The sequence below is a fragment of the Oryzias latipes genome, chromosome 18, assembly GCF_053564925.1.
Source record: "Oryzias latipes strain Hd-rR chromosome 18, Olatipes_Hd-rR_3.1".
Classification (NCBI taxonomy): Eukaryota; Metazoa; Chordata; class Actinopteri; order Beloniformes; family Adrianichthyidae; genus Oryzias; species Oryzias latipes.
Genome location: NC_136254.1, coordinates 11,188,068 through 11,250,690, shown reverse-complemented (window position 1 = coordinate 11,250,690; position 62,623 = coordinate 11,188,068). Strand labels below are relative to the sequence as shown.

General features: G+C 42.0%; 1 protein-coding gene and 2 long non-coding RNA genes across 5 annotated transcripts; 2 read left to right on the top strand and 1 right to left on the bottom strand.

Moving 5' to 3' along the window:
- The first annotated feature begins 18,654 nt into the window (after positions 1-18,654).
- Positions 18,655-27,705, top strand: LOC111949236 (C-type mannose receptor 2-like). Of its 2 annotated transcripts, none has more exons than XM_078936328.1 (4): positions 18,655-19,860; positions 26,510-26,565; positions 26,708-27,085; positions 27,170-27,705. In XM_078936328.1, exons 2-4 carry the CDS (start codon positions 26,532-26,534, stop codon positions 27,673-27,675), a joined length of 918 nt encoding a protein of 305 aa, XP_078792454.1. In that variant the 5' UTR covers positions 18,655-19,860; positions 26,510-26,531; the 3' UTR covers positions 27,676-27,705. The 2 variants fall into 2 exon arrangements, with proteins under 2 accessions (XP_078792454.1, XP_078792453.1); XM_078936327.1 differs by having other exon boundaries at positions 26,507-26,565.
- A 7,554-nt stretch (positions 27,706-35,259) lies between these two features.
- On the top strand, positions 35,260-36,771 carry LOC144987071 (uncharacterized). Of its 2 annotated transcripts, XR_013650934.1 has the most exons (3): positions 35,400-35,754; positions 36,180-36,294; positions 36,375-36,771. It is a non-coding gene; the product is annotated as an uncharacterized LOC144987071 (long non-coding RNA). The 2 variants fall into 2 exon arrangements; XR_013650933.1 differs by having other exon boundaries at positions 35,260-36,294.
- LOC144987072 (uncharacterized) lies at positions 36,077-38,015 on the bottom strand. The gene is made up of 2 exons (XR_013650935.1): positions 37,737-38,015; positions 36,077-37,123 (listed from the first exon to the last, which is right to left on the bottom strand). It is a non-coding gene; the product is annotated as an uncharacterized LOC144987072 (long non-coding RNA).
- Between the last annotated feature and the right edge of the window lie 24,608 nt (positions 38,016-62,623).

Genomic DNA, 62,623 nt, shown 5'->3' with positions numbered 1-62,623 from the left:
GGACCATGCTGGCTGGTGAACATGTGACCCTGCCACAAACGGCATGATGAACAGTTATTAAATATTTTGCTATAAATCCCTGCAGGGGCAAAATATATGCTTCACATGCTGATGAAAATATTATGGCCTTAGCTGTTTAGTGTGGGACTGTTATGATTCACATTTGTGAACTGTTTGTTTTGAACGGGCATAAGTAAAGGCAGCATGCGCCTTTAAGAAGGCAACTCTGTCTACGAGGGGGGCGGAGCTTCTAATGACACGGGCTGCTACGAGGGAAAACAGCTGTGGTTTAAAAACTACGTTTTCGCCGGAAAAGGGGGAGCCGTGTCTGAGGACAACACTGAATGTTCCAGAACCGCTCCACTTCAAGCTCTACACCCTGGATTACTTTTTCCTTTCCTGGTGGACAGATTAATACGTGGGTTTTTTCCTCCTTCATTTTTTTTTCCCTCTCATGGAAATCTACACACCAAGGACTGACGGAAAGCCGGTGAGATCGAGCCTGTTTGTTTTGTATGGGTTCAAAACTCTAGTTTTGAACAGAGACGCTTGGAATTAATGTGTGTGAATATATTTATATGGTGTTGGGTGTGTATTTTGCTTGGTGATATGTTTACGGCCTGCTGAAAATTACTAAAACGCTTAAAACAAGCTAAAAGTGAGACTGCTGGATTTTCTATGTTTATGTTAAGTTGCACACGCCTTTTTCTTTTTCAAAGCAGGTAATATTTTTGCTTTATTGTACTCTTCCTCTGCAATAAGAGAGGAAATTGTTACAAACATAAAACCCTTTAACTCTGAAAAGATTCAGGCTTGTCACTGTAGCACAGCTGCTTTCTGCCCCTCTGTTACGAGTGCTGTCAGAAGTGGGATTCAATCTGTCCTAAGTGACAAACATGATGGGAGCCATAAGCTCAGCAGACAGACTGGAGGAGCTGGCAGAACTGGTGAAAACCTTAGTCCAGTCTCAAGCAGCCAGAGACCGGAAGCTGGAAAAGAATAGACAAGTTAAATGGCTCAAGGAGAAAATGTGAGTTAAACCTTCCTCAGCCAAATTTTGATGTTCCATTAGATGCAGGAACCTTGTGTAACAAGGGTATACTGACTTTTTTATTTGCGTGCTTATTTGTTTTGAACTTCACCAAATCCTGGGGGGTATTCCAGGAAGCATGTTTAAACTAGCCTGACTGTAAGCCTGAACTCTGGCTGAAATCCGCCTGAACTTGCTTACTCTGGGTATGTCGGTTCCAGAAGACCGGATATGAGTTGGCGTAATTACGCTCGACTTGGTAACCCTGGGTTAACGCACGGTACATAAAGACATTCTCAATAGATCGCCATGGAAACGCGTGGAGAAGAAAAAAAAAAGAAAGCGCGACACTTGAGACGGAAGTGAGACGGAGTCTGAGATTTTAATGACGGCGGATAAAGATTTTAAGTCCATCAAAAAAGTAACTTCAAACTTAAATAAATTTCTTTTATTAGTAATAAATAATTTAGTTAAATTTATTCAACCTAATTTCTTACGTCTATAAAACTCAATAATTGTTTATACAACTCAAATTTACGTATTTATCTAACTAAATGTCACATTACTCCATTAATCTTTTTTCCATCTTAATTACTTATATTTCTTGGACTCTCATATGTCTAAGTTTGAGGCGGCAGATATGCTAATTTTTATAGCAATAAAAAGAACGGAAAAAAATGCATGGAGCTCAAAACCTCAGTGAAGACTTTTCTCTCACGGTCTTTACTATAATGAGCGGTAGGGGTGCAATATAAACTCATCAACTTCTCCTTTACTCTTACTCATGGTGCAGAGACATAAGCTCAGTAGGACAAAATAACAGCCATACAAAGAAAAACACATAAAAAACAGCCATACAACTAAACACATTTTGTCAAAAACCCACACTTAAACCCAAATCTGTCCAGACAGGGAAAGGGAATGGTATCCCAGAATCCCTTGCGTTGCCGATCTAACTGCAGCATCAAAGTTAAACCTACTTAATTGAATTAATTTAAATGAAAGGAAAACAATTGTCTGAAAACTACATGTCATTTTTAAGGTGACCTAACAAAAAAATGATTTATCTTAACTGAAGCAAATAACTATGTTAGATCAAAGTAAAAAAGTTTATCTTTCCAATATCCATAAGTGGTCTTATCATCCTCTCATGGTGAAAAAAGTATTATCTGACCTTATTCATCCACTAAATCATCTTCAAATGGACACGCCATGCTGCTTCACCTCTCTGTAAACAAACTAAGCTTCAACTAAACCTGCTCCAGACCAGGTTATGTTCAGAGTATGAGTTGCCATGGCAACTTGACCTACCCTGAAACATACCTCCATTTCTGGAACCGAAAGCTGATGTTATCAACTTCCTTAGCCTCAAACTTATCGTGGGAGCTAGCATAACCTGCTTTTTGGAATACCCCCCTGATCATTTTTATATAAATTTTACAAAATGTTCATTTTGTTCATAATCAGGATGTGTATTATTTTTAAAACACAAGTGCTAATACCTGTTCTTTCACTTTAAGAGAATTTCCTAGTTGTTTTTGCACCACCCTCTTCCTCTCAGTTTTGCTGAGACAACTGGGAAGGGGTCATGCTTTTGTTCTCTGCTTGCATTTTGAATTTATTTTGTGGTTTGCAGCTGAAAATGCAAAAGAAAATGTGTTAAATCGCAACTGTAACTGTTTTTGGTGAATATGTATTAGTTTCAATAAACCTTGTGAGAAATGTTAGAAGTTTGTAGAAGACACATGTGGCAGGTTTCCCGTTTTTTGCTCAAAAGGATACTGCGACCCCAAGTTCCCCAGGGCTCTGTTCTAGGCCCTGTTCTGTTTCTCCTATACATGATCCCTCTTGGAAAGATCATTCAGGATTTCAGTGATGTTTCCTACTATCTCTTTGCTGATGATATCCAGCTATATTGCTCTTTTAAGCCCTCCGAGACACACAAGCTGGATTCTCTGAACTGCTTGATGCAGATAAAACAATGGCTCTGTAAAAACTCTCTGCAACTAAACTCAGAGAAAAACAGAAACCTTAGTTGTTGCCCCTGATGATGCTATACCAGGGATTAAGCAGCACTTGGGTTCTCTTGGCCAGGATGTCAAACCCAGCCTTAGAAATTTGGGTGTCATTTTTTTTTTTTTTTTTAACTTGTCCTGTCCAACAGCTGGGCAGTCAGATGAGAGCTGAGGGCCTCTTGGGTTGGACATATTTTACTTTAACAATAGGGGTTATTAATCTTCATACAAACCAGAGGTATGTCTGAATAAACCCCTTTTGTAATTGAGGCCAAACTTTATTAATTTCAAACATGTCTGAAAATCTTTGGTGTTGGACCGGACGGAAAAGGAAAGAGGGGAAGAAGAGAGAGGGACGTTAGAGAGAGGGGGGGTAGGGGGTGATAATAGGAGGGGAAGGGGGATAAGACCATGAAGCAGCATAAAGCAACAAGTTTACTGGTTGTTAATCATTATGGTAAGGTTTAAATGTAAAAAAAAAAAAAAGGGCGGAGCCTGTCCACACACACACTCAAATGTTATAAACACACCTGTTAGTTGCAAAAATGTCCACCTGTCGACATGTACACAAAACAGATAGTGTTCACACGCATACTTATGCCTTAAAACCAACTAGTGTGAAATATTTCAGTCATTCAGTCTGTTGAGCTAACACCTGTGCTCAGGTGAATGTTTATGTTCTTCTAAAATGGATGGTGGAACGTGAAAAGAAGGAGGGAGAGTGCCCAGCCATCCCCACCCCAAGACCCCCACCGCACCAGCAGCGGCAGCCGGAATCCCCCCAACGCCACACGGGAACCGGCAGGGAACAACCGCCGCCCGGGCGACCAAGCCCGCCACCCAGGCCAGGGCCAGCAGGGCCGCCGCAAGGCCCCCAGAGCCAGAGAGCAGGGAGGCACGGAGGGAAAGAGAGCGCCGCCCCAGCCCAACCAGGAGAGCAGCCCCCCCGCTGCGCCGGGAGAACCCAACGCAGGGCCCCACCGGAGAAGGACGCCCACAGCCCCAGACGAGCACCCCACCACCACCCAGGAGTTCCGGGCATCCCCCCGCCCCAACCCCAGGTACGAGCCAGGACCCCCCAAGGGAGACCCGCTCCGCACTCCAGGCAGCCATCCGCCCGGCCCACGGTTGGTCCAGGGAGGAGCGAGGCAGGGGCCCGCCGCCCCCGCCCAGGAGGGGGGAACCCCGGGGAAAAAAGAGGGCCCACAAGGGGTGTTGTAAATATGGCGCGACCAGGCTCGGCCACAGTTGGAAATTTGGCGGGGCCCAGCACTCAGGAGCAAGGACCAGAACCCACCCCCCAGGGACACGAACACCCCCGGCTCAGATGTAATGTGAACCCCCCCACCGTGCGGAGAGAGCACCGCCGGGCCCAGGAAGCCGGCACCCCGGGGACACGGCCGCCGTTGCAAAGGGGCCCGTACCCCCCACCAGGGAAGAGGCAGGGGACAGATGGTCCTAGGTCCCACCTTCCTTGCAAAATGTGTGTGCGTGTATGTGTGTTTGAGAGAGTGTGTGTGTGCATGTGTGTGTGTTTATGTTGGGATGTATATATTGAGGGGGGGAGGGGTGTATGTACTAAGGGGGGTGCAGTTAAAATTGGCGGGTAGAGCACTAAGGGGACATCTCCTGATTACTCACAGTGACGTCCCCTCACCCTCCCCACCAAGGGGCCCTAAATGTCTAAGGTGCGGTTAAAATTGGCGGGTAGGGTGCTAGGAGGACATCTGCTGCTTGCTGGCAGTGATGTCCAAGCACCCCCCCTACCAAGGGCCCTACATGTTTAAGGTGCAAATAAAACCGAAAGAGGGGGGGCCCACTCCATACGGCAACCATAGGAGGGGGGCCACTGCCTAGTAAACCCCCCCCCCAAGGCTCATCGCAGGCTAAGCCCCCCACCCCCTCACCCTATTATGAGGTTATATGAGGAAGGGGGCAAGTTGGGGACAGCTGATAGACTGTCCCCCGGTGGTCAAACAGCTGTCCCCCGCCCCCCCCCCAACAAGGGGGCCAGGCCCACCCAGCCCAGGGGCCCCACCCCCGGAGGCGCCGACACCCCAGGCCCAGCACCACCCCCCCCCCACACAGAGAGAGAGGAGCCAGAAAGCGTTGGCCCCCCCCGGAGCAAGCCCAGGCCCCCACCCCCAAACGCCGGCCCTAGAAGAGCTAGGGTGTCATTTTTGACAAAGATATGTCGCTGGAGCAGCACTCCAAGCAGTTGATCAGGAACTGTTTCTTCCAGTTGAGGAACATTTCTAAGCTATGGAAGATGGTGTCATATGAAGATCTAGAACTTCTTATTCATGCCTTTGTTTCTACACAGCTAGACTACTGTAACAGTCGGTTTTCCTGTCTGAAAAAGAAGGAGCTGTCTCGCCTGCAGCTGATCCAGAACTCTGCTGCGAGGATCTTGACTCGCACCAAGAGAAGAGATCACATCTCCCCGATCCTCAAAGCTCTTCATTGGCTCCTGGTTGCTTACCGCTACCAATACAAAATTCTAGTTTTGACTTTTAGGGCCCTTCATTCCCAAGCTCCTCCATATGTTTGTGATCTGATCGCCCCTTATAGACCATCTCGTGCACTGAGGTCTGCGGATCAGAACCTGTTGATGGTCCCTCGCACACGGTTCCAAACTAGAGGAGACAGATCCTTCCAGGCTGTTGCTCCCAAACTCTGGAATGAACTTCCATTGTCGCTATGTTCTTTTAAAAGAAGAATTCTTTTAAAAGTCAACAAAAAACTTTTTATTTTGCAAAGCATTTTAACTGAAACTACTTTTATTGGGCTTGAGATGATTGTTTTACATGGTTTATGCTTTTTATATTTTATGTTTTTATGTTTTTATATGTGTATGTATACATATTTTAACCTGTGAAGCACCTTGTGACTTTTGTCTGCGAAAGGTGCTATACAAATAAAATTTACTTACTTACTTACCAAGTGTTTGACCAGGGAACTGCATGTCACCAAGTTTTCTTTATTTTCTGTGTTTGATATGTACAGGTATGGATTCTGTTTCATGTGTTGTTATATAATTGATGTTACTTCTGGTTGCGCTGAATATTATTTTAAGTTTCATGTATTTTAATATTTTGATAACCTATACACATTTTGTTTATATTTTATTTTGATATTTTTCATCAAGGAAAATAGACCTTTTACATTTAGTATCATTATTTATTGAAAGTCTTTAAAATCAGTTTGTGCTGAGACAACTGAGGAGGAAACTGCGACCCCATGTGTTTGACCAGGGAACTGCATGTCACCAAGTTTTCTTTATTTTGTGTTCAAAATGTACAGATTCTGCTGCAGTCATCAATAAAAAGGGCAGCAATCAGCAGATGTTCGGGTCCAGACTCTCTTCATTTGTCCAGCAGAACAAGAACACAACGCAGATTTCTTTGGGTCCATGGATGAGCATCGCAAACTAAATTGCAATCAGGCAGATACACTTGCAAAGAGAAAACCCCACTTTGAGGGTGTGGTTTGACAAAATAACTGAAATTTAGGGTGTAAATCAAGTTACTTGTTAAGAAAATGCATTTCCATACTCATCATTTTCTTTTTCTTTCCAACACAATGAAAATAAAGACAAGAGTTTAAAATAGACAGATACAGCGGGGAAAATAAGTATTGAACACGTCAACATTTCTCTCAAAAAACATATTTCTAATCGAGCTATTGACATGAAATTTTTACCAGATGTCGGCATCAACCCAAGTAATGCACACATAGAAAGAAATCCAAACATTTATGTCCATAAATGAAGTTATGTGTAATAAAGTGAAATGGCACAGGGAATAAGTATTGAACACGCTTACTGAAATGTATTTAATACTTAGTGCAAAAACCTTTGTTGGTGATTACAGCCTCAAGACGCCTCCTGTATGGAGAAACCAGTCGAATACATTGCTCAGGTGTGATTTTGGCCCATTCATCCACACAAACTGCCTTCTAATCTTCAAGGTTCCGGGGGTCTCTTCTGTGAACACGGATCTTCAGTTCTTTCCAAAGATTTTCAATTGGATTCAAGTCTGGTGATTGACTGGGCCATTCTAGCAGCTTTATTTTCTTTTTCTTCAACCAGTTGAGTGTTACCTTGGCTGTGTGCTTGGGATCGTTGTCTTGCTGAAAGATCCACCCTCTTTTCATCTTCAGCAGCCTGGCAGATGACAGCAGATTCTGATCAAGAATATCTCCATACTTTTCTCCAGTCATTATTCCTTCAATGATATGAAGTCTACCAGTACCACATGCTGAAAACAGCCCCACACCATGATGCTCCCACCTCCAAACTTGACTGTTGGTATGGTGTTTTGGGGGTGATGTGCGGTGCCATTTTTCCTCCAAACATGTTGTGTCTTATGACATCCGAAGAGTTCAATTTTGGTCTCATCTGACCAGAGTATCTTCTCCCAGAATGTCATGGGTTTATCCAAATGTTGTGTCGCAAACTCCAAACGAGCTTCAACATGCTTCTTCTTCAAAAAGGGAGTCTTGCGTGGTGTGCATGCATGGAGGCCATGGCGGTTGAGTGCATTACTTATTGTTTTTTTTTAAACAACGGTACCAGCTGATTCCAAGTCTTTCTGAAGCTCTCCACGAGTGGTCCTGGGCTGTTGGAGAACCCTTCTGATGATTGTTCTGACTCCTCTGTCTGAAATCTTGCGAGGAGCAACTGGTCGTGGCAGGTTTATGGTAATGCCGTGTTCTTTCCACTTCCGGATGATGGCCCCAATGGTACTCACTGGAACTTTCAGAAGTTTAGAAATGCGCCTGTAACCAATGCCTTCAGTGTGTTTTGCAACAATAAGGTTGCGTAGGTCTTTGGACAGCTCTTTGCTTTTACCCATCATGCAATGCTTCTTGTCTAACACCTTGCTAGTGAGAAACCTTTTTAAAAGGCATCAATCAGGACTATACCAGCTGATCTTACTTTGCACTAATAGGGGGCAGGTTAACCTTCTGAATACTGACAAGCTGCTTTCTTGGCTTGCCAGACCTTTTTACCCCTCCTTTTCTTCATGTGTTCAATACTTATTCCCTGTGCCATTTCACTTTATTACACATAACTTCATTTATGGACATAAATGTTTGGATTTCTTTCTATGTGTGCATTACTTGGGTTGATGCCGACATCTGGTGAAAATTTTGTGTCAATAGCTCGATTAGAAATATGTTTTTTGAGAGAAATGTTGATGTGTTCAATACTTATTTTCCCCGCTGTAAAACAAGACAGTCTGCTTGAAAAAGGAGTGGGTTCAAGAGAAATCTTGTGTGACCCCACTCCTTTTTTACAACATCTGATGATCTGCATATTTCTATTGACAGTTTTGTTCAAAACATTCACATTACATCATGTATAGTACCTATGCAGAAGTGACATTTTTGTTTTTATTGATCATTTTTGTTTAGTCAAAGTCTTTCAGTTATTCCTATTATCGTACCAAATCATGGTTTGTCTGCATCCACTCATAGCAGCTTCAAAACAACCCCAGCTCTGACTTCAGCTCCCTGGGAACCCAAGACTGTAGTCATGCAGCTGTGAGGAGCTGAACTCTTGTGTGTCCAAAACGGTATAACTGACTGGGATTTTCAAAAGCACTTTCGGTGTTCTCAGATTGAATGTAACCATCGTCTGTCCACTCCTCGTTTGCAAGTAAAATTTCCTGGTCAAGTAAAATTTGATTCTTTTCTAATTGTTTTGTATGTCTGGAAAACTGAGTATGGACTAACAGCATTTCTTTAGATTTGGTTTTCAGAAAAAGTTTTCTGACATAACTTGCTCCTTCGAGCCGGATTGAAATATCCAGAGTCAGCTGGAACCCCTGGAATTCATCAGGAATAAAATGTGTACACAGTCTGAGCAGATCACTTTGGTTTTATCAAGGTTCAAAGATAATTTATTGTAATCCATCCATGATTTTATTTTGTTGAACTCATAAGTTCCCTATGATTGTTTGTAGAATGAATATATTTGTGCCAACAGCAAATAATATGAGTTTAAAATGTTTTGAGACATTGAATATATCATTTATGTAAATATTAAATAGCAGTGGACACAGAATTGATTCTTGTGGGACACCAAAAATTATGTCTTTGGCTTCTGATTAGAGGTTTAGAGATACTATTAAATACCTTTTTCACCACTGTCATACCTACATCCACACAATCTGTTGAGTTTTTACTCTTGAATTTATTTGAAATTAATATCATCTCATTTTTTCACGTCAAATAGAATGATAGAGTGTGGGATCCTTTCGATGAGTGGATTAGTGTCTTTGCTGGTTTTACATTTTGGAATTTCTGCTGCCAGTTCTGGACCCACATTTACAAAATAGTTATGTTTGTTTGCTGCTTCAGTGATGTTATAGCTTTTACCCTTCTCATCTGTAAAGTAATATGGGTATGTTCACTTTTTTATCCCATTTTTAATGATGTTTTTTAATTATCTCCCAAACTCACTTCACATTATTTTTGTTTTCATTCAGTAAATTATTGAATTACGCTTTTTTACTGTTCTGTGTTATTTCAGTTAGTTATTTTTTGTATGACTTATATTTTTGTTCAGTTTTTCTTGACCTTTGTTTTAAGAATTTTTTAAAGAGGTTGTTTTTCTTTTTAGAAGTGTGAAGGTTCACAATTAGTCAATGGACAAAATAGGTGTTTCTTGCAAGATCTTTTAATATTGTTTTTTTTGTAGTTTTTTCTTTGTAAAGGAAGATAAAAAAAAAAGGTACAGAAACAGAATAGTTTCAAAACTAAAGTAATTTGGGCCCAACTGAAAACATAACTAAATGAAACAAAACAAGTGTGACTAAACTGAACAGGCCTGACCAGACTTAGCCATTACACTGACACACTGGGGAAGCTTTATAGACAGGGACAAACCATACTGGACACATAAGGGAGGGGAACTAACTAATCAAACATTCAAACTAATTAATCTGATTACAAAACAGAAACCAAACAAAATTCACATGATAAAAAAGTAGTCTTCAACAAAAAATGTACTAAATCATTTCATTTAAATAAGCAAAAATAAAGTCCATGAGGAGAGTTGGCAACCCCTGCATTTCCCCAGTGGAATTTCCCAATCTCCTCTGATTACTATGGATGGCTCACCTGGGATGGAAACTCAGAAAACAAATGAAAGGGAATAAACTACTTTTTTCTCACTTAAACAAATTAATCAAATGTGTGCACCCATTGTTAATTTATTTTAAGTAAACAAAGTAAAAATGAATGTTTTGAATTTAAAGAAAAATAAAGAAATACGAACACCTATGTGGCGGTTTGAGGTTGAACCACCACACACTCCCCCTCCTCCGGACTTTCCCGATGGCAGCGGGAAAGATAGTCAGCAAAGATGTTTTCTTTGCCAGGGATGTGGATGACTTCAAAGTTGAAAGGCTGGATCGCCAGGTACCAGCGGGTGATTCTGCTGTTTGTGTCCTTCATGCTTTCCAGCCATTTCAGTGCTTTATGGTCTCTCTATGGTGAAGGATCTTCCCAAAAGGTAATACTTGAAAGAATCCAAGGCCCATTTCACCGCCAGACACTCCTTCTCGATGGTAGAATAGCAGGTCTCTCTGGGGTGCAGTTTGCGACTGATGAAAGCAACAGGATGGCGATCTTTAATAGGTCCTTGGAGTATTACAGCACCAAGCCCTCTGTCTGAAGCATCAGTTTGCAGTATAAAATGTTGTTGAAAGTCAGGACACTTCAGAACAGGATGTCCACTTAAGGCTTGTTGAATGTCTCTAAAAGCCAGTTCTGATTTCTCTGTCATGTCAGTCAGTGAAGCTGCTCTAGTTGAAAAATTGGGAATGAATTTGTGATACCAGCCGGACATGCCAAGGAAAGATCTTAACTGTTTCTTAGTTTGAGGTAAAGGACAGGACTGCCTGCACTTTCTCCACTTGTGGCTTTACCTCTCCATTCCCAATGACGTAGCCAAGGTGGATCTCCTTCCTCACCACGTCACACTTTGCTGGATTAATGGTCAAACCTGCAGTGTGGAGACACTCCAAAACAATTTTCAGGTGTTCCAGATGTTCTTCCCAGCTGTTGCTTTACACCACAATGTCATCAAGGTATGCAGATGTAAACTGTGAAAGACCACACAATACCTTGTCCATAAATCTTTGAAATGTGGCCGCCCCTCGGAGGAACCGTTGCAGATCGGCCATTCCAAGCTGACCCCAGAGGAACGTCGCAGGCGTAAGGAGGAAGGTACCTGTTTTTATTGTGGAGTAGCAGGTCACCATGTACAGCAGTGTACGCTACGTTTAAACTCAAGAGCCCCCGTTAGAAGACAGGCCGCGGGAGGCTTCCTCTACTGTTAACCAGAAAAGAAATTTCTTGTATATCCCTGTCAAGCTTAACCATCAGTCTCGCACCCATGAATGTCAGGCCCTCATTGACTCTGGAGCTGAACAAAGTTTCATTGACTGTCAACTGGTTTCCAAGCTCTGTTTTCCCATAGAACCGCTGGATCATCCCGTCAAAGCAGCCGGCCTCGGTGGCCAACTTCTTACTCGCATCACCCACCGCACCAGGCCTGTGCATCTCGTTACCTCCGGCAACCACCATGAAGCCACTCAATTCTATATCATACAATCACTGCAGTCTCCTGTCATTTTAGGGTTCCCATGGCTTCGCCACCACAATCCTCAGTTCGACTGGGTGAACCACCACATCATCAATTGGAGTTCTCACTGTCTCGCAAACTGCCTTCGCTCCGCCGTCCCTGCGGTCTCCCCTGAACATGATTCTATTATGGACGAACTCGACCTCTCCAAGGTACCCTCCTGCTATCACGATCTTAGAGCAGTTTTTAGCAAGAGTAAGGCGGGTGCACTACCCCCGCACCGACCTTATGATTGCTCTATTGAGTTATTAAAGGGCGCCGCTCTCCCCAAGGGCCGTTTATTCAATCTCTCGGGTCCTGAAAAACGTGCTATGGAGAAATACATTAACGAATCTCTCGTCTCTGGTCATATTCGTCCCTCCTCGTCTCCCGTTGGGGCCGGGTTCTTCTTCGTCCAGAAGAAAGACAAAAGTCTACGACCTTGCATTGACTTCCGTGAGTTAAACCAGATCACCGTTAAAAATAAATACTCCCTGCCTCTTATCAATTCCGCTTTAGACTCTGTTCAAAAAGCCCAGGTGTTCTCCAAACTCGATCTTCGGAACGCATATCATCTGGTCCGTATGAGGGAGGGGGACGAATCTCACCTGGGATATCGAGACCCGTGTCTTGCAGGCCCAAGACGAGGAGCCTAATCATCCACCTCCCCCCACTAACTCTCTTAATGTACCCTCTTCTCTCCGTTCCGATGTTCTGGTCTGGGGACATACTTCCCGGATATCCTGCCATGGAGATGTCCAGAGGACCCTCAACCTCATTAAACGCAGGTTTTTCTGGCCGTCTATGGAGCGGGATGTCAGGGAGTTCGTCGCCGCCTGTACTGTTTGCGCCAGGTCCAAATCCTCTAATTCTCCCCCTGCCGGTCTCCTCCAACCTCTTCCCATCGCCAAACGCCTACCTGCCCGGCCAGAAGGTCCGTCCAGGAACATTCCTCTACAATCCACCTCTTGCAAGTTGGCCCCCTGCTATATTGGACCCTACGTTATCGACAAGATAATCAACCCGACCTTCGTCAGGCTGCGGCTTCCGGCAGCTTTGAAAGTTCATCCCTCTTTTCATATCTCTAACATAAAACCCTTCCAGGACAGTCCCCTTTGCCCGCCTTCCGCTTCCCCACCACCCGCCCGGCTCATCGACGGTGCCCCTGCCTTTACCGTTAGCCGTGTCCTGGACGTCCGCCGCCGGGGCCGGGATTCCAGTATTTGGTTGACTGGGAAGGTTACGGTCCGGAGGAGCGTTCGTGGATCTCCCGCTCCATGATTTTGGACCATTCCCTCCTGGACGACTTCTTCCGGGCCCACCCGGATCGCCGTCCCGGACCGCCTGGAGGCGGTTGTTGAGGGAAGGGTACTGTCACGGTGCCTGTGTCAGCCACCTCCCCCTCCCAGCTCACCTGCTCCTGCTCTGCTGATTGGAACCAGCTGTCCTGCATCTCCTCATCTCCTGCCTGCCTTCATAAGGGTTCTCCTCTCCAGTATCCAGCGCCAGTTTGTTATACTCACTCCGGTGCTTACGTCTGGCCTTTTAAACTTCGCTAACCAAGCTAAGTTATTTTTGCTCACAACTCTTGTGCTCACCCTCAGGTCCACCTACCATTGGTCACGCTGGTTCCTTCGTCCAGAGCCTCTCTCCACCCTGGTCTCGGTGCCCACGCCTAACCTCAAGTTGGTTTCGCCGTCCTCGGCGCCCACGTCCTACCTCAAGTTGGTTTCGACGTCCACGTCGTTGGATCCACGGATCACCTCGCTCGTGGGAAATACTCCACCAGTTCTCGTCGTCCACATCTCCGGTGACGTCAGACCTTCACCCGAAGATTACTCCACGCACCTTGAAACTATCTGTTCTCCTCTTAAGAAAATAAACCACCTTCAAGCTAGTCCTATCCGAGAGTTACTTCCGGGTTACAGCTTCTGGGTCTGCCGGGTCCACGACGCCATGACAGGTTGTTAGCCAAGGGCATTTGGCAAATTAGTTTTTGAATTTATGAATTGGACATTTCTTATTGCATAGGTTTATAAGCAATGTCCACATATTTCTTTTTCTTTTTTTTTTAACTTGTCCTGTCCAACAGCGAGGCAGGCAGATGAGAGCTGAGGGCCTCTTGTGTTGGACATATTTTACTTTAACAAGAGGGGTTATTAATCTTCAGACAAACCAAAGGTATGTCTGAATAAACCCCTTTTGTAATTGAGGCCAAACTTTATTAATTTCAACCATGTTTGAAAATCTTGGGTGTTGGACCGGACGGAAAAGGGAAGAAGAGAGAGGGACGTTAGAGAGAGGGGGGGGTAGGAGGGTGATAATAGGAGGGGAGGAGGGATAAGACCATGAAGCAGCATGTTTACTGGTTGTTTATCATTACGGTAAGGTTCAAATGTAGTAAAAAGGCGGGGCCTTTCCACACACACTCAAATGTTATCAACACACCTGCTAGCTAAAAAAAAAAAGTCCACATGTCAACATGTACACAAAACACATGTCCACATATTTATCTCTATACAGAGTTACTGTTTTGTTGAGTTATTATTAAGAGAATTCATTTTTTTTTCAATTCCTAACCTTTTATAGACTGGTTATTTTATTATTCACCCGTGTCTCGTCAGTCCTGTTTGCATAATGTCTTGTCACTGCCTTCCTCTCTGCTGGTCCATACCATCTGTTTCCCTGTTTACCTGTTAACCCTGACAGTTGGTTTTTGATTTCCTTGCTCGGTGTCTTTTGTTTATCTAAGAAACCCCTTGCCCTTGGCACTGCCTGCCTCCTGTCTCTGCATCAACCCCCATGCCTGACACAAAAAGGGAAGATTAGGAAAAAAGAGAAGACTGGGAGATGATAAAAAAGAGGGACATTTCAAATTAGAAAACTACATTTATTGTAGTATTTTATACTTATACTTTTGCCAGAAACTTTGTCTTTACTACGGTTCTCCTTCCTCTAAACACACACAATATGAACGCACACTCCTCCCTCCGCTCTGACACCCCCCTCTGTCGCTGCACGCGCGCTCCTCTCCTCTTCTTTTTTCAGCTCCGTCCTCTCACACACAGTGTTGCCAGATTGGGCGGTTTCAGAGCGGAGGGAGGAGTGTGCGTTCATATTGTGTGTGTTTAGAGGAAGGAGAACCGTAGTAAAGACAAAGTTTCTGGCAACACTGCTGCTAGCTTCTCTTGTAGCAATAACATGCTCCCTCCACAGCTCACTGTGACATTACTTTCTGTTAGGTAGTTAGCTGCTCAGCCCAGTAGAAATTTCAGAATAAAAGCACTTCAATTGCTGCTTTACTTCCGTTGTGAGTTAATGTGTTGTGAGGTAAGTTAATGTGTTGTGTTGTGACCCTTCTGGGCCATGAGTTAATGTGTTGTGTTGTGAGTTAATGTGTTGTGTTGTGAGTTATTGTGTTGTGTGTAAAGTTAATGTGTTGTGTGTAAAGTTAGTGTGTTGTGTGTAAAGTTAGTGTGTTGTGTATAAAGTTAATGTGTTGTGTTGTGACCTTTCTGGGCCACCGTACCTTTCCCTCCAATGTGTCGGAGTGTCTTTGGGTAAGACTCTGAACCCCAGCCTGCCCTTAGTGGTAGGTCAGTGTGTGAATGTGTGTATGTGTGTGGGTGAATGGGACTGTGACTGTAAAGACGCTTTGTGCATTCAAGAAACGAAGAAAAGCGCTTTGCAAGAATACACCATTTACCACAATGTTGATGCTTACAAACTATTTCAGAAATATTGACAATTCCAAATAATTTCAGACTATTTTCTCAATGGAAACTAAATGAAAAGTCACATTTTCTGTGTTGTAAAACCCCAACTCCTGCTTATCTGCATAAAAGCTATAGGTCCCTTTTTTGGGCTGACATTCCAATAATCTCATTGCCCACTGACATTAATTTCCTGCTTGACCTTCAGATATGTCTCCTCTGACAACGACTTGGGACAGATCCAGGGCTAAACTGTGAGCAAAAAGGACAATTGTGACGGCTGTGGCTGTAATATTTTTTCTTTTTTTACTTTTGGATTGTTTTTCTGTCCGTTATTTTTTTTGTCTTTCTTTTTTCCCCTTCCTTTATGTGGGTGCAGATTGGTGCCCAAATTGTCCGGAGCACCTGATTGGCTGAGGATGTCGGCTCAGGATTAAATACTGCACATCATCTGTTTACCAATACTGTTAAGAATTTTACTGGCTCAACCATGGGGAAACTCCATAATGTGGTGGACAACTAGAAATTGGAAAGAATCATGTTGTTAGCTTATCTTTTGTAGAAAATACCTTTTTTTCCTTTCAAAGGAAGAGGTAACAGTGGTTGGAAACTACCTCTCTTATTGAAGAAGTCCTTTGCAACATAAGCAACACATTCTGTCATGTCCTGTAGATACAATTTGAGAAAGACATCTATAAATAAATAAATGTGGATGTCAAATGTATTTGCTGGGGGGGCAGTGGTTAGCACTCTCGCCTTACGGCCGTGGTTTAAATCCCAGCTGGGTCCTTTCTGCGTGAACTTTGCATGTTACTCGTTTTTCAAATCCTTTCATGACTATCGGTGTAAGGGCCATCTAGCTCAGTGTTTTTCAACCTTTTTTGAGCCAAGGTACACTTTTTCCTTGACAAAAATACAGCGGCTCGCCAGCATCCAAAAATGTAAATAAAGGAGACTCCATTGTCTGTATTGATGTACAGTCCATCCAAGATCTCACGTGCATTTTTTTCAATAATCGAGTCAGAAAAAAGCAGGATGTTACAGCTGTTTTTCCTATAATACAAGTTATGATAGTTTTCAATAACAGTTTTCAACTAAATTAGTTGAAAATTTGTCCAGGTAGTTGTTTTTCCTTCCAGTCTATTAACAATTTTATATAACCTCACAAAAACCAAATGAGAACAATATATGTTCTTTCAGTGATTTATTTATTTTTTAATGTTATACGATCACAACATCCATGATAAATTTTACACAAAAAGATCAAAATTTTATGCATGTTTGGGTTCAATTGTAACTCCACAAAAGTGAACACGTGAAGTTTTATTAGTTTTTCCTTTTGTCTTCATCACAAATGTAACTTTATCAAAACAGTTTTATTTCTTTTGGGTGAATACATTGTTTTAATTTCGTTTAAATATATCTGTTGGCCACATAGCCTTAATCCTGTTTCTTTCATTTTGTTATTGCTTATATTTAAGCTTAACTCTTCATATTTTCAAAAGTGAAGCTGAATTTCGACTTGATTACATATTATTAGAAAACAGATTTAGTTAGAAACATGACGTGGACCAAACATGATAGGATGTCTGGCTGTTAATGATAAACACAAATCATGAAGGAGAGCCAAATTGTTTACTTCTGATTTCATCAAGAAGATTGAAAACTCATCAATGTTGTTATTATTTTGTGCAAACATTTATGTAAATGGAAAAAAAACATGCCCTTTGTTCTGTATTTTTTGAACTGTGTTTCTGATTATTATAAGTGTCTTGAATGCATTTCAAACAAAAACAAGAAAACTACAGTAATTTATCAAAATATATCAAAAGTATTGTTATTTTGAATTATTTTTGCCTTGCCTTTGCCTATTTTTTAAATTATTTGTGTTTGTTTTTTCTGTATGCACATTTATAACGTTTGTTCACCTTAACTTGGTTTGTATATGAGCATTTAAAAACAAAAGAAGAAAAAAAAAAGACACACACTGGGCCTATAACTAATATTGTTGTTTGGTCTTTTATGTGTGTTTGATATCAACAATTGTTTCTTTATTGTGCAACTGAATGTGAATTTCTGTATATTAAAATATGTGCAATAAAGTTTATTGAAAAAAATAAAATAAAATAAAAAAAAGTTGATAGAGTAGTGTCATTGCAGAGACACTGTCACTTTAACCCAGTGCATCATGGGAAATGTAGTGCAATTACTGATGCCGATGCCAGACAGATGAACTTCTCTGAGCTTCATAATTTTGTTCACTTTTTCCACAGTCTGACACTGGTTTCTGCGGGGAGCTACACCGCTAAAGACAAGATTTAGCTGTTATTTTGGTTGGAACTGAAGTTGTGTCAGAATTCTCACCCTGACAACTAAAAAACGATATAGTGCTGCACTATGTAGTGCCCTGAATCTTAAATCTACACATAATAAGGAAGTTATACTTGTAGTTCAATTAGGACTTGAATCTACAGTTTGGCCTTTATGCATATATCATTTGACCAAGTTCAAAACTCTTGCATGCTTTGTAGGAGGAAGCAGCTGTAAAGTCTGCTGTTCGATTCCTGGCTGCTCCTATCTGTTAGCTGGACACCAAACCCTCAAAGTATGTGAGTTTTGGGATATTTTATAGTATAGCAAAGTTTTGTCCTGTGAAGGTTTCTGTGTAAAATGGCACGTTTTCAATACTAAACTTTGTTTTAGATTTTATCATTTATTTTATTCCAAAGAATTTGCATGTTTAAAAAGAAACACACTGTTTGTTAATATGTAGCTAATGTTTGCATATTTTGCATAAATAAACCATAGACCTTTGGTTCTTGAAGAGAAATGACCTAAAATCATGTCTCCTTTTTCTTTTTAGAGCTAAATGGTACATGACTTTTTTTGTTTTTTAGGAAAAAAAATATTCAACCTTAGTTTTAGGCTTCTAGAGGGGTGTCATAAATCATTCAAAAAATCTCAGATTTAGGTCTGTTGCCTCATCAATGTGCAGTAAGGGTGAGGAAATTAGAATTTTTATATTATTGAATACGTGGAATTAAGAACAAACAAGCAATATATTTATATATATATTTTCACAACAAGTTTTATTTCAATAAATGGTTTATAAGCAAAAGGTTAAAGCCACACTTAGCTTAAATTCTATTGGTCCCAGATTGATACAAACAAATCTGGAATTAAAATGTCTTAGTTATTATCTGTGTGATTTTGTTTTTCTTCATGAAACGGCCATTACAGACCGCAAATCTGTGCGGTATTGTGGTGCAGTAATAGGCATACCTAAAGGTCTGTGGAAGGGAACGCAAGTCATGGATAACTCTTCATTGATGGCATTCAAAGATTTATGATCGCAGGAATGGTTTTTCATGTTCAACACATTCTTGGGTGGGTGAAAATCCTTTTTATTTAAATTAGTCAAGTCACATCCAGCATGAAAACTGTTGGAGTCTGGGATCAGGAGAGATGTCTGTCTGTCTGTCTGTGTGTCTGTCTGTCTGTCTGTCTGTCTGTCTGTCTGTCTGTGTGTCTGTCTGTGTGTGTGTCTGTCTGTGTGTGTCTGTCTGTGTGTCTGTCTGTGTGTGTGTGTCTGTGTGTGTCTGTCTGTGTGTCTGTCTGTGTGTGTCTGTCTGTGTGTCTGTGTGTGTGTCTGTCTGTGTGTGTGTCTGTGTGTGTCTGTCTGTGTGTCTGTCTGTGTGTGTCTGTCTGTGTGTCTGTGTGTGTGTCTGTCTGTGTGTCTGTCTGTGTGTGTGTGTCTGTCTGTCTGTGTGTCTGTCTGTGTGTGTGTCTGTCTGTGTGTCTGTCTGTCTGTCTGTCTGTCTGTGTGTGTGTGTGTGTGTCTGTGTGTGTCTGTCTGTCTGTCTGTCTGTCTGTCTGTCTGTCTGTCTGTGTGTGTCTGTCTGTCTGTGTGTGTCTGTCTGTGTGTCTGTCTGTGTGTCTGTCTGTCTGTCTGTCTGTGTGTGTGTGTCTGTCTGTGTGTGTGTGTCTGTCTGTGTGTGTCTGTCTGTGTGTCTGTCTGTCTGTCTGTGTCTGACTGTGTGTCTGTCTGTGTGTCTGTCTGTGTGTCTGTCTGTCTGTCTGTCTGTCTGTCTGTCTGTCTGTGTCTGACTGTGTGTCTGTCTGTGTGTGTGTGTGTCTGTGTGTCTGTGTGTCTGTCTGTCTGTCTGTAAGTAAATGATTTTTTTCCCTGTTGTATTTTCTTACAGCGTTGTTTCTGTAACTAGGCAGAAGCAGTTCCCACGCGCACAGTGGACAAAACCACAAATGACCTAAAAGAGCTAAAGTTTGGTGGGCCTTTTATGGAGGCAGCAGGACTTGTTTCCCCTTACAGAACTGTCCTCCCCTCATTTCCCTCACAGCCTGAGCGATTTACTATTCAAATGTTTGTGGCAATCAGAGAATGACATTCTGGTAACAGGAGACCTCAGGGAGCCGTTCTCCTCTGACCATCGCGCCTGAAGACAACTGGTGAGAAGATCTAATGCTTACAATTTATTTCTAGAAAATTCACTCACTTTCCCCTTTATATCCCCCTTACACACATGCTTCTTTCAGCGGGTTTTCCCATTTCTCTCATAAACACAGACATGAACATCTACTCTGCGATGTTTTCATGTGCTGTTGAACTTTTTAATGTTCACCACTTTCATATCTCATGTTCATGTTGATAAAACTAAAAAAGGGTTTAAAAGTATTATAGCAAAACTAAAGATTAGAGGATATTTGAATGAGTAATGTGTGCAGTTGAACGTTCCAGGTATGCTTTTATTGCTTAAAAATTTAAATTCGTCTTGTTTAGCAGCTTAGCAAATGGATAAGAGCTGAAGGCTTCGGACAGATTTTATTGTTACAACAGGGGGTTATGAATCTTCGGACACACAAGGTGTATATTTGTATAAACTCCTTTTTAAGTTGTGGCTAAACTTTTTGTGTATTAATTATGTTTGTATACATTTTTTGTTGGACCAGAGGGGAAAAAAAAGAAGAGAGAAGAAGAGAGTTGGATGATAGAGAGGGGGGGAAGAATACAGAATAAAGGAAAAAATAAAAAGGAGGGGTTAAAGAGGTTGGAAAATGATCATAGAAGTAGAAGGGGGTAGAAACACAGAGCAACAAGTTACTGGAGGTTAATCATTATTGCTGTTAGGTGTAAATGTTAGTCAAAGGGAGGGGCCTGTCCAAAGACACACTCAAATATTACAAAACATACCTGTCAGGTATGGATCATGAGGGAAATTTCCTAAGAATCTTTCACCTGGGTTTTCAGTAAGTCTAAAGAAATAAGCAGCATTTACAGGTGAATTTGGGACCATTTTGTTAATTTATGAAAAAAGCCTTATGCAAACTGCCTCATAGAGGTTGAAATGCAAATGAAGATCAAATCTGCCGCTCTGCAGTTACACACCAAACAGTAAAATGGTGAAAGCCTGAGCCTCTGATCTGCTCCTCAGTGTTTGCTTGAGTTGTACAGCGAATGGAAAACTTGACATCAAGTCAAAGACAACTGTTTTGTTTTTTTAAGCTGCCAAAGGAGACATTCAAACACTAAGGTCTCTGTGTTAGAGATTATGCACATTCACATTTACAAATATGATCCACATCAGGGATATGTTAACTTGAATGGCATGCGTCCTTTGGAAGTGAGAAGGAGACCAAAGGTTGTTAAGCACATTTGTTAAGTCTTTCAGTCCAGACTTTATAGCCCTACTCCAATGTAAATTGTGTTTTTGGTGTTTTTAACACATTATCGTGGGATCTTTCTCATGATGGAGAAAATATATAAAGAAAATTGAGTTTAAAAGTGCATTTCTGAGTATTTCTCTATTCAGTTCAATTTAATTTAATTATGGCCTGCAGCACTCACAGAGTGCAAGGACCATATTGTAACTGCTACGAGGGTCGAAGACTCAAAAAAGTCCAAAACGTCGAAAAAACGCGTCAAAACGCCAAAAAATTAGGTCAAAAGTCACCCAAAGCACAAAACGCCACGACAATAGTGTAACGCAACAAAAATACACACACACACGCTCAACACCACCGCACAAATGACCAAATTGTAGTCGCAAAAATGACGACAAAAACACGAAAACGCCTGAAAAAGCCCTCAAAGAATGGGTTTAAAGCCAAAAAGACATGCCCAGCCTATAGTAAAAGACAAGGCCGCATTGAAATACATAGGCCACCTGACTGCAAAAACTTCTATATTGTTTCTGCTTTGTTTCACTATTTTTCTTCTACTTTCTTTCTTCCACTTTGAGCTCAAATTTGACCCCCGCCACATAGCCAAAAACTCACCAAAATTGGCACATACCTAGGATAAATTGAAAATGAATTTTCGGCAAAGAGAACATCACCCCTCCCCCGACGATGACACCATGGCGAGCGTTCCTGTAAAAAAAATTAATGGGCCGAAAATCGCTTATGGAGCCAAAAAAAAAAATTTGAAATACAGGTACAAGACCAAAACACACGTGTTGGAGATATCTCAAAGAAGTTTTGATATTATTATGGGATCGCCACAGGACCTATGGCTTGGCGGCCCTTTTGTGGCAAACTCTGAGAAATGGCGATTTTCTGGTTTTTTAACAATATGGGAAAACGACACTTTTGTTTGAGCAATTTTCACGAAATTGCACACACATGCCACCAGCTTGATTCTAAAACTATCAAAGAAGTTTCATTGACCTTTGACCTTGGGAAGAGGCGGCCATCTTGAATTTTTAAAAGAAAGCACCTTTAGTAACATATACAAATGAAAACTCGTCCTAGGGATTTTTATCGATCTTCTTTAAACTTCTCGGGCATCAATGGCAAGCTACTGTGGACAAAATGTTGGAACTAGAAGTTGTAGAATTTGAAAGTCGTGCGCGTGATGAATTCACAACTGTTGCGATTTTAGCTAGCTTGCACAAATTTTATCGTAATGTCCTGAAACTGAAATATGCGATCCCTTGGCCCACACTGAACAAAACTGTCACATACGACAAAATCGATAAAGGAATGTGGCCGTGGTAAACAAAAAACCATCGCAAAAAAAAGTGCTGACTCGGCTAAAAAAACAAATTTCAGATTTTTTTTTTAAGAATCGGCTAATGAAACCCAGACAACTTTGTCGGGTATATCCAAACAAAGTTTTGAAAACGTTATGTGATGGCGACATGTCCTACGGTTTGGCGGCCATTTTGTGCCAAAATCTGCCATTTTGAGATTTTCGCTTTTTTACAGAATATGGAAAAATGAACTTTTTTTCAAGCGATTTTCACGAAATTTAATTCGCATGTCCCTAACGTAAGTCTACAATCACCTCTGGAGTTTCGTCGAACTTTGACCTCGGGAAAAGGCCACCATCTTGAATTTTCTATAAAAAACACCTTTGCCACCGGATTCAAACGTAAACTTGTAGTTGTAATTTTCATTGATCGTCTCGAAACCTTTTGGGCATCAATGGCAAGCTACTGTGGAAAAAATGTTGGAATTAGAAGTTGTAGATTTTGAACGGCGTGCGCTTGGCGAGCTAGCAAATTGGCGCACTGTAATAACTCCTATGTTTTTCAATGGACTACTGGGAAATTTGAATGCATGCATTCATGCCTGAAACTGAATACATTGAAAAACACTGGATATGGACATATGAGGAATGTGGCGTTGTTAGCATAAAACCCCTGTTGCTAAGGACAACAAAAAGTTTACTTTTACCGATTTGTCTGAAACTGACGTTAATCTGTTCGTCATCAAAAGGCGACCAAAACACAAAATGGTTGCTATGGAGATAAAATCAACAGAAAAGCGGCCATTTTAAAAAAGTGGGTTTTTTACTAACTTATGACATATAGCTCTCACCAATGGAGCAATGTGTTTTTGTGAGTCAGCTGATGATGTTGATAGCTAAGCTAGCACTTTTAGCTATGTTAGCATAACTAGCATAGTTAGCATAATTAGCATCTTAAAGCATGTGTTTTTCTGAGTCAGTTGATGATGCTGATCGATATGCTAGCACTTTTAGCCACATTAGCATAGCTAGCATAGTGAGCACAATTAGCAAATGCAGTTTTGACTAGCCTTTATCAAAAGTGGGCAGTGAGGGCAGTGAGGGCAGTGAGGGCGGTGAGGGCGGTGAGGTCGGTGAGGGCGGCGGTGCGTAGAGTAGGGCTTGGAAGGCGGGTTTCGTCTGCGGGCCATACAACGCCGCTTGCGGCTTTAATTCCATTTTTTTTATGTAGTCCAATTTTACAACATAGTTGTCTTGACGGGTGTCAGCAATTGTTCAAAACATAAAATCTGTAATAAAATACAATAATTGATTGGTAACCTAAGCTAACCAGACTAAACTGGGCATCCTCGACAATAAGGAAAAGCCCTTAAAAAAGACCAAATTCCAGGGAAAAACGAAGAAAACGTCAGGGATGTCCACATGAAGAGGGATCTTCTCCCCGGACCGACAGGCAATGTACCAGAACTCTTAGAGAAGAATTATGTCATAGACCAGGGGTGTCAAACATACGGCCCAGGTGGTTTAGTCCGGCCCACACATAAAGATTAAAGAACCATAAGGATGTCTGACAAATAAAGCACGTTTCTAGTCCATTCCTGTGGCAAGTTATGATTTTTTAAAGAAATAACTGAATTGCACAATTCCACCACTAGGGGAAGCAAAGGAAAAGCAAACCACGTGAAACAGCATATATCTGCATGTGTCAAAGAAAACTAACAGCTCTGTCTGGATAAGCCCAAGTTTGGTTCCCTGCGAGCCTCACCACTGTTATGATGCTATAAGAATGATCAGTAGTGACACCTGAGTGACCAAAATGTTGTCAAAAAGAAAAAAGGTTGAGGTGGGAGCGTTGAGCTTTCCAGGAAAAATAGAAAAGAGTTTTATTTGTTCACGGAGATGAATGTAAAACCCGCGTGCTTGGTATGTCATCAACAGGTCGCAGTGCTATGAAAAGAATATAAGATATTATATATAAGATATTAAGAATATAACGTTCAGCACCACTATGAGACTCACCATAAAGAAAAATTTCACCAATTGCAGTTAAGAAAAGAGAAGATTTACCAACTATGAGCTGGACTGAAAAAAAAAATACATATTTTTTTAAACTTTTTTATTCAAAACAAATGTAATAAATACGCATGACAAGAAACAACAGTCATAACAATAAGAATGCCAGGGGATGGTCCATGTATTACAAAATAAATATTACAAAAACAGATTACTATGTATTGAAAATGTTCGAAGACAGACAGTTTTCATAAATGTGTATGGCCTTTTTGTTTAAGCTATTAGAAATAGAGTGCAAATAAGATTCTAATTCTTTAATTATTACAGGGACAAATTGTTGTGATGAAGAAATTTTTTTTTTGTGAATATGAAACTTACTAAATATTGTAATTAGATTAATTGCCTATTTATGTTTGATTTGATTTGATTTTCGTGTAGGCCAAATATGATATATTCAAATTTCATCGGAAATTGTGAGTCTAATTTGTGAGTTATAAAATGTGCACATTCTTTCAAAAATGTTTTAGTCATGTTACAATTTCAAAATAGGTGACTGATTGTTTCTGGGTGTTCTTAGTAATATATTTTATAATTTTAACAATATTTTTCAAGGGCAAGTCAGAAAAACATTTTTTTCCATTTAAAGACAGCAGAGGGAACAGAAACGATATTTTGCTGAAACAGGGCACGTATGATCTTGTTATTCTTTCGGGCACAGTTGAAACAAGATTTTCCAACAGTGGTGTCACTTAGAGATAAAAAGGAGATATTTTCAAAATAACCGTCTGCATTTATGGCAGCTGTGACATCACTGATGGAGTGGTGACACCTTTCTTCTAACAAGTTGGTGCAAACATCCAATCCATTTTCTGATAGTGAACTTATGGAAAGATGCTGAAGGCTGCAAGAGTCTTGTGCCCCAAAAAAGCAGTCGCACTTTGCCAACATAAGTCTATCAAGGACTACGATTACAGATACATCTCTGAGGAGACTTGGGGGCCAAATGAAGGAATCCAGTCATTTATTGCATTTTGAAGAAAGTACCAACATCACAGATATATACAGCTATGTATATTTATTAGACGTGTAGAACAGACCGTCACAGCTGAGTTTCTTGAGTTGATGGACACAACAACAGCTGATGACATAGTCAGCTCTCTAATTACTGTACTGGACGATGTTGGAGTGAACTGGCCACGGAATGTCAGTCTGGTCACTGATGGCGCCCCATCAAAGATCAGGAAGAAGGCAGGTGATGCCACAAAATTCAGGCAGAAACCAGGAAAAGATTCTTGGACATTTCATTGTGTTTTGCACACTTGAATGACAGTAAATGTGTTTCTGCACTGGATCTGAATCCTGATATTGATGGCCGGGTGAAGTTTCAGGAGAGAAAGGAGGTTAACTCCAAATTCTTATGTTCACAAATGTTTGTAAGCTTAATTTTGATAAATGTCTCATTGATTTGCACATTTACATTTTAGGCAGGGGGTTAATTTTTTTCCATAACCCCTCTTAAGTTTATTATCAGGATTGCTTCAGTGTCAGATGTAAAATATTCAGTCTGTATACAATTGAATCAATTTTATCAAAAGTGAAATGAATTTTATTTGAGATCCATTGGTCTCTGTGAATGAATGTGTAATAATAAGTGATTAGGGTTGTTGTTTGAGGCATGTTTTCCAATTGTGTAAAAAAACAAAAAAAAGCTGTTTTTCGCTTTTATGTTTCTGGTCCAGCCCACTTGAGATCAGATGGGTTGAATGTGGCCCCCGAACCAAAATGAGTTTGACACCCCTGTCCTAGACAAAATGTGGAAGTCCTCGAAATCCTAGAAATGACAAAGGTTTGTTGATTAGGACTAAAGATGTCAATCTTAATGAAAGACCAGTGGGAACGCTTTCAAAATAGATCCAAATATTATCAGAGGTGGACTTTTATAAGATACAATATTTGCTGAGCTAGTGTGAACTGCCCTTCTACATATTTATTTTTCTTTCTTTTTTATTAACATATTCTTTGTTTCTGATCAGGTTTTTATGGCCACCACATTTATTTAAGTATCATAAAATCATAAATCCAGTTTTTAAACTATTCTCATATTTGTCTCAGCAGTTTCAGAAGTAGCAGAGCAAAGATGAAGCTGAGTTTGTTCCTGTTCATCCTTGTTGGTGAGTTGACCGTCAGCTGCTCTCTGATCATCTCCTTTTCTTTGACACAGTCACAGTGAAACAGAAAAAGTCTCATTTAGAAGAAGAAGAATGTTTGAATTTGATCAGATTGTTCAGAAGCAGATTTTTGTTTTTCTCTCAGGTCCTTGTTGCGTCATGACAAACCAGCTTCTCCAGTATCACTTCATCAATGAAAACAAGAGTTGGGATCAAGCCCGGCTCTACTGCAAAGACAACAATCACACTGACCTGGCCACAGTGATCAGCATGGCAGACATGAACAGACTCAGGCAGCATTTAGGAAACAGGAGCGCTTGGATTGGTCTGTACAGAGAAGCTAATGGCAGCACAATGTGGCAATGGTCTCAGCCTGATGTGCAGTTCAATGAAAGCCGAGATAATGGATGGGATACAGACGAACCAAATGACAATGGCATAGAGAACTGTGGGACTTTAAACACCAACAAAAAGTGGGCGGACCTGTCCTGCAACAGAGCAAAACCTTTTATCTGCTATGATGGTGAGAATACAAATAATACAAACTTCTTCCATTCTTTATAAAACATTTTTGACAGAATTGTATGAATATTTGTTGCTTCCACAGAAAAAACCCCATCTCATGTCATTTATGCTAACGAGAGTCTGAACTGGACTGATGCTCAGAGTTTCTGCAGGGACCGTCACACAGACCTGATCAGTGGACCAGAGCAGATGAAAAAGTTGGATGGGGGGAAGACGAAGGAGTTAATCCAAAAGTCCGAGGGTGGTTTTGTTTTCATTGGCCTGTTTAGAGACGCCTGGCAGTGGTCTGATGGGAGCAGCTTTTCCTTCAGGTTCTGGAATCTGCAGTATGATGATGAGAAAAACGACAGCAGTTGTGCCATGATGAATGAGGGAGGAAGGTGGAGTTCTGAGAATTGTAGTGAAGAACATCCCTTCATCTGCTATGATGGTAAGAGGAGTTTGAAAGTGACAGATCAGTGGAGGATGTTCAGCTGCTGTGTCTGCATGTGTAACCCTTGTGCTATCCAAGGCATTTTACCATTGGGAGTTGGGTCATCTAGACCCACTAGACAGTGCTCTGAACCTTTTTTCTTCAGTGATTTGTGATCTTCACTGGTGTCCATGGATTACATGAAATCTTTCCACAAGTTTATCCACCTTTGTCATGGTAGAGAGAACACGTCAGTGTAAGGGTGGGGTCATCTGAGATAGCACAAGGGTTAACAGGCCTCCTCTGTTTGTTTTAAGAAAATTGTTTTACTCTCTTGATAAAATGTAGAGTTTAGTGGATTGAAGAATCTCTGTCGTGAAATTTATATTATTAGGTCTATTTAGGGCCCGAGCACGGAGTGCAAGGACCCTATTGTATCTGTTAGGTTTATTATTATTATTATTATTATTATTCTTCCGACTTTTCCGTCGCCTTTTTGAGGCCTTTAACATACCCCAAAACTCACCAAATTTTGTATACACATCAGGAGTCGCGAAAAATTTCATATTTTATAGGAGAACGGCATAGGTAAACAAAAATGGCTCGATAGCGCCACCTGCAAAATTTGTTTTCGCGAGCACCTCCATATGCTTTATAGTACAAACCTGATTTTAACAGGGCATGTTCATCGGATAGAAACCTACAAAAAAGTCTCTTGGGACCAAGCTGTCAGTCGCACAGGAAGTCTGATATTTTGATGACAATATGTCATTTTTGCTGTATTTTGGTCATTCGCAGGCCTCGCTCTAGAACGAACTCCTCCTAGAGATTTGAGAGTCTTCTTCTTCTTTCTCTTTCGGCTTTTCCCATCAGGGGTCGCCACAGCTAATCATCCTTTTCCACCTCACTCTATCATGGACATCTTCTACCCTAACATTAGCCAACTTCATGTCCTCTGTTAAGACATCCATGTATCTCCTCTTTGGCCGTCCTCTTGCCCTCCTGCCAGGCAGCTCCATCTCCAACATCCTTCTACCAATATATCCACTATCCCTCCTCTGAACATGTCCAAACCATCTCAGTCTGGCTTCTCTGACTTTGTCGCTAACACAGGCAACATGAGCCGTCCCTCTGATGTACTCGTTCCTTATCCTGTCTAACCTGGTCACTCCTAAGGAGAACCTCAACATCTTCATCTCCGCTACCTCCATCTCAGCCTCTTGTCTCTGTCTCACTGCTACCGTCTCTAACCCATAGAGCAGAGCTGGTCTCACCACTGTCTTGTACACCTTTCCTTTGAGTCTTGCTGGCACTCTTCTGTCACACAACACTCCTGACACTTTCCTCCAACCGCTCCAACCTGCCTGCACTCGCCTCTTCACCTCTTTTCCACACTCCCCATCACACTGAACTGTTGACCCCAAGTACTTAAACTCCTGCACCTTCTTCACCTCAGTCCCCTGTAACCTAACGCTTCTACCTTGATCCCTCTCGTTCAGACACATGTATTCTGTCTTACTACGACTGACCTTCATGCCTCTTCTTTCCAGAGCAAACCTCCACCTCTCTAGCTGTTCCTCCACCTGCTCTCTACTCTCACTGCAAATTACAATGTCATCCGCAAACATCATTGTCCAGGGAGATTCCTGTCTTACCTCGTCTGTCAGCCTGTCCATCAGCATAGCAAACAAAAAAGGACTCAAAGCTGATCCTTGGTGTAGTCCCACCTCCACCTTGAACTCCTCTGTCTGACCTACAGCACATCTCACCACCGTCATACTTCTCTCATACATGTCCTGAACTACTCTGACATACTTCTCTGCCACTCCAGACGACCTCATACAGTACCACAGCTCCTCCCTCGGCACCCTGTCATACGCCTTCTCTAAATCTACGAACACACAATGCAGGTCCTTCTGACCATCTCTGTACTTTTCCATCAACATTCTCAAAACAAAAATGGCATCAGTGGTGCTCTTACGGGGCATGAAACCATACTGCTGCTCACAGATCTCCACCTTCTTCCTAAGCCTGGCTTCCACTACTCTTTCCCACAGCTTCATTGTGTGGCTCATCAACTTTATTCCTCTATAGTTGCTGCAGTTCTGCGTGTCACCCTTGTTCTTAAAGATCGGAACCAGAACGCTTCTCCTCCATTCCTCAGGCATCTTCTCACTCTCTAAAATCCTATTGAACAACCTTGTTAGAAATTCCACTGCTGCCTCTCCTAAGCACTTCCATACCTCCACAGGTAGGTCATCAGGACCAACGGCCTTTCCGCTCTTCATCCTTTTCAGAGCCTTCCTAACCTCATCCTTTCCAATCTCTGCTACTTCCTGCTCCACAACAACCACATCTTCCTCCCTTCTTTCCCTGTCATTTTCCACGTTCATCAGCTCCTCAAAATACTCCTTCCATCTTTTCTGTACACTCTCCTGGGTTGTTAGCACCTTTCCATCTCTGTCCTTAATCACCCTTATCTGTTGCACGTCCTTCCCATCTCTGTCTCTCTGTCTGGCTAGTCTGTACAAGTCCTTTTCTCCTTCCTTTGTGTCTAACCTGTCATATAGCTCATCGTAAGCTTTCTGTTTGGCCTTTGCCACCTCTCTCTTCACTCTACGCTGCGCTTCCTTGTACTCCTGTCTACCTTCCTCAGTCCTTTCTACATCCCACTTCCTTTTAGCCAACCTCTTCCTCTGGACGCATTCCTGTACTTCCTCATTCCACCACCAAGTCTCTTTACCGTCTTTCCTCTTTCCAGATGACACACCTAGCACCTTCCTACCTGTTTCCCTGATAATCTCTGCTGTAGTTTCCCAGTCCTCTGGAAGCTCATCCTGACCACCCAGGACCTGCCTCAACTTCTGCCTAAATTCCTCACAAGTTTCTTCATTCTGTAGCTTCCACCACTTGGTCTTCTTTGCTGTTTTCCCTCTCTTCTTCTTCCTGACCTCCAGAGTCATCTTACACACCACCATGCGGTGCTGTCTGGCTACACTCTCTCCTACCACCACTTTGCAGTCATTAACCTCTCTCAAATGACCTCGTCTACATAGGATGTAGTCCACCTGGGTACTCCTACCTCCACTTCTGTATGTCACTCTATGTTCCTCTCTCTTCTGGAAGTAAGTGTTGACTACAGCCATTTCCATCCTCTTCGCAAAGTCCACCACCATCTGTCCCTCCAGATTCCTTTCCTTCACACCAAACCTGCCCATCACCTCCTCATCACCTCTATTGCCCTCACCAACATGCCCATTAAAGTCTGCTCCAATAACAACTCTCTCTCCTCTGGGGAAACTCTCTATGACCTCATCCAACTCACTCCAGAATCTCTCCTTCACTTCTAACTCACAGCCAACCTGTGGCGCATACCCACTGACTACATTCACCATCACCCCTTCGATTTCTAACTTTAAGCTCATCATCCTGTCTGAGACTCTTTTCACCTCTAGAACACTGTTTACAAACTCCCCCTTCAGAATCACTCCTACCCCGTTTCTCTTCCTATCAACACCATGATAGAACAGTTTGTATCCTCCTCCAATACTACGTGCCTTGCTGCCCTTCCACCTTGTCTCCTGCACACACAGTACATCTACCTTCCTTCTCTCCATCATGTCTGCCAGCTCTCTGCCTTTCCCTGTCATTGTGCCAACGTTAAGAGTCCCTATTCTCAAACCTATGTTCCTGCCTTTTCCCTTCTCTCTCTGGCCACGGACCCTTCTGCCTCCCCTCTTTCTTCGACCAACAGTAGTCAAATTTCCACCGACACCCTGTAGGTTAACAGCATCGGTGGCGGTCGTTGTTAACCCGGGCCTCGACCGATCCGGTATGTCTAAAGTGTTGTGGATGATTCGCATGGTTATTTTGGCAATTTTTACGCCGGATGCCCTTCCTGACGCAACCCTCTCTATTTATCCGGGCTTGGGACCGGCACAGAAGTTACTGGCTTGCAACCCCTGTGGCTAGATTGTGATTGATTTGAGAGTAATGACTCCAAACTTTGGTTTTGTAAACTATACACATGTCCGATGTTAAATTGCAAAGCTTTTAAGTTTTTATGGATGTTTGTGACCATGGCGGCGCGTCAAAATTGGAGGTCGTTTCGAAAACACGCCATGAAAAGAAAAATGGCCATTACTCAGCCATGCATAATCCAATCTGATCCAAAATTGATGTGCATGATTGTAGTCTGACTCTGAACACATCTGCAGTGAAAAAACCTGGAAAAAGTGTAGCGCCACCTGCTGGCAAGAGGAAATGACATGTTTTACTTGGAGCATCACTACTCCGAGTAGGATGAGCCGACACACCTGAAAATGACGTCCACCTGTTGAAAAGCCATTGAAGTTTACTCTGACAAAAAACCATAACTTTCAATGCGGGGGTGTGGTCGTGACAGAGCGGCAAAGTTGGGCATCTCGCTATGCACACAAAAGTTGCTCTCACGTGCACATTCCTTGTCCAATCTCACTGAAATTCAATGGATATGATGAAGCTTCTATTCTGAACCCATGGATATGACAATCTTGGACGAGCTCTATAGCGCCACCTAGTTATTGCATTGGGCACATTCTGCCCTGTATTTTCTCTTTGCTTTGTCCGATGTGCATGAAATTAAAACTGGAGATACTCAGAAGGGTCCTCTCTCATCATGTAAAGTTTCATGGGTGTACACCTGACGGTGCCTGCGTAACAGGAAGTGGTCGATTATGTGCACCCAAATAATAGAAATTTATTATAAATCAGCCGTTTGTCTCAGGAAGCTGAGATTTCAGAATTAGATGCCTTTAATAACCTCCAGCTTTGATATGTAACACTATAGGGTCTACGAGAAACTTCATCACTTGATTTTTTTAATGAAATTTTGGACTGAACAAAGATTTTTAGCATAAATTCTGTTTAGGTTATCAGCACCAAGAATTCAACTTTCATAGGCATTTATGTGCTACTGCTTCCTAAAAAAATTCAGAATGATTGAAGTTACAGGTGAACTTTTAGAGAACATTTCATCCAAAAAGGTCCGAAAACGTCTTTTTAGGCAAAACTACAAACACCTATTTTTTTTCATAACTTAATCATCATATATCAACACCATTTATTTTTTTAAATGTAGGGATCTGTGTTTGCTGCCTTCCATATTTTTTTCAGAAGTCCAGGTGAAACAGATGATTTTAAAAAAATCCTTTTTCATCCCAAAACCTGTGCTTTTTCCGTCTGGACTCCAAACAAGTGTGTTTTAAAATTACTTATGCTTCAAATATCCACACCAAGTTTAACACGCATATAGCTGAACATGTCTAAATGCTTCTTGAATATTCTTTACAGATATAAAATGAACTGGTCAACTGTAGGATGTCATTTCCTCTTACATGGTTCAGTCTTTTCCTCATGCTGCAGCCTGCTCCTCAATCTTTCCTGTTGCTGGAGTCAAATTTCCCCCCCCCCCCCCCCCACACACACACCAGCTGCCTGTTTATATGCTAACTAACCCAGAAGTGAGGTGACAATAGTTTAGACACAAGAGGGAGGGCAGACTGCTTTTTCATTTGTTTTGTATGTCTTTCATAGATTTTTATGAATAATCATTGCTTTTCTAGTCATGTAAAATGCAATTAACTTAATATTTTATCTTTTTTTTTTTACAAACAAAACATATGAATGTGCTCCAAAACAAAACCCAACTCTCAGTACAGTTCTACAGATGTAACATAAGACTTAGACAGTAAATGTCTCTTTTATCCTTTTTTAATCAATGCTGCAACTTCTTTTCCTTAATATAAATCCAATGAAATTAAACTACAAAACCAAAAAACACAACCTATAGCAAATTTCTCTAAATAAATTATGTGTATATACAATATGTAGCACTTTTAAACAAAATAATAACAAATCCTTCCAATACAAGCACAGAAAAATGGAACACAAAATTTAAAACCCAAATTTGAAATGGCAATTTTAAAAAGATAATTTTTTCAGCCTGCTAAAAGTGCACAATTGTAAAAGCTCTTTTATATAGACAACTGTTTGGTTGCTTAGAGCTCTAAATATAAAAACAATGCCTTTATGGACGTGGCACGGATGGCACGGATGTTCAGCAGGGTAAACCCCAGGAAAGCGGCGGGACCTGATGGAGTTCCTGGAAAGGTTCTGCGGGCCTGCGCCGATCAACTCTCCCAGGTCTTCACAAAAATCTTCAACCTGTCGCTAGCTCAGGCTTTCATCCCTGCTTGCCTGAAGTCATCCACTATCATCCCGATACTCAAAAAGTCCTCATCCACAGCCTTCCTCACGGACTTCCGCCCAGTTGCACTCACTGCTGTAATCACAAAGTGTCTGGAGCGGCTGCTCCTGGGACACATCAAAGACTCCCTCCCTCCAATCTTCGTCCCCCACCAGTTTGCAGAACAGAACAGATCCACCCCCACTCTACATCGATGGAAACTGTGTGGAGAGGGTCCACAGCTTCACCCTCCTGGGCACCACCATCTCTGCTGACCTCACATGGTCTAACAACACCATGACTGTCATCAGGAAGGCCCAGCAACGCCTGCACTTCCTGAGAAAACTTAGGAGGAACGACGTCAGCCAGGAGCTGCTGGTAACGTTCTACCGCTCAACCATTGAGAGCATTCTGTCCTATGGCATCACAGTGTGGTTTTCCCACTGCACTGAAGCAGAACGGCAGAGTCTCCAGAGAGTGGTAAAGACAGCGCAGAGGATCATCGGCTGCCCCCTCCCCTCACTGAAGGACATTTACCAGTCTCGCTGCATCAGCAGAGTGACTAGCATCACCACTAACTCCACCCATTCTGCTTTCCCTCTGTTTGAACTGCTGCCCTCTGGAAGGAGGTACAGGTCCATCAGAACCAGGACAAACAGACTAAGAAACAGCTTTTTTCCATAGGCAATTATCATACGGAATGCACATACGTCCACCAACCACACCTCACTCTAATTTTACTACAATGCGTGCAATATCCTGACTGTCTAACCGGGTCACTGTGCAATAACTTGATATTTATTAAGCTGTGCTCACAGCAACTCATGTAATTCCTTTCTATTTTATTCACAAATATTTAATATTTAACAGTTTCTGTCCATATTGTTCATTTTTTGTTAAGAGTTGTAAATACAGTATTTCTTTTTCTATTCTATTTTTATTTTTATTTTATGTAACTCCTTCACTCCAAGGCTGCTGCAATTTCATTGTATCCCCATGTACAATGACAATAAACGATTCTGATTCTGATTATATCACTTAGACACAGATGGAGAACCATATCAACTGGATTGGTAACAGCAACAACCACCGACCAAGCCGGCAAGCCCTGGCAGAAAAGATCCCCACAAGAAACACTGCAGGCTGTTCCATAAAAAATATAGTTTTACCATTGCCTTGCTACAGTGGCCCTGAAGTGCAAAGCATTCAACAAATCACTCGATACAAAAACATTTTTAAGATCACAACAACAATTAAAAAAAAAAAAAATTTTTAAAAAGCAGCATTACATTTTAGAAAACAAAACAAAATTTCAGAAACCAAAACTTGAAAAACAAAAATGACAAAAAAAAAACAAATAATTTTTAAAAAGCAGCATTACATTTTAGAAAACAAAACAAAATTTCAGAAACCAAAACTTGAAAAACAAAAATGACAAAAAAAAAAACATTTCAGAAAACAAAATTAATTTCCAGGAAAAAAAGAAATATTAAAAAATGAAAACATTTCAGAAAAAAAAAAATCCAGAAAAAAAATGAAATATTAAAAAATGAAAAACATTTCAGAAAAAAAAATTCCAGAAAAAAAATGAAATATTAAAAAATGAAAAACATTTCGGAAAAAAAATGAAATATTAAAAAATGAAAAACATTTCAGAACACAGAATGAATTTCCAGAAAACAAAACGAAATCTTCAAAAATGAAAAACATTTTCAAACCGGAAGAGGCAGGTACTATGGGACAACGCTGATTGGATGATGATTTTTGTCAATCATTTGAACTGAAAAGTATTTTAAATGAAGCGATGACGGATTTTATCGTCCAAACAACAATGTACTATAATAATCCACGTATTTCCCATTTATATATCAAATAAAAAATGCAGCAAACTGTTAATGAACTTTAAAATTATTTTTTTAACATTTCGCCTGACACACGGTCACCCGGAAGTAGTTTGTGAGCACTTTTACTTTGAACGCTGTGCGCTAATGTCTACGGCTGCGAGGTTCACGCTGTCAATCATCTTTAGGTAAGAATCAATTCTGTGATCTTTTCTTTTGTCAGTCACATGTCTCTAAGGATGTTAATTTTAGGATGTTAAAGTGCTGCTTTGAAAAGATAATTTCTTTTTATCTTGCGCATGCGCAAAAAGAACCCGATGGAGACGAACCGTCTTCACATGATAGCCGTTCCCGTTTTCGGTGACAACATGAGAGAAAAAGCTCCGAGCCAGCCTGATTCTGTGATTTATACAGTAATTACAGTAATTATATGGCATCAGTGTTGCTAAAAATCGACTTTAAGACTGAAATCAGTAAACAAGTTCTTATGGGAAATAATATTTAAGTGCATTGTATATTTTTGAACCATGCATATACACATATACTGAAACTTAAAAATGAACTTTAAAGTTTATAAAATACTTAATTGAATTAACATGTGATATTTCTGCAGGTGAAGTTTCTCAAAGCGAAGTTCCAGAAAGGTTTGTGCTGCAGAAGAACAGATGGCAGCTCTACATGGGAATACAAAAAGACTAAAGTCATTCAGATCATTGTGCAGTGTACAGGCAAGTCACCATGATTTATGTGCAATGTAATCAATAAATATTATTTAACCTTAATATCTAATTTTTTTTTTAAATTGCAGGTCCTTTAAAAAAAACGTCTTTAACCTGCTGCATAAGCCTGATTAGTTGTAAATGATGCAGTGGGGAGTGAAAGACGAAGCACAATTCCTGGCTTTAGCGTCGGGCTGATGATCTGGAAATCACATCTATGAGGAACCGCATCAAACACTTGTACAACTCCAAACAACTTAATGTTCCTTTAAGCAAAACTCCAGTTTAAAATGTTCATATTAGACTTGCTTCATTTAGGAGTTTTTCCATGTTTACCATTTTAGGTTTTAAAGCTTTATTAACAAAGATGATGTTTGATTTTCAAAGCTGTTGTTTAGAAATGTATTTTTGTCAATGAAAAAACTGAATGCTGATGTGAGGATTGTAATAATGGATATGAAAATAAACAAATTTGTTTCATAACAATGCAGTATATTTATTGAAAACTTAACATGAATACGTTATTCAGTAACAGAAACAAAGAAACTGTTGTTGATTTCCCTTTATGGGCTTCTTCATGCAGTCAATCAAATGTTGCGTTTACATTCAGCATTTACTCAGCCTACCTGTCAGTCACATTTATTAGAGGAAAAAATGCATCTGGGAAAAGTCTGTTTGTGCTTAACAACTATATCAAAAAGAGTCATGTCAGGGAAGTTTTGTCCACATTGCTGCTCAGCATCACATCCAGAGGAAGATGCACAGGTAAGGGACCCCAGTTCCTGCTCGTACATGCTTGCAGCTTCCTCTGCACTGGACTCCAGCTCCATTGAAATCCCTGACAGAGATAAATTAATAAATTAAAAATCCCTGACAGAAAAACATCAGCTGCCGTTCATCTTTCATTCAGGAAAAAGTTGAGTTCATCAAAATGAGGAGAAAATGGGTTAAACCAGAAATTCATTAGGGAGGGGTCAAAACACCAAACTCAGAATAAAATACATTATTTCAGTCTTATAAAAATACATTCTAAAACAATTTGGTATTCCTCCTCTGCCTGAAAGACTAAAACGTTTTTTTTAAAGATTTATTTTACACCACAGACTTTGCCACCTTTAGTTACACACCTGGACGTGTCTGATGATGTGCACCTCCAGTCATTTACTGTCATGTTTCTGTGCACTGACACACTCTAAAGTCACAGATCTTAATAGTGTGAATAAGAAGCATTCATAAATGTTATTCTGAGACACAACAATACCTGACAGCTTTGCTGATTTATGCTGCTGGTACACCTGTCTGAGAATCCTGCCCACGTGACCCCCTCTCCAGCTGATGAGGTAACCTGTCATTAACGTATGACTGAAGGATCTTGGATCTGTCTGTAAACACCCACCTAGAAATCACGTTTAACGCTACATTTATTAGATCAAACAAATGTGCCTCCATACCTTATCTGTGGATGGCGGGACTGCATTTCCTGATGTGCGCCGTCTTTAACACCCGTTTCTTCGCAGCTGCTGCTTTAGACAGAATCCTCTCACGACATTTTGAAACATTTGTAAACCTGGTTGGTGTTGATATTTCTGGGTGCGTTCTGTCATCACATCCGCTAAATATTCAAAGATTAACGTTTAAGTTAACGTTTTATCGTCCTTTCCTTTCATTGTTTACCTGCAGAACGGACGTCATCCACACAAACTACTTCCGGGTGACCGTTCTGCTTCAGACGAAATATTCAAAAATAATTTAAACCTTCATTATCTGTTTGCTGCATTTTTGATTTAATATTTAAATGGGAAATACGGGAATTATCATGGTACATTGTTGTTTGGACGATAAAACCCGTCGTCGCTTCATTTAAAATACTTTTCAGTTCAAATGATTGACAAACATCATCATCCAATCAGCGTTGTCCCATAGTACCTGCTTCTTCCGGTTTGGAAATGTTTTTCATTTTTGAAGATTTCGTTTTGTTTTCTGGAAATTCATTCTGTGTTCTGAAATGTTTTTCATTTTTTAATATTTCATTTTGTTTTTCTGAAATGTTTTCATTTTTTTTATTTCATTTTGTTTTCTGGAAATTAATTTTTTTTCTGAAATGTTTTCATTTTGTAATATTTCTTTTTTTTTCTGGAAATTAATTTTGTTTTCTGAAATCTTTTTTTCTTTTTTTTCTTTTTTCTTTTTTATGTTTTGGTTTCTGAAATTTTGTTTTGTTTTCTAAAATGTAATACGCTTTTTAAATTGTTGCTGTGATCTTAAAAATGTTTTTGTATCGAGTGATTTGTTGAATGGTTTGCACTTCAGGGCCACCGTAAGAAGGGGCTGTTGAGGTCTCTGGTCTGTTGGTGAGAGGTGATGGACGTGAGGGAGTTACACTGATCTTCTGATGTTGGAGAAGACAGAACTGCATGCTGGGGTCTGGAGATGTTTTCTTTAAAATGAAAAAATTCTTAAACTACAACCCAGATTTAGTGGATGAAGGAAAAAGAGAGGCAGGAAATGTTTGGGTTGCAGTTGTTAAGTATTTAAATTCCGTCTCACTTACAGATAGGTCTTATCACAAAAATGGTAGAGACACTTTATGACAGAATCTTTGAATAAATCCAGCACAGAGAACGTGAATCTTCTGTCCAGGATTGATGGTTTTGCTTATTTTAATGTATGTCTTGTTTTTCCGGTAAGTTTTTACAGAGCTTTATTAATGCAGACGTTACATTTGTGTTGTTTTTGTGTGTATTTCCTTTGTGAACATCTACATGTGATGCCAGTTTAGCTGCTGTTTTCATTTAAACTGATTGTCCAAGTCTGAACAATCTACATTTTTTCTGATCAAATCAAAATCATTAATTGGATTTTAGAGGTATTAATTAGATTTGCAGTGTTATTGTTGTTATTATTGAAATGATTGAGCTCTAATTACATCCCTTCTCTTGCTCCCAAAATTTTTTCATTATCATTCATATTTAAAAATAATTTGCACATATTATTAACATTTGATACTTGATAAATATATTCCATGAAGATTCCTGAAGCAGGTATGTCTTTTCTTCCAATATAGTGTTTTTTTAGTCATAGTCATGATTTTTTCAATGAATATAATCCATATGTATTTTAGATAACTGATCTGTATTTGCTATGTTAATTTCTAAAATATTTATGTTTATTTTTACATAATAAGTAATTCATCTTTGTCATGTGATTTATTGATATTGAAGGATTCTTGATTCTGTCTGATAGTTATGAACCAGATACTGATAAATCATGTAATAAAAATAGTTACGGTAGAACACTAGACAGTGCTCTGAACCTTTTTTCTTCAATGATTTGTGATCTTCACTGGTGTCCATGGATTACATGAAATCTTTCCACCTTTATCCACCTTTGTCATGGTAGGGAGAACACGTCAATGTAAGGGTGGGGTCATCTAAGATAGCATAAGGGGGTAGACAGGTTACCACCGCTACGTTACTGTGTTTGGCTAACCGGAAGTGTGCAACCAGGAAGTGGGCGGTCCAAGAGGCCAAATCACGCCCACGACAACCTCCTTTTTATAGCACCCCATGAAGCCAGTGCCTGCAACTATCATTACTGCTACACCTGAACCAATTTGTCCTGCCACAGTAAGTAAGGGTGAGGAAAGATGCAGGCACGTCCCCCCAAAATCTGTGCGCTGCACAAGGCGCCTGCTGGTGCTGTTCAAGTGGTAAGTGAGCCCGCTGTGCCCACCATGCTGGCAGCCTGACTGTTAGAAATGAAGGAATTAGACAGTCAGAGTGTAGTTTGCATGGACATCCCATGGATGTACTATGGGCACTTGTGTTTCATGTGCGCTCCATTCCTGCAGCATTTATGTGAGGTCAGTGAGGATCCTGTTCACCTTACTACAGCATCCCCCGTACAGTGTGTGTGTGTGTGTGGGTGTGGGGGGGGGGTGTGGGGGCTTTATTTGTCATACCATTTAGTTTTTAAATTTGATTGTATTTTATGCAAATCACTTTGAGCGACATGTGTTGGAAAAGCACAAAATAAATAAAGATTAATTTGATTTGATATACTAAGGAAATTCAACTTAAAAATGCATTCCTGAATTTTGACTGTCCATCTGGCATCTGACTCAAAACTGTACAGGTGTGAATGTTTGTGTGTAATTCTTTTTTCCACACGGAACTTGGAGTAATATTGGATTACAATGAATTTGCATTTCTGTGAATAAACAGGGTTTCCTTTTCACCTTTGACAAGCATCCATGTCAAGGAGGTAACAACTGATCCATTAGACCAGTGTTTTTCAACCTTTTTTGAGCCACGGCACACTTTAACCTTTACAAAAATCCCGCGGCACACCAGCATCCAAAGAAATAGATAAATAAAAAAAAAGAAAAAGCTCAGTCTGTATTGATCTACAGCCGCTCTGCAATCTCACATGCATTTTTGTGATAATTGTTGCAGAAAACGCTGGAAGCTGCAGCTGTTTTTTCTAAAAGATGTATTAAAAATTCAGTCAAAAGATTCAAAAACGATTTGATGTGTGTACGTTGTTTTAAGACGTTAAGAGGAGAGACTCATTGTGCGCTAAGACAGTCACTTTACTGCATCATGGGAGATGTAGTGCCCGTAATCCGCCGACCGCAGAAAGACCAGCGTCTTTGAGCTTCATGGTTTTGTTCACTTGTTCCAGTCTGATACCAGATTCTGTGGAAAGCTACACCGCTAAAGACGAGCTTTAGCTGGTATTTTTGTTAGAACAGAGAGACTTTTTTTGCGCTAAATCGAAACAAGGAAGTGAATACTTTAACCACTTCTGATTGGTCAGACTGATGACGTGTGATTAAGCCTTCAAGAATGATTGGTGGAGACAATTAAAGGGGCGGGACTTTCCTTACACAGTTATAGCTGCAGCTAAATCGCGGTATCCCGTTATTCTTATCAAAATGTCTTTAATAGAATCAAATAAACACAAAGAAAAAATAATTTTATTATATTTCATATTCTTAACTTCTCAGTGTTATATCAGGGCCTGTTTGGATGAACAAAGAGCTGATTTCCTGGAGATGGTAATTGCTTTTAGATCAGTTAATGAGGGCAATTTCTCACGGCACACTTGACCATCTCCCACGGCACACTAGTGTGCCGCGGCACACTGGTTGAAAAACACTGCATTAGATGATGCTGTTGGTATCAGTCACTTTAAGTAATTTAAAGGTCTTAATATTTCACTCATGTTTACTTATTTCTATAAAGCAACGATACCTATTTGTTCGTTGGTTCTTGACAAGGTCTAAAAATAAAATGACCTAAAGTCATGTCTCCTTTATTAGAGGTAAACAGTAAATTGTTTTTTTTTATTTTATAAGGAAAACATATATATTTAACCCTAGTTTTAGATGTTTGGGGGAGTCATAAATCAATCAGAAAATGTTAGTTTTCCTGGATCCCCAGCAATATTTAGGTTTGTTGCCTCAGGGCATATTTTCTTTTGGAAGAAGTTTTATTTCAACTGTTCCCTAAATTACCCAGCCATTAGTGCATTAGAGATCATCTGTGGGTTTTAAATAATTGATTCATTCACTTATCTCATTCCAGTAATTGCAATCATTCCATTTTAATTATTCCATTCTGAGTAAGCAATGATGCTGATACTGTGAGGTGAATACGTGAAACATCTTCCTGTTATACTTCATCATTTTCATTTTCATCAATGGACTCATTGTCTAAAGATAAGTTATCTTTTTTCTAAATGAAACCAGTACGCATACATTTTGAATAAACATACACAAACACATGCACATACATCCCTATTCTATACAGTTAACTTTTCTGACTGAAACCCGATCAACCAGTTCTCTTGTAAAAACGATTCTGAGTCGGAAGGATTGAGCCCAACAGCTTGATTTTGATCCAAACACTCATAAAATGTTTGAGCTTCCATTTCTTGGTATTAATAGTAGGTATTACAATTGATAACCATGTATCCCTACACATCTACATCCATCAGCATGTTATGGTTCACACAAAAGTGGTCTAACTGCACAATATTGCCCTCAGGCGACAAGTAAAAACAGCCACTTTAGTAAATACATACAGACAAAAGTATCTTCACTCATTTGAATAAGTTTTTTTACATATTCATGCACATCACAGAATATTTTTTGCAAAGTTATTTAAATGTAAACACTTATAAGAGGTATTTTTTGAACCATATCAAAATGGACAAATTGCAATGCCAACCCTTTTTTCGAATTAAACAAGTCACGTGACTACAGGAAGCTAGTTTGTAGATATCTCCTGTAATGTCCTCTGCCTTGTTTCCAATATTTATTATCAACTACGTGGCATCTGCCTCCACATTTCTCCACCAGATCCCTCAGCTCTGTATTCATGGAAACAAAGTCCTGAATGGTTATGTCCTCTAGGAGCTGATCTCCATGAGTGAACACAATGTGCTTCTTGGTAGGATCTGGCTGCCTTGGGCACTGCACAGTGGGCATCACAAGAGGTCCCACAGCATCACACTGCTCATCAACAGTTCAGCGTGTAATATGGAATTGTTGGATTCACAGCTCCTCTGTAAAATCAACAACCACCATTTCCCAAAATCTCTTCATCTGCAGCCACTCCCACATTCACATGATTATGATTTAATGCAAACAGTACAATTTCAAAAATGTGTTTTTTTCTCCAACATTTCTACAATTTTGATCAAGTTTTGCGCATATGAATGATGGAAATGCAGCGAGTCTTGATCCTGGGAATGCTGGGTGAAAACCATTTTTCTTTCATTTGGTTTAGTTACATCCAACATAAAAACATGGAAGTTCAATTATTTATTCTATTTCCTTACCACTTTATTTTTCTAACTAGGCAGAAGAAGTTCCCACTGAATTAGACACCCCCCCCAAATGTCCTAAAAGAGCTAAAATTTTGGGGGGGGGCTTTTATAAATGCAGACCACATCTCCTGTGTTTTTGTTTGTGTATGTTGTGCTCTTTCTGCAGAAATAAATGTCAGTCAGGATCGGAGGTGGCAGACTTCTTTCCATTTACAGAACTGTCCTCCCCTCATTTCCCTCACAGCCTGAGGGATTTACTATTCAAATGTTTGTGGCAATCAGTGAACAGCATTCTGGGATCAGGAGACCTCAGGGAACTGTTCTCCTCTGACCATCACACCTGAAGGTTGACAGGAAAAGACAACAGGTGAGAAGATCTGATGCTGACAATGCAATTTCTAGAAAATTCACTCACTTTCCCCTTTATATTCCACACACGTTTCTTTCAGTGGTTTTTCCTGTTTCTCTGCAATGTTTTCGTGTGCTGTTGAGTCGTTTACTGTTCACCTCTTTTATAACTCATGTTCACATTGATAAAGTAATCAACCCAATCTATTCTAATGCTATTTTTTATTGATTCCCTCTATTTCACGAGGCTGACATGTTGTTACAGCCAGAGGCTCAAAAAGCAGTAAAGAGAGAGGAAGGAAATGTCCAACCCTGTTTTACAAATATATTTGACATTGATGGAGACATGGATTTTCCAGTTTGAGGAGGAGAAATGTTGACTGAGTTCATGTTAGCTAGTAATGTTTGGCTTTACTTCATTATTTAAACTTTTTTTCTTGTTAAAAAGTAGGTTTACAGTAGTTTCCAGATGTCTTTGTAAAATCAGCAGTAAAGTCATGAGGCTCAGGAGCTGTCTGCCAGCAGACCTGTACAAAGCACGCAGATGACCCCAAAACATTTTTAGAAATTGTAGACCACACAGTCAGCTCGGAGAGCAAAAATGCTCATGCACAATTTCTTTACAAGCATGCTGAATGTGACAGTTCACAGAGAATTCTGAAACAACACATGAAGGTAAGTAAGGGTGAAGTAGATAAGATGCAGGAACATCATACAGATCTTTCATTTTTTCAACCCCTTCAAACCTGTGCACTGCTGGTGCTGTTCAAGTGGTAAGTGAGCCCGCTGTGTCCATCATGCTGGCAGCCTGACTGTTAGAAATGAGGAAATTAAACAATCAGAGTGTAATTTGCATGGATATCCCATGGACGTACTATGGGCACTTGTGTTTCATGTGCGCTCCATTCCTGCAGCATTTATGTGAGGTCAGTGAGGATCCTGGACACCTTACTACAGCATCCTCCATACATCATAAAAGCGTGTCTGTCATGATCGGACTACTAGGGAGACCCAGATGCTGGAACCCGGAAGAAACTCAGGAAGGCGTTGTATTTAACAGGATGTTTTAATTATAGAAGTCAGGGGACGTCGTGGATGCAGGAAACTGCTGTGGCGAGGTGGAGCGCCGAGGACGGCGTTCACAGTCCGTGACGTGGTGGAGCGCCGAGGGCGGCGTGACCGGCTTGAGGCGAGACGTGGACGCTGAGGACAGCGTAATCAGCTTGAGGCGAGGCGTGAACGCTGAGGACAGCGTAACCAGCTTGAGGCAAGGCGAGGACGTCGAGGATGATGTAATCAGCGTGGAGCGAGGAACCAGCGTGACCAATGGAGTGAAGACCTGAAGACGTGAGACAGACGGTAAGTACAAGCTAGGATTACTAAAGCGAGGGTAACTTAACTTGAGGCCAGGCGTGATCACCGGAGTGAGTATAACGGACTGGCGTAGTATGCTGGGATGGATCTCCTTAAGAAGGTCTGCCAGGTGATGAGATGATGCAGGTCAGCTGGTTCCAATGAAGGAGCAGGGAGGGGAGGAGTAGCAGCCGGAGGAACCGTGACAGTACCCCCCCCCTCAACGACCGCCCCCAGGCGGTCCCGGACGACGATCAGGGTGGTCCCGAAAGAAATCGTCAATGAGGGTACGGTCCAGAATGAGGGAGCGGGAGATCCATGAGCGCTCCTCCGGACCGTAACCCTCCCAGTCCACCAGAAACTGGAAACCGCGCCCCCGGCGGCGGACGTCCAACACCTTGCTGGCGGTGTAGGCAGGAGCGCCGTCGATGACCCGGGCGGGCGGTGGGGAAGCGGACGGCGGGCACAAAGGACTCTCCTGGACAGGCTTAAGCTGCGAGACATGAAACGTGGGGTGCACCTTAAGCGCCGCCGGGAGCCGCAGCCGCACACAGGAGGGGTTTATGACCCTCTCGACGGGGTAAGGTCCAATGTAGCGTGGAGCCAGTTTACGGGAGGTGGCCTGGAGCGGTATGTCCCGTGAAGACAGCCAAACCCTCTGTCCCGGTTGGTAGGCGGGGCTCTCCACCCTGTGGCGATTAGCGATCCTGCAGTTCCTCTCTCTAGTGCGCAGGAGAGCGGCCCTGGCCTGAGTCCATATACGCTGGGCGCGTCGCAGGTGATGCTGAACCGACGGGACCGCCAAGTCCAGCTCCTGGGAGGGGAACAAGGGTGGAGAGTATCCGAGGGACGCTTCAAACGGGGACATACCGGTAGCAGCAGACGGATGGCTGTTGTGGGCGTACTCGATCCATGCCAGGAATGAAGACCAGTTGGAGGGGTTTTGGGCGGCCACACAACGGAGGGCGGCCTCGAGCTCCTGGTTTGCACGCTCCGCTTGCCCATTTAACTGGGGATGATGACCGGATGTGAGGCTAACCGTGGCACCCAGAGCAGAACAGAAAGCCCGCCAGACCTGGGATATGAACTGGGGCCCGCGGTCGGAGACAATATCACTGGGGATGCCGTGATGCCTGAATACCTCTCGAACCAAGACGTCAGCCATCTCGGTGGCCGTGGGCAGCTTGGGAAGGGGAATGAAATGGGCAGCCTTGGAAAAACGGTCGACAACTGTAAGAATGACGGTGTTATCCTGAGAGGCCGGCAACCCAGTGATGAAGTCCATGGCGAGATGGGACCAGGGCCGCTGCGGAACAGGTAAAGGATGGAGGAGACCAGCAGGCGGCGAGTTGGAAGACTTAGAGCGGGCGCAGACGTCGCAAGCCGCAACGAATTCCCTCACGTCCCGAGCCATGGAAGGCCAGAAAAATCTACGTTGCACGAGCCTCAGGGTTCTATGAATGCCGCCATGGCAAGCAATACGCGACGTGTGCCCCCAAACCAGGACATCCGAGCGGAGGGAGGAGGGGACGTAAAGAGTTCCAGGGGGGGCCGGAGGATGGTCAGGTTCCTCTCCCTGAGCTTGGATGACCCTGCTCTCAATGTCCCATGTCAAATTACCCACAATACATGTGGGGGGAATAATGGGAGAGCTGTCCTGGTCATCCCCTGAACAAAATAAACGTGAGAGGGCGTCTGGTTTAATGTTCCTGCTACCCGGCCGGTAGGTGATAGTGAAATCAAACCTGTCAAAAAAAAGGCACCAACGGGCCTGACGTGAATTAAGGCGTTTAGCTGTACGTAGGTAGGCGAGATTTTTATGATCCGTCCAAACGATGAACGGATGTTCAGCCCCCTCGAGCCAGTGACGCCATTCCTCCAGAGCGAGTTTAATGGCGAGGAGTTCGCGGTTACCGACGTCATAATTTCTCTCCGCCGTAGAAAGCTTCCTAGAGAAGAACGCACATGGTTTCAGTTTCCCCGAGCCAACCTCCCGTTGGGAAAGAATCGCTCCCACACCAGAATCGGAAGCGTCGACCTCGACAACGAACTGTCGGAGAGGATCAGGCTGTGATAGAATGGGAGCGGAAGTAAAGAGGTGCTTAAGTCTAGTGAATGCGGATTGAGCTTCGGGGGTCCAGAGAAACGGTTTAGTAACGGAGGTGAGTTGAGTCAACGGAGCGGCAATGCTGCTATAGTTCCTTATGAAGCGACGGTAGAAATTTGCGAAGCCGAGGAACCTCTGAAGTTGTTTACGGGAAGTGGGAGGTTCCCAGCTGGTGACGGCCGCGATCTTGGCCGGATCGGGGCGAATGTTACCAGAGTCAATGATGAAACCCAGAAATGAAATGGTGGGTACATGAAACTCGCACTTTTCGGCTTTAACATATAGTCGGTTCTCTAAAAGCCGTGAGAGAACCTGGCGGACATGGTGGGTGTGTTCATCCAGATCGCGTGAATAAATAAGGATGTCGTCAAGGTAAACAAAGACGAAGCGGTTCAAAAAATCACGAAGAACATCGTTAACGAGATTCTGGAAGGTAGCAGGAGCGTTGGTGAGCCCAAAAGGCATCACCAAATACTCGAAATGACCGAGTGGGGTGTTAAAGGCGGTCTTCCACTCGTCCCCCTCCCTCATGCGAACCAAATAATAAGCGTTACGGAGGTCCAACTTGGAAAAGACTCGAGCGTCCTGAACAGAATGTAGAGCAGAGTCAATAAGCGGAAGGGAATATTTATTTTTAAACAGTAATTTGATTGAGGTCGCGGTAATCAATGCATGGGCGCAAAGTTCTGTCCTTCTTCTGGACGAAGAAGAACCCCGCACCGACCGGAGAAGATGAGGGGCGAATATGACCAGCCGAGAGGGCTTCCTGGATATATTTTTCCATTGACAGTTTCTCAGGGCCTGATAAATTAAATAGCCTCCTCTTAGGCAGCGTAGCGCCTTTAACTAGTTCGATGGAACAGTCGTACGGCCTGTGGGGAGGAAGGGAACCAGCCCTGGTCTTACTGAAAACAGCCCCAAGATCGTGGTAGCACGGAGGAACCCTAGAAAGATCGATCTCCTCAGGATCTGGATCACAACGAGGAGAAACCGAGGGTATGGCGGAACGAAGACAATTAGCCATGCAGGTAGTGCTCCAGTTGGTAACGTGGAGATTAACCCAATCGAACTGGGGGTTGTGAGCGCGAAGCCAGGGGAACCCTAGAATGATGGGAGACTGGGGGGTCTTGGTAATGTAAAACTGAATGAGTTCGTGATGATTACCAGACGTGATGAGACGAACGGCCTTAGTACGGTGGGTTATGTGAGTGAGGACCTGACCACCCAATCCGGCCGCCCTGACAGGGATATCCAAAGGTTCTGTGGGAATGTTAAGCTCAGAAACAAGACAGTCATCAATGAAACTCTGCTCAGCTCCAGAGTCGATAAGGGCTCTACCTTCAAAAACACTAGAAGAAAAACTTAACTTGACAGGTAAATAAAGAAAAGGTCTCTCGGTAGAGAGAGAAGATTGACCCGCCCGTGGCCTGCCTTCTAACGGGGGGTTCGGGAGTTTAAACGAAGCTTACATTGATGAACGAGGTGACCGGTCTGGCCGCAATAGAAACACGCCCCCTCATCTCTTCGTCTCTGCCGCTCCTCAGGGGTGAGCTTAGAATGTCCAATCTGCATCGGTTCCTCTGTGGAGAGTCCGACAGAATCGTGAGACATAACATGAACATAGTTAGCAGCAGGGAATGGAGGAGAAGCACTGGTAAGGAGTCTCTTGTCTTGACGGGGGCGCTCAGCATGACGTTCACGGAGACGCACGTCGGACCGCAAGGCCGCGGTGACGAGCTCTTCAAAAGAGCTAGCCTCGGGTTGCGAACATAAATGGTCTTTAATCGAGTCATTAAGGGATTGGTAGAACACCCCTTTAAGGGCTATATCCGGCCAACCCGCCTCCACAGCTAGAATCCGAAAGTCTATTAGATGGTCACTCACGGATCTGTGGCGTTGTTTGAGGGCTAGCAGTCGGCGGGTGGCCTCCTCCTCCTTGCGGGGTTGGTCGAAAACCAGCCGGAACTCGCCTAAAAAGCGTTCGAAAGGAACTTGAGAGATGGGATTAGCGGTCAGGTAAGCCTGAGCCCATTGAAGCGCTTTACCCCGGAGAGAGTTCACTATAAGGGTGATTTTGCTGTGGTCTGCATGATAGTGCCGAGGTGCCTGCTGGAAGATCAAACGACATTGCAGGAGGAATCCCCCGCAGGCTCCTACGTCACCCAGGAAAGGCTCAGGAAGGAGCCGGATGTTTTCGTGAGCTGCTTTGTCTGCAGCGGGGCCCGGGCTTCCGGTGGCGGAACCCGTGTTGCTGGCTGAGGCGTTAGTAGGTCCTCGGGAGGTTAAATCCGTCAGAGCCAGAGAAATACCGTCCAAGCGACGGAAAAGATCCTGCTGGGCGGCGGCCATCTGGTTGAGGGATTCAGCTTGCCGTCCCAGAGCGATGCCTTGGTGAGTGACGGCCAAGCGGAGTCCCTCCGGGTCAGCTAGGTCTGGGTAATGGCCAGTCCGTTCTGTCATGATCGGACTACTAGGGAGACCCAGATGCTGGAACCCGGAAGAAACTCAGGAAGGCGTTGTATTTAACAGGATGTTTTAATTATAGAAGTCAGGGGACGTCGTGGATGCAGGAAACTGCTGTGGCGAGGTGGAGCGCCGAGGACGGCGTTCACAGTCCGTGACGTGGTGGAGCGCCGAGGGCGGCGTGACCGGCTTGAGGCGAGACGTGGACGCTGAGGACAGCGTAATCAGCTTGAGGCGAGGCGTGAACGCTGAGGACAGCGTAACCAGCTTGAGGCAAGGCGAGGACGTCGAGGATGATGTAATCAGCGTGGAGCGAGGAACCAGCGTGACCAATGGAGTGAAGACCTGAAGACGTGAGACAGACGGTAAGTACAAGCTAGGATTACTAAAGCGAGGGTAACTTAACTTGAGGCCAGGCGTGATCACCGGAGTGAGTATAACGGACTGGCGTAGTATGCTGGGATGGATCTCCTTAAGAAGGTCTGCCAGGTGATGAGATGATGCAGGTCAGCTGGTTCCAATGAAGGAGCAGGGAGGGGAGGAGTAGCAGCCGGAGGAACCGTGACAGTGTCACTTACATTAGCCTTACAAACACTTTGCCACACACACAACAATGGTATGTTCCATTTTTATGATGTCCCTTCAGACCAAATGAATGTTTGTTCTGAACTTCTCTTGAAATAAGGTCCAACATGGAATGCACATATTTTTCCATGATGTGTCTGAACTGACCAAATTGAATGTGGGTTCATTACACATCTCATAAAAATTGTGTTTTTGGTGTTTTAACAAGTTCTTGTGGCATTTTTTTATGAAGGACATATAATAAGAAAATTTAACTTAAAATTGCATTCCTGACCTTTTTTTCCGTTTGAATCATGGTGGATCCGGAGCAGATGTTGGAGTTGTGATGTAGTAGGTGGGCCACAAGCTCCCTGCTCCGCTCGATTTTGATTTATCCTCTAGTACAGTGTTTTTCAAGCTTTTATGAGCCACAGCACATTTTAACCTTGACAAAATTCCTACGGCACACCAGCATCCAAATATTAAAAAAAAGGAGAAAATCATAGTCTGTATTGATCTACAGCCCCTACGCAATCTCTCTATCTTTTTTGTGATAATTGTGGCAGAAAAAGCTGGAAGTTGCAGCTGTTTTTTTCTAAAAGATGTAACAAAAGTTAAGTTAAAAGATTAAAAAACTCTTTGATGTGTGTTCATTGTTGTTTCAAGACGTTAAAGAGGAGAGACACGCTGTTACTTTAACCCAATGCATCATGGGAGATGTGGTGCAGGCACAGACAGACTAGCGTCTCTGAGCTTCATTGTTTTGTTCACTTGTTCAACGGTCACATACCAGATTCTGTGGAAAGCTACACCGCTAAAGACGAGCTTTAGCTGGTGTTTTTGTTAGAACTGAGAGACTTTATGAGCAGAAACAGAACAAGGAAGTGAATACTTTAACCACTTCTGATTGGTCAGACTGATGACATGTGATTAAGCCTCCAAGAATGATTGGTGGAGACAGTTAAAGGGGCGGGACTTTTCCGAAAACCGCTTTAGTTGCAGCTAAATCTCAGTACTGTCATTCTTATCAAAATGTCTTTAATAGAATCATATAAACACAAAGAAAAAAGTATTTTATGATTTTTCATATTCCTAACTACTCAGTGTTTTATCAGGGCCTGTTTGGATGAACACAGAGCTGATATCCTGGGGCCAGTTGTTCAAAGGTAAGCTGATCGGATTTTGGTGATCGGATTGGATCAAATCTTGAAAATGGGTTGTTCAAAAGGGAAAGAAGGAATCTGAAATCAGATTAGATCACAGAATCCAATCCTAGTTCTAATCTGGATCAAACCTTCAGTTTAAGTTGTTCAAAACTTGTCAGTAGGATTTGGATAACTTTGATCCAAAAAAAACTGGATTATCCTGATCCCAACAGGGGGTAGGATTTAAAGGTGGATTCCAGGAGGGAAACGTAGAAAAACTTTAAAATTGGTCAAATAATACATTTGTTTCATTTAGTCTTTATACTTTTATTTATATTTTGAACTTGAATTGTGTAACCGTTGTAACAGTGATGAAGTAGATACAGTAGACATAGGCTACCAGTTAAGCTATTCAGTAAAGTAAAAACAACCAAAGCAGAACTGCAGATCCGCCTCCTAAAAGCAGAGCTTGGAAATGCTGGTCTCTCCTCCTCAGATTGAAAAACTCCCTGAACATTCTTGTTAACTATTGGACATTTAGCCATTTTATTTAAGACGTTTTCAAAATATCCACAATGTGTTTGTTAATGTATATTTGTTTTTTTATTTTTTGTGACTCAGATAAGGGGTCATAAAAGAAATTATGAATGGAAGTGGATAATTGTTATTTTTGTGTTTTGTCTCAGAATAACAAACTCTTACAGTGACCCCATATTGGCTCTTCTACCTGTTCTTTACATAGCTGGTAGCCCGTGTTGTGATATGTTGTCCCATTTAGAGCACAGGTAATCTGGATTTGGTAATCTTGAAAACTGTGTATCTGGATCAGGGTGATCCAGTCCAATGTTGCTTTGAAAAAACGGAATAAAAGTAAGACGGATTACCTGATCCTGCACAGGAAAAAATGTGATTTCCAAACCCGGATCATTTTGATCCAGATTAAACTTTTTGAACAACTGGCCCCTGGAGATGGTAAATGTTTTTAGATCAGTTAATGAGGGCAATTTCCCACGGAACACTTGACCATCTCCCACGGCACACCAGTGGCACACTGGTTGAAAAACACTGGTCTAGAGGACTGGATCAGGGTTGTCCAAATCCAGGCCTCGAGGGCTGGCATCTATCATCTGATTTAAAACTATACAGGTATAAATGTTTGTGTGTAATGTTTTTTCCACACGGAATTTGCATTTCTGTAAATAAACAGGGTTTCCTTTACACCTTTGAAAAGCATCTGTGTCATGGAGGTAACAACTGATCCATTAGATGATGCTGCTGGTATCAGTTACTTCAAGTAAATGCTTCAAAATAAAATGCCCTAAGTCATGTCTCCTTTTTTAAAGGTAAACAGTACATTGTTTTCTATTGTATATGGAAAATATATATTTTAACCCTTGTGCTATCTTAGATGACCCCACCCTCGCATTGACGTGTTCTCCCTACCATGACAAAGGTGGATAAAGGTGGAAAGATTTCATATTATCCATGGACACCAGTGAAGATCCAAAATCATTGAAGAAAAAAGGTCCAGAGCACTGTCTAGTGGGTCTAGATGACCCAACTCCCAATGTTAAAGTGCCTACGATAGCACAAGGGATACCCATAGTTTTAGATGCTTAGTGGAGGAATAAATCAAATCAGAGAATGTGAGTCATCCAGATGTCTTTAAAATCAGCAATAAAGCCATCAGGCTCAGAATCCTTAAATGTTATCCGTAAGCCTCTTGTAGTTCAGATGCAGAGACCAGTGAGTCTGAGTTTGAAACTCCGCCCTTATTTAATCTGTGTAGATTTTAAATATTGACATATAAATTAATGCTCTGCTCTGGCGGATTATTCTTTAATCAGTTCTTTAAATGTCTAATTTATTTTATCTTGATCATGTCTGGCACACTGAAAAAAAGGAGACAACCGTCTCTTGGATTAATCTAAGCATATCTGGTGCATTTAAAACAATTTCTACATGTTTTCGAGTGAAATGTGACTGTATAATGTATAATCTACATGAAATGAAGAGATTACACATGGATTTGTTCACATCACTTTGGAATGAAGCAACTCGGTTATGTTGCAATACTAATTATCGGGATACCGCACGGGATTTCATCTCGCGCGCTAAGGATTGTTGGAAAAAGAAGGCAACCATCTCAGTCAAATCCGATGCCTCGTGGTACGATACGTCACACCGCAACTTTCCCGGTAAGTCTTGAATTTCTAAATGAATTGTGACAAAATCTGAGTCAAATGTAGCTTAATGTCTCAGGAGTGACTACATAACGTTAACGTTGAAATAAGATGACGTTATCACTCTGTTTTATTTGAATTTGTCTTTTGAGCTGGAGCGGACTTAAGAATCTTTCACCTGGATTTTCAGGAAGCTTGAAAATGTGATGAGCAGCATCTACAGCTGAACTTGTGAACAATTTGTGGATTTATAAAGAAAAGCCTTGTGTAAACTGTTTGTAGAGCTTAACATAAAAAAAATAATAATAAAATCAGCCCCTCTGCAGTGTGACACCGAACAGTAGAATGGTTGAGGGCTGAGCCTCTGGGCCAGACTTCCACATTAATGTACATATGCTCTTTGCTTTAGATGGAAATCTGATGGAAAATTTTACGTTGGGTCAAACAACAACTGTTTTCGTTTGTCAAGCTGCATTAGGAAGCATTCAGAAACAAAGGTCTCTGTGTTAGAATTTATGTACATTCTCATATGCAAATTTGATCTACATCAGGGTCATTTTTCCTTGAATGGTCTGCGTCCTTTGACAAGTCGGAAAGAAACCAAAGGTCACAAACTACTTTGTAACTGTCAAACCTGTTAGACCAGACTTTCTAGATCCACTCCAATACAAATTGTATTTTTGGTGTTTTTAGTTTGTTTTCAAGGCATTTTTCTCGTGATGGAAGACATATATCAAATTTTAGATGAGTATTTCTTTATTCAAAATCGATGTGAATCAGGAATAAACAAAAAAAAACACCACTGAAAAAAGTGTGAAGCTGTGACACAGAACCTGCAACGGTAAGCCACAAGCTCCTTGCTCCTTTCTCCTCTCCATTCTGATGTATCCACTTGCAGACAAATGGATCTAAGAACCGTAAATTCTGGATTGTAAACTGCTACTTTTGTCACACGCTTTCAGCCCTGCGGTTTATTCAATGATGCAGCTAATCTATGCATTTTTTTTCCTTTTTTTAATGCATTTTTTCCAACGACCACTAAGGGCGCTCGAGCAGAAAGGGTGTGAGTGAGACAGGGAGGATATGGTATATGTGTCGAAGAAGACGCAAGTTTAATGTAAATTCCCGCTTTGTGAAAGAATGGCACCAACAGACCCTCATCATGTAAAATGCAAGAAGAAATGCATTTGTCGCAGCTTTCAAGTGATTTATATTTTATATGTTGACAACTAATGTTCAGATTTATTTTTAGAGATTTCTTATAATAAAATTTTGAAGCTACTTGTGTATTTCTTTCTTTAACACGCTTTGCTTCATCATCTGGACAATAATGAGCGGTAGGAGTTGCACATTGACGCTTTGATTATTTTATCATGACGATCACCATGTGATCCTACAGTGCTGGCTCCGCACTTGAACTTGTAGTCATGACAACACGCAGCACCACATAAAAAATTGTCCGATTTTTGTGAAAAAGTGATCTAAACTGAACAAAAAACAAGAACAAAGTGCTAAAACTGATTAAAAAAAATATTTTTTTGTAAGTGACCATGGTATGAGCGGGTTAATGGCCTTCAAAGTGTGGGTGTTACGGTGCCTCTGTCAGCTCCCCCCTCCCCCCCCTGAGTACTTCTGGGTTTCAGCATCTGGGTCTGCCACGTATTTGACGTCATGACAGAACGAACTGGCCATCACGTTCATCAGTGTTCAATGCGTTTAAACTCAAGAGCCCGCCGCTAGAAGACAGACCGGGGGAGGGTCCATCTGTCACTCAGGAAAATAACTTCCTCTACGTTCCTGTCAAGCTATGCCACCAGTCCCAGACTCATGAATGTCAGGCTCTCATTGATTCTGGAGCAGAACAAAGCTTTATTGACTCTCATTTCCAAGCTCAGCCTCCCCGTCAAACCTCTGGACCATCCGGTCAAAGCTGGGTTAGGCGGACAACTGCTAACTCGCATTGCTCATCGTACCAAGCCAGTCCAACTCATCACCTCCGGAAACCATCATGAATTCCTGCAATTTTACATCACCCAAACTCTCCAGTCTCCTGTTATCTTATGATTCCCTTGGTTACGTAATCACAATCCACAATTCAACTGGGCTAACTACCATATCACCAACTGGAGCACCCACTGTATAGCTAACTGTCTCCGCTCTGCCATTCCCTCGGTGCCCCCCATTCCTGATCTGGTTCCGGAAGAGATTGACCTCACCAAGGTACCCTCCTCAGCTCGTGTTCAGTAAAATTAAGGTGGGTGGTTTACCCCCTCACAGGCCCTATGACTGCTCCATCGAGCTATCAAGCGGAGCCCGCCTTTTCAATCTGTCCGGCCCGGAAAGACTCGCGATAGAGAAATATATACACAAATCCCTCTCTTCAGGTCACATTCGCCCTTCCTGTTCTCCTGTCGGTGCCGGCTTCTTCTTCGTACAGAAGAAAGACAAAACCCTGCAGCCCTGCATCGATAACCGGGAACTTAACCAGATCACTGTAAAAATAAATATTCTCTGCCTCTTATCAGCTCCGCCTTAGATTCTGTTCAGGATGCATGTTTTCCAAGTAAGATCTAGGGAACACGTACCATCTTGTTCGCATGCGTGAGGGGGATGAATGGAAAACTGCCTTCAAACCCCTCTAGGGCATTTCGAATACCTAGTGATGCCCTTTGGGCTCACTAACGCCCCAGCAGCGTTTCAGCACCTCGTTAACGATGTTCTCCGGGATTTTCTTAATAGATTTGTGTTTGTCTATCTTGACGACATTCTCATCTTTTCTCCAAATATAGAACAACACCCCTTCCATGTACGTCAGGTTCTAGAACATCTTCTAGAGAATCAACTTTTGTTAAAGCTGAAAAATGCGAGTTTCACATGTCCACAGATTCATTCCTAGGGTTCACTATCGAACCGGGTAATATTCGTCCTGACCCAGCCAAGGTTTCTGCGGTTTCTGATTGGGAACCACCAGAGTCTCGGAAGCAGTTACAACGCTTTTTTATTTTCGCAAATTTTTACCGCAGATTCATTCGTAATTAGTCCTCTCGCCGCACCTCTCACCCAACTCACTTCCATCAATAAACCTTTGGTTTGGAATCCCGAGGCCCAAGCCGCATTCGATAATCTCAAGAAAATGTTTCTCTCCGCTCCTATTCTTATTCAACCCAATCCTCAGCGTCAGTTCATTGTCGAGGTTGACGCCTCGGATACAGGGGCCGTCCTGTCCCAACGTGAGGAAGCCACCGGTAAACTCAAGCCATGCGCGTTCTTTTCACAAAAACTCTCCCCGGCAGAGCAAAATTATGACGTGGGTAACCGCGAACTTCTAGCGATTAAACTCGCGTTAGAAGAATGGCGTCACTGGCTTGAGGGTACAGAACAACCCTTTATTGTATGGACTGACCATAAGAATCTTGCCTATTTACGAACAGCCAAACGGCTAAATTCCCATCAAGCACGCTGGTGCCTCTTTTTCGACCGGTTCACATTCACCATCACCTATAGGCCGGGGAGTAGGAACGTTAAGCCCACTTTCTCGTGTTTTCAGCACCCACGACCACCAGGAGGCCGTTACCATCATTCCGTCCACCTGCGTCATAGGAAACCTTACATATGATATTGAGACGCGCGTTCTGCAGGCTCAACATGAAGAACCGGGTCATCCTCTTCCCCCCGCTAACAGTTTATACGTCCCTACCTCGTTTCGCTCGGTCGTCCTGGTTTGGGGCCACACCTCCTGTATTGCCTGCCACGGGGGGACCCAAAGAACACTCGATTTAATCAAGCGTAGGTTTTTCTGGCCGACCATGGAGCGGAATGTTAGGGAGTTCATTGCTGCTTGTACCATCTGTGCCAGGTCTAAATCTTCCAATGCGCCCCCGGCCGGACTGTTACATTCCATACCCATCGCCGAACGTCCATGGTCCCACCTCGCTTTAGACTTCGTTACTGGGTTACCTCCGTCTTCAGGTAACACCATTATTCTCACCATAGTTTATCGCTTCTCCAAAGCCGCTCAGTTTATCCCCTTGCCTAAGCTCCCCTCAGCCACGGAAATGGCCGAAATCCTGGTTCATCAAGTTTTTAGACACCACGGTATACCCCGGGACATCGTGTCCGTCCGGGGACCACAATTCATGTCCCAGGTCTGGAGGGCGTTCTGCTCTCCCCTGGGCACCACGGTTAGCCTAACCTCAGGTTATTATCCTCAATCCAATGGACAAGCAGAGCGAGCAAATCAAGAGCTGGAAGCTGCCCTCTGCTGTCTGGCCGCGCAAAACCGATCTGCTTGGTCCAAATTTCTGGTATGGATGGAGTATTCGCACAACAATCACCCTTCCTCCGCCACTGGTATGTCCCCCATTTGAAGCTTCACTCAGCTACTCACCTCCTCTGTTCCCCTCTCACGAGCTAGATCTGGGTGTACCCTCTGTACAACACCATCTGCGGCGCATCCCGCGTCTGGCGCCAAGACAAGGCTGCTCTCTTGTGCACCCGGGAGAGTAACTGCCGTTTGGCCAACCGTTACAGGAGAGCGGGTCCTGATTATCAACCGGGCCAGAAAGTCTGGCTGTCATCTCGGAACATTCCTCTCCAAGCTACTTCCTGCAAACTGGCACCCCGTTACATTGGCCCGTATGTCATCGAGAGGGTCATCAACCCTACGTGCGTCAGACTGCGGCTCCCGATGGCTCTCAAGGTACACCTGTCCTTCCATATCTCGCTCATTCTAGGAGACTCCCCTTTGCCCGCCGTCCGCTTCCCCACCACCCGCCCAGGCCATCGACGGCGCTCCTGCCTTCACAGTTAGTCGGATTTTGGACATTCGCCACCGGGGGTTTTCAGTATTTCAGTCAGACAACTCATGCAGTAGTAATAATATTTATTTTTCACATCTTTTAGTTTTCTTTCACATACTTTGTTGCTTTCACATTCTTTGACATTCACTTTCCTTTAAGTTAGCATTCACTTTCCTCAGAGTAAGCATTTCACATTCCTTCAAGTTAGCATACACTTTCCTCCGAGTAAGCATTTCACATTCCTTCAAGTTAGCATTCACTTTTCTCCGAGTAAGCATTTCACATTCCTTCAAGTTAGCATTTCACTTTCCTTTTACTTGCACTTCACTTTGCTTTCACTTTGCATTTCACTTGCTTTAATTTTGCATTTCACTTTGCATTTCACTTTGCATTTCACTTTGCATTTCACTTTCCTTTAGTTTGGCATAAAACTCCGTGCAATTCCAAGAGACAAATTTCCATAAACTTTTGGGTAATAACTACCCCTAACGGAGCTCACAGGTGGAAGCCGGGGAGGAGGGTGGGGCAAAGTACGCAGTGCTGCAGTAAAGAAGGATGAACAACTTACACACCTGGACTTAAATAGGATGCTGCACAGGTGAGTTGATTAACTGACCCACCCTAGGGGAGTGGCCTAAGTAAAAGCCTGCCTGAGTTGCCTGCCCGAAATGCTCCCAAGGTCGCTCACTTGGTGGACTGGGAGGGTTACGTCCAGAGGAGTGCTCGTGGATCTCTCGCTCCATCCAGAGGATCTTCTTCCAAGCTCTCCATATTAATCATAAATTACTAATAAATCTTTTCGAAGAACAAGCGGCTCTGAATACTTCCGGGTTTCAGCATCTGGGTCTGCCACGTCTTTGACGTCATGACAGTGCGTTTATTACTTTTTAACGTACTTCGCGTCGGATGGTTCAGGCTTCCACGTCGTGCGTTAAAAAGTAATAAACGCACACTTTGTTGGCCATTAACCCTTACTTAACAAATAACAGTAACAACTAACTATCTAACTAATGAACTTACTGTATAGGTGTTGTAGAATAAGTATGTGTGTCAGTGAGCTGCGTGTGTAAGAGGAAGTGGCCGGAGAAGAGCTGGAGTTAGTCAGAGAGCTCGCTTTTGCTTTGCATGCACTCTCCCCTCCCTTCGCTGTAACCGCTCCCTCCTCTTTCTTACACACGCAGCGCAAGGTTTCAGCACATACACATCCTCAATCTACAACACGGGTTTCAATGTGGACACATGTGGGTTGTAGATAGGTGCGGCTTTTGTATGTACAAAATGATTTATCGTTTAAAAATTTAATGGGTGCAGCTTATAATCAGATGCGCTCTATAGTCCGGAAATTACGACAGGTCTTTGTTTTCCTCATCTGTGCTGGAATCTAAATCTAAAATTTATGGTAGGATGGCTCTGATATTGCTCTCTATTGTTGTTGCACCAGTAATGTTAGATTGTGTATGTGGGGGGCAGTAAGCTAGCTGCAGAGTGTCTAAACAGATAGATGACGGGTAGTTGGGTCAGGTTTACTCCGCACCAGTTCCAGTTCCACCCACAACTCGGAGGGAAATTTCTATTAAACCACTGGTACGCTCCAGAAACTATATCCTAGAAATGAAAAAGGTTTGTTGATTTGGGTTAAAGATGTCAATCTTAATGAAAGACCAGTGGGAACACTTTGAAAATAGATCCAAACATTATCAGAGGGGGACTTTCCAATTTTACAATATTTGCTGAGCTGGTGTGAACTGCCCTCCTAAATATTTTCTTTTTGTAAATACAAAAACAAAAATACAAAAACAAATACAAAATTTGTAAAATAAATATTTTAATAAAATATTCTTTGTTTCTGATCAGGGTTTTATTTACACCACATTTATTTAAGTATCATAGAATCATAAATCCAGTTTTTAAACTATTCTCATATTTGTCTCAGCAGTTTCAGAAGTAGCAGAGCAAAGATGAAGCTGAGTTTGTTCCTGTTCATCCTTGTTGGTGAGTTGGCCGTCAGCTGCTCTCTGATCATCTCCTTTTCTTTGGCAGTCACAGTGAAACAGAAAAAGTCTCATTTAGAAGAAGAAATTTGAATTTGATCAGATTGTTCAGAAGCAGATTTTTGTTTTTCTCTCAGGTCCTTGTTGCGTCATGACAAACCAGCTTCTCCAGTATCACTTCATTAATGAAAACAAGAGTTGGGATCAAGCCCGGCTCTACTGCAAAGACAACAATCACACTGACCTGGCCACAGTGAGCAGCATGGCAGACATGAACAGACTCAGGCAGCATTTAGGAAACAGGAACACTTGGATTGGTCTGTACAGAGAAGCTAATGGCAGCAGAATGTGGCAATGGTCTCAGCCTGATGTGAAGTTCAATGAAAGCCAAAAGGATGAATGGTATACAAACGAACCAAATGATGTGAATACAGAGAACTGTGGGACTTTATGGACCGACAAAAAGTGGGCGGACCTGTCCTGCGACAGAAAACAACCTTTTATCTGCTATGATGGTGAGAATGTGCAAGTGTCACTTCTAATGTAAAGCACTAAGAAGCTTGTAAATATTGGAAACTTCTTCCATTCTTTATAAAAACCTTTTTGACAGAATTTGACAAGATTTTGAGAATATTTTTTGCTTCCACAGAAACAAACTCATCTCATGTTGTTTACGTTGAAGAGAGTCTGAACTGGACTGATGCTCAGAGCTTCTGCAGGAACCGTCACACAGACCTGATTAGTGGACCACAGCAGATAAAAAAACTGGATTGGGGGATGATGAATGCATTAGTCCATAAGTCCCAGGGTGGTTTCATTTTCATCGGCCTGTTTAGAGACGCCTGGCAGTGGTCTGATGGGAGCAGCTTTTCCTTCAGGTTCTGGAATCTGCAGTATGATGATGAGAAAAACAACAGGAGTTGTGCCATGATGAATGAGGGAGGAAGGTGGAGTTCTGAGAATTGTAATAAAGAACATCCCTTCATCTGCTATGATGGTGAAAGGAGTTTGAAAGTGACAGATCAGTGGAGGAAGTTCAGCCGATGTCTGTGCATGTTGAACGGGCCTCCTCTTTGTTTTTTAAATCTTTGTTTATTCTCTTGATAAAATTTAGAGTTTAGTGGATTTTTGATTCTCTGTCATGTAATTTGTTTTATTAGGTCTATTATGTCTAATTGTTTTTCCTCTTTTTATTTGGGGAATTGATCTGTTCTAAATGTTAATTTCTTGAATCTTCATTTTTTCTTTTACTGCCCAGAATTAAAGACAGTTTTTTAAAGGGTAATACGTTTACGAACAGTCTCTTTTTGTCTTTCGCTCAGTCAGTTTTAGGACACATCTTTAACTTATACATTTTTTACGTTTCAAAAAGAGTTGGCAATCAGATGAAGACTGATTTGCTTTAGAGTACAAAATTAGGATTCTGTCTGAAGTCTTAACTTTTTCTCCTCTTCGTCTTAACACAATTCTTTTTTTGTCAGTGATTAACAACCCAACACTTTGTGTCAAACTTTTATCCTCAAATTGCAACTGTCAAAGTGAAACTGCATCTTTACTTTTTGAAAAAATATTTGTTGTGTTTTTTAAACATCATTTTTGCAGTCAAAATCTTTGAAATTACTCACAGTTTCTGTTTTTTTTTTTTCGTTTATCATATGTTCGTTCACTAACAGATCATGTGATCCTGATCAAAGAGAACAGAACCTGGGAGGAGGCCTTATACTACTGCAGACATCACCACCATGACCTGGTCACCATCACTAACCCAGAGGACCAAATTTGGGTCCAGGAGAAAACCAAGAATGCCTCCTCTCCCTTTGTGTGGACTGGACTGCGCTACACCTGCTCTCTGGGGTTCTGGTTCTGGGTCAGTGACGAGGTGGTCCACTATAAGAACTGGGCTTCACCTGGACAGGTGAATGAGTGTGACATGTCAGGAGCCATGGAGACAGGAGGAGAACACAAGTGGTTTGATTCTTCACATGTGCATTACATACAATGAATCGAAATTCTGTTTCTTACTCTCTCATGTCTGTTCAAGAGAAGAAAAAAAATAAAAATAAATTAACATAAATAAGTGAAAGGAATGAAAAGAAAGATTATTTTACAAAAGGTAATACTTTTGTTCTCTGCTTGCATTTTACCTTTATTTTGTGGTTTGCAGCTAAAAAATGCAATAGAAAATGCGCAACTGTAACTGTGTTTGGTGAATATGCAGTAGTTTAAGTCAACTGCAAACTTTGCAGTGATGTTAGAAGTTTGTAGAAGACTCATGTGACAGGTTTCCTGTTTTTTGCTCAACAGGATACAACTGAGAGTAGGATACTGGGACCCCATGTGTTTGACCAGGGATCTGCATGTCACCAAGTTTTCTTTATTTTCTGTTTACAATGTACAGATTCTGCTGCAGTCATCAATAAAAAGGGAAGCAATCGGCAGATGTTCGGGTCCAGACTCTCTTCATTTGTCCAGCAGAACAAGAACACAACGCAGATTTCTTTGGGTCCACGGATGAGCATCACAAACTAAATTGCAATCAGGCAGATACGCG

Coding starts and splice junctions, on each gene's coding strand:
- LOC111949236 (XM_078936328.1), top strand. CDS start 26,532: ATGAAGCTGAGTTTGTTCCTGTTCATCCTTGTTG. Junction 26,566..26,707: donor GTTCCTGTTCATCCTTGTTG/GTGAGTTGACCG, acceptor TTTTTCTCTCAG/GTCCTTGTTGCGTCATGACA. Junction 27,086..27,169: donor ACCTTTTATCTGCTATGATG/GTGAGAATACAA, acceptor TTGCTTCCACAG/AAAAAACCCCATCTCATGTC.